Raw genomic sequence first — 72,089 nt, 5'->3', positions numbered from 1 at the left:
AACCCAGCAATTGTTTAGGAAATAAGTTCTAACTCATCGTACTAAAATTATTGTAAATTCTGAAAAATAGATGGATATTTTCATTTGGCACCGCATGGATTTCCCTTCAGCTGACGCCCACTTAGCCCTGCACCCCGGCCCCCACCTCCCCCACTGATTGTCCACATCTCAAATACCAACTATCGATTCCCAGAGCTCTCACTTTGTACTGTGGTTCATTCTGGTTCTCCATTACTTAGTGAGCTGCAAACTCTTTTCCTCACCATTCCTAAAGGGCAGCGAGCGGTAACTGCTCGAGACTACCCAATTCTCTCTCAACTACACCATGGTCCAAAGAAGCTTCACTTGCTATTGGTGGCTGCAGATGGTGGGTGCCTCCACTTCCAGTGGCTTGCCTGCGCTTGGTAGTCCAATTACAAAACCCCCATATCCCACAAGGTGTCACACCACCGCGCCTTTCCACATACCCCCTGCCCAACTCTCTGTTTCCTGGGCCAACACAAGCTTATTTAATTGCTGGGCTGGATTCCTCCAAATTGCTGCCCTTCCATTGCTGAACACATTCCAGCAGTTCCCCACATCATCTCCATACCCCACCTCTGAACATTGATCGGTCATTTGAGCTGGGCGCAAAAAGGATTGCTACCAACCCGGCTCCTCGTTACTGCTCTGCAGTAGCAGGGACCACATGCAATGGCCACTCCAAGGGAAATGGTGGACATTGAAGACCTCACGTGGTCAGGCATGGCCAGGCAATGATCATTGGGCAGTGTGAGCCTGGCATTGCCCACCTGGCACCCTGGCAGGGCCCAGTAAGGTATCCTAGGTGTGCCAGGTGAGTGCCAAGTGAGTGGGGGCTTAAGTGGGATGGGGCCTGAGTGGGCTGGGGCAATGACAGGGGACCCATGTACGATGATGGAGGGATATGGAGAGGGGGGGCCTACTCAAGTGGAGAGCTGTACAAAGGGGGAGCTCTGCAAGGGGGGAGCGGTCATGCGAAAGGAAAAACTCTGCGAGGGGGGGCGGTTGTGCAAAAGGTGAGCTCTGCAAGGGTGGTAGCTGTGCAAAGGACAGAGTTCTTCAAGGGGAGGGTGGCCATGCATAGGGCAGAGTTCTTCAAGGGGGTGGCCGTACAAAGGGCAGAGTTCTTCAAGGGGGTCGTCGTACAAAGGGCAGAGTTCTTCAAGGGGGTGGTCGTACAAAGGGCAGAGTTCTTCAAGGGGTGGTTGTGCAGGGAGCATGCAGGAGTGGGTCATGGAGGGGGTTTAAGGAGGAGGCATATCAGGGGTCCGCCAGAGAACTCATTGGGAGGTTCCTGATGTCCCGATGCTAGTGGACCTTGTTGGTATCAGGGTGTAGCAATGCCACCAATAATGGGGGGAGCTCAATGTCCATGGGGGTTAGGGTGGGAGGAGGTCTCCCGGTTCACTGTCAGATCAGGGCTCCCTGTGCCATGGCGCCCGAGTGCTCTGATGTCAGCTTCACTGTCGTACTTGGGCTCCCCACCCCCTCCACCCCATCCCACCAGATCAAAGTTCCCAAATGTCAAAAGAATGGACAAAATGCCAGAAGATTGCAATACCGAGTTCACCCAAAAGACCAGCGTGGAGGACCCCTGTTTCCACACTTGGAAATCTTTAGGGAAACCCCCCCATCCCCCGCTCATATGTCAGTATCATACAGGGACATAAAGAATTGTGTAGCAGAGACAGGAGTAAATTGTGAAGGAGAAAGTTACAGACTAAGTGAGAAAGGAACAGTGAAGGAAAAAAGTGGGAGTCAGAAAGGTCGACACTCTGAGAAAATGTAACGGTCACATATGTACACAGATAATGGGCAAGAGTGGAAGATAAACAGGAAGGCATGGTCGCACAGAAAGAAACTCAAGTGTGGGAAGAATGAGAGAGGCCAAACATGGGACAGAGAGATATTTTAAAAAATATATTTACTTTGAGCCACAGATCAATTATTAACAAAGAAAGCACAGTACAAGTACTCTTTACAAGAATTGTTTCTTCGCAGCATGGCAACCCACAGGAACCTGAGAGACTTATTTCTGAGACGTTTATGATTCTGGTACACGATAAGGTCATCCCTCGAATGAAATGAAATGGGCTTCACAGAGCAACACTCGCACTCTCCAAAAATGCAAAGCATTCTAGTAAAATTTGCACCATGAAGCAGCTGTGTTTTGACAGAACCCAGATTGTCACTTGCAAAATACACCCTATCTCAGCATAGGCCACTGCATATTACTTGTGAAGGGATCTGTGGAATCTCCAGCCATTTAAAGATTTGATGGTAGTAATTGTTTTAAATCATTTTGTTTTGCTAAACAAATTCTGTTTAGTCACTCTATAAACAATTTTGTTTAGTTATACTATTACAGCCGAAAGGCCTTGAGCATTTTGATTTATGTGTTTGATTATAGTAACTAAGACACTTGAGAAATTTCGTAAATCATTAGATTTACAGAACAGTTAAGGCCTTAGAATGCATTTTGGTTTAAGGGTATTCTTTGCCATTGTTCCATTAATGGTCACCCAGTGTTAAATCTCTCAAACTTGTCAAATATTAAGACTGCCCTTGGTGCAATGAAATAATATTCTCCATCAGAGGAGTTGGATCCAAACCATGGCATCGACATGCTGAGACACTGTTTATACTTCATCCTTTTTTATGGGCATCCAAAAAAGGATGTGTTCCCCATCCCTAATTGCCATTGAGAAGATGATGATGAATCCTGAGTGAAAAATGCAGCAGGTAGGTGGAAAGTCCCAGCCACTGTGTCTCAAAGAGTAGGTTAGAGAGTGGGAATTACATGGCAAGTAACTCACCTGCTGACTGCCCCAAGCCTGTCCACTATATACCAGGCAAAAGTGAGGAGAGTATTGAAATATTCTCCATTTGCCTGGATGAGGGCAGCTCCAACAACACTCAAGATGTGCAAGTATACTCACAATGTTGCTAGAAGAGGAATTTCAAGGTTTTAATTAAGAAACATTGAAGAAACTGTGATATAATGCCAAGTCAGGATGGTGTATGAGTAGAAGGGAACTCCCAGGTGATGGTATTCTCATGTGCCTGCTGCCCTTGACCTTCCAGGTGGTAAAGAGTACAGTTTGGAAGGGGCTGTCAGAGGAACTTTGATGAGTTGCTGCAGTGTGAAGCAGACCGGGAACAGTGTGAAGCAGACCGGGAACAGTGTGAAGCAGACCGGGAGCAGTGTGAAGCAGACCGGGAACAGTGTGAAGCAGACCGGGAACAGTATGAAGCAGACCGGGAGCAGTGTGAAGCAGACCGGGAACAGCGTGAAGCAGACCGGGAGCAGCGTGAAGCAGACCGGGAACAGCGTGAAGCAGACCGGGAGCAGCGTGTAGCAGACCGGGAACAGCGTGAAGCAGACCGGGAACAGCGTGAAGCAGACCGGGAACAGTGTGAAGCAGACCGGGAGCAGTGTGAAGCAGACCGGGAGCAGTGTGAAGCAGACCGGGAGCAGTGTGAAGCAGACCGGGAACAGTGTGAAGCAGACCGGGAACAGCGTGAAGCAGACCGGGAACAGTATGAAGCAGACCGGGAGCAGCGTGAAGCAGACCGGGAGCAGCGTGAAGCAGACCGGGAGCAGCGTGAAGCAGACCGGGAGCAGTGTGAAGCAGACCGGGAACAGTGTGAAGCAGACCGGGAACAGTGTGAAGCAGACCGGGAGCAGTGTGAAGCAGACCGGGAACAGTGTGAAGCAGACCGGGAACAGTATGAAGCAGACCGGGAGCAGTGTGAAGCAGACCGGGAGCAGCGTGAAGCAGACCGGGAAAAGTGTGAAGCAGACCGGGAACAGCGTGAAGCAGACCGGGAACAGTGTGAAGCAGACCGGGAGCAGTGTGAAGCAGACCGGGAGCAGTGTGAAGCAGACCAGGAGCAGTGTGAAGCAGACCGGGAACAGTGTGAAGCAGACCGGGAACAGTGTGAAGCAGACCGGGAGCAGTGTGAAGCAGACCGGGAACAGTGTGAAGCAGACCGGGAACAGTGTGAAGCAGACCGGGAGCAGTGTGAAGCAGACCGGGAACAGTGTGAAGCAGACCGGGAGCAGTGTGAAGCAGACCGGGAACAGTGTGAAGCAGACCGGGAGCAGTGTGAAGCAGACCGGGAGCAGTGTGAAGCAGACCGGGAACAGTGTGAAGCAGACCGGGAGCAGTGTGAAGCAGACCGGGAACAGTGTGAAGCAGACCGGGAACAGTGTGAAGCAGACCGGGAGCAGCGTGAAGCAGACCGGGAACAGTGTGAAGCAGACCGGGAACAGTGTGAAGCAGACCGGGAACAGTGTGAAGCAGACCGGGAGCAGCGTGAAGCAGACCGGGAACAGTGTGAAGCAGACCAGGAGCAGTGTGAAGCAGACCGGGAACAGTGTGAAGCAGACCGGGAACAGTGTGAAGCAGACCGGGAGCAGTGTGAAGCAGACCGGGAGCAGTGTGAAGCAGACCGGGAACAGTGTGAAGCAGACCGGGAACAGTGTGAAGCAGACCGGGAGCAGTGTGAAGCAGACCGGGAGCAGTGTGAAGCAGACCGGGAGCAGTGTGAAGCAGACCGGGAACAGTCTGAAGCAGACCGGGAACAGTGTGAAGCAGACCGGGAACAGCGTGAAGCAGACCAGGAGCAGTGTGAAGCAGACCAGGAGCAGTGTGAAGCAGACCGGGAGCAGCGTGAAGCAGACCGGGAGCAGTGTGAAGCAGACCGGGAACAGTGTGAAGCAGAGCGGGAACAGCGTGAAGCAGACCGGGAACAGTGTGAAGCAGACCGGGAGCAGTGTGAAGCAGAGCGGGAACAGCGTGAAGCAGACCGGGAGCAGTGTGAAGCAGACCGGGAGCAGTGTGAAGCAGACCGGGAACAGCGTGAAGCAGACCGGGAACAGTGTGAAGCAGACCGGGAGCAGCGTGAAGCAGACCGGGAGCAGTGTGAAGCAGACCGGGAACAGTCTGAAGCAGACCGGGAACAGTGTGAAGCAGACCGGGAACAGCGTGAAGCAGACCAGGAGCAGTGTGAAGCAGACCAGGAGCAGTGTGAAGCAGACCAGGAGCAGTGTGAAGCAGACCGGGAACAGTGTGAAGCAGACCGGGAACAGTGTGAAGCAGACCGGGAGCAGCGTGAAGCAGACCGGGAGCAGTGTGAAGCAGACCGGGAGCAGTGTGAAGCAGACCGGGAGCAGCGTGAAGCAGACCGGGAGCAGTGTGAAGCAGACCAGGAGCAGTGTGAAGCAGACCGGGAGCAGTGTGAAGCAGACCGGGAACAGTGTGAAGCAGACCGGGAACAGTGTGAAGCAGACCGGGAGCAGTGTGAAGCAGACCGGGAACAGTGTGAAGCAGACCGGGAGGAGTGTGAAGCAGACCGGGAACAGTGTGAAGCAGACCGGGAACAGTGTGAAGCAGACCAGGAACAGTGTGAAGCAGACCGGGAGCAGTGTGAAGCAGACCGGGAGCAGTGTGAAGCAGACCGGGAGGAGTGTGAAGCAGACCGGGAGCAGTGTGAAGCAGACCGGGAGCAGCGTGAAGCAGACCGGGAGCAGCGTGAAGCAGACCGGGAGCAGCGTGAAGCAGACCGGGAGCAGCGTGAAGCAGACCGGGAACAGTGTGAAGCAGACCGGGAGCAGTGTGAAGCAGACCGGGAACAGTGTGAAGCAGACCGGGAACAGCGTGAAGCAGACCGGGAGCAGTGTGAAGCAGACCGGGAGCAGCGTGAAGCAGACCGGGAACAGTGTGAAGCAGACCGGGAGCAGTGTGAAGCAGACCGGGAGCAGTGTGAAGCAGACCGGGAGCAGCGTGAAGCAGACCGGGAACAGCGTGAAGCAGACCGGGAACAGCGTGAAGCAGACCGGGAACAGCGTGAAGCAGACCGGGAACAGCGTGAAGCAGACCGGGAGCAGCGTGAAGCAGACCGGGAACAGTGTGAAGCAGACCGGGAACAGCGTGAAGCAGACCGGGAACAGTGTGAAGCAGACCGGGAACAGTGTGAAGCAGACCGGGAGCAGTGTGAAGCTGACCGGGAGCAGTGTGAAGCAGACCGGGAACAGCGTGAAGCAGACCGGGAACAGCGTGAAGCAGACCGGGAACAGTGTGAAGCAGACCGGGAGCAGTGTGAAGCAGACCGGGAGCAGTGTGAAGCAGACCGGGAACAGCGTGAAGCAGACCGGGAACAGCGTGAAGCAGACCGGGAGCAGCGTGAAGCAGACCGGGAGCAGCGTGAAGCAGACCGGGAACAGTGTGAAGCAGACCGGGAGCAGTGTGAAGCTGACCGGGAGCAGTGTGAAGCAGACCGGGAGCAGTGTGAAGCAGACCGGGAGCATTGTGAAGCAGACCGGGAACAGTGTGAAGCAGACCGGGAGCATTGTGAAGCAGACCGGGAACAGTGTGAAGCAGACCGGGAGCAGCGTGAAGCAGACCGGGAACAGCGTGAAGCAGACCGGGAACAGCGTGAAGCAGACCGGGAACAGCGTGAAGCAGACCGGGAACAGTGTGAAGCAGACCGGGAACAGTGTGAAGCAGACCGGGAACAGTGTGAAGCAGACCGGGAGCAGCGTGAAGCAGACCGGGAGCAGCGTGAAGCAGACCGGGAGCAGCGTGAAGCAGACCGGGAACAGTGTGAAGCAGACCGGGAGCAGCGTGAAGCAGACCGGGAACAGTGTGAAGCAGACCGGGAACAGTGTGAAGCAGACCGGGAGCAGCGTGAAGCAGACCGGGAACAGTGTGAAGCAGACCGGGAGCAGCGTGAAGCAGACCGGGAGCAGCGTGAAGCAGACCGGGAACAGTGTGAAGCAGACCGGGAGCAGCGTGAAGCAGACCGGGAACAGTGTGAAGCAGACCGGGAGCAGCGTGAAGCAGACCGGGAGCAGCGTGAAGCAGACCGGGAACAGCGTGAAGCAGACCGGGAACAGTGTGAAGCAGACCGGGAACAGTGTGAAGCAGACCGGGAGCAGCGTGAAGCAGACCGGGAACAGTGTGAAGCAGACCGGGAACAGTGTGAAGCAGACCGGGAACAGTGTGAAGCAGACCGGGAGCAGTGTGAAGCAGACCGGGAACAGTGTGAAGCAGACCGGGAACAGTGTGAAGCAGACCGGGAGCAGCGTGAAGCAGACCGGGAACAGCGTGAAGCAGACCGGGAACAGTGTGAAGCAGACCGGGAGCAGCGTGAAGCAGACCGGGAACAGCGTGAAGCAGACCGGGAGCAGTGTGAAGCAGACCGGGAACAGTGTGAAGCAGACCGGGAGCAGTGTGAAGCAGACCGGGAGCAGCGTGAAGCAGACCGGGAGCAGTGTGAAGCAGACCAGGAGCAGTGTGAAGCAGACCGGGAGCAGTGTGAAGCAGACCGGGAACAGTGTGAAGCAGACCGGGAACAGTGTGAAGCAGACCGGGAGCAGTGTGAAGCAGACCGGGAACAGTGTGAAGCAGACCGGGAGGAGTGTGAAGCAGACCGGGAACAGTGTGAAGCAGACCGGGAGCAGTGTGAAGCAGACCGGGAGCAGTGTGAAGCAGACCGGGAGCAGTGTGAAGCAGACCGGGAGGAGTGTGAAGCAGACCGGGAGCAGTGTGAAGCAGACCGGGAGCAGTGTGAAGCAGACCGGGAACAGCGTGAAGCAGACCGGGAGCAGCGTGAAGCAGACCGGGAGCAGCGTGAAGCAGACCGGGAGCAGTGTGAAGCAGACCGGGAACAGCGTGAAGCAGACCGGGAACAGTGTGAAGCAGACCGGGAGCAGTGTGAAGCAGACCGGGAACAGTGTGAAGCAGACCGGGAACAGTGTGAAGCAGACCGGGAGCAGTGTGAAGCAGACCGGGAGCAGTGTGAAGCAGACCGGGAACAGTGTGAAGCAGACCGGGAGCAGTGTGAAGCAGACCGGGAGCAGCGTGAAGCAGACCGGGAACAGCGTGAAGCAGACCGGGAACAGCGTGAAGCAGACCGGGAACAGCGTGAAGCAGACCGGGAACAGCGTGAAGCAGACCGGGAGCAGCGTGAAGCAGACCGGGAACAGTGTGAAGCAGACCGGGAACAGCGTGAAGCAGACCGGGAACAGTGTGAAGCAGACCGGGAACAGTGTGAAGCAGACCGGGAACAGTGTGAAGCAGACCGGGAGCAGTGTGAAGCTGACCGGGAGCAGCGTGAAGCAGACCGGGAACAGCGTGAAGCAGACCGGGAACAGCGTGAAGCAGACCGGGAACAGTGTGAAGCAGACCGGGAGCAGTGTGAAGCAGACCGGGAGCAGTGTGAAGCAGACCGGGAACAGTGTGTAGCAGACCGGGAACAGCGTGAAGCAGACCGGGAACAGCGTGAAGCAGACCGGGAGCAGCGTGAAGCAGACCGGGAGCAGCGTGAAGCAGACCGGGAGCAGCGTGAAGCAGACCGGGAGCAGCGTGAAGCAGACCGGGAACAGTGTGAAGCAGACCGGGAGCAGTGTGAAGCTGACCGGGAGCAGTGTGAAGCAGACCGGGAGCAGTGTGAAGCAGACCGGGAGCAGTGTGAAGCAGACCGGGAACAGTGTGAAGCAGACCGGGAACAGTGTGAAGCAGACCGGGAGCAGTGTGAAGCAGACCGGGAGCAGTGTGAAGCAGACCGGGAGCAGCGTGAAGCAGACCGGGAACAGTGTGAAGCAGACCGGGAGCAGCGTGAAGCAGACCGGGAACAGTGTGAAGCAGACCGGGAGCAGCGTGAAGCAGACCGGGAGCAGCGTGAAGCAGACCGGGAGCAGTGTGAAGCAGACCGGGAGCAGCGTGAAGCAGACCGGGAACAGTGTGAAGCAGACCGGGAACAGTGTGAAGCAGACCGGGAGCAGCGTGAAGCAGACCGGGAACAGTGTGAAGCAGACCGGGAGCAGCGTGAAGCAGACCGGGAGCAGTGTGAAGCAGACCGGGAGCAGCGTGAAGCAGACCGGGAGCAGCGTGAAGCAGACCGGGAGCAGCGTGAAGCAGACCGGGAGCAGTGTGAAGCAGACCGGGAACAGCGTGAAGCAGACCGGGAGCAGCGTGAAGCAGACCGGGAACAGTGTGAAGCAGACCGGGAACAGTGTGAAGCAGACCGGGAACAGTGTGAAGCAGACCGGGAACAGTGTGAAGCAGACCGGGAACAGTGTGAAGCAGACCGGGAACAGTGTGAAGCAGACCGGGAACAGTGTGAAGCAGACCGGGAGCAGCGTGAAGCAGACCGGGAGCAGCGTGAAGCAGACCGGGAACAGCGTGAAGCAGACCGGGAACAGTGTGAAGCAGACCGGGAACAGTGTGAAGCAGACCGGGAGCAGCGTGAAGCAGACCGGGAGCAGTGTGAAGCAGACCGGGAACAGTGTGAAGCAGACCGGGAACAGTGTGAAGCAGACCGGGAGCAGCGTGAAGCAGACCGGGAACAGCGTGAAGCAGACCGGGAACAGTGTGAAGCAGACCGGGAGCAGCGTGAAGCAGACCGGGAACAGCGTGAAGCAGACCGGGAGCAGTGTGAAGCAGACCGGGAGCAGCGTGAAGCAGACCGGGAACAGTGTGAAGCAGACCGGGAGCAGTGTGAAGCAGACCGGGAGCAGCGTGAAGCAGACCGGGAGCAGTGTGAAGCAGACCGGGAGCAGTGTGAAGCAGACCGGGAGCAGTGTGAAGCAGACCGGGAACAGTGTGAAGCAGACCGGGAGCAGTGTGAAGCAGACCGGGAACAGTGTGAAGCAGACCGGGAACAGTGTGAAGCAGACCGGGAACAGCGTGAAGCAGACCGGGAACAGTGTGAAGCAGACCGGGAGCAGTGTGAAGCAGACCGGGAGCAGTGTGAAGCAGACCGGGAGCAGCGTGAAGCAGACCGGGAACAGTGTGAAGCAGACCGGGAGCAGCGTGAAGCAGACCGGGAGCAGCGTGAAGCAGACCGGGAACAGTGTGAAGCAGACCGGGAACAGTGTGAAGCAGACCGGGAACAGCGTGAAGCAGACCGGGAACAGTGTGAAGCAGACCGGGAGCAGTGTGAAGCAGACCGGGAGCAGTGTGAAGCAGACCGGGAGCAGTGTGAAGCAGACCGGGAACAGTATGAAGCAGACCGGGAGCAGCGTGAAGCAGACCGGGAGCAGTGTGAAGCAGACCGGGAGCAGCGTGAAGCAGACCGGGAACAGTGTGAAGCAGACTGGGAGCAGCGTGAAGCAGACCGGGAACAGTGTGAAGCAGACTGGGAGCAGCGTGAAGCAGACCGGGAACAGTGTGAAGCAGACCAGGAACAGTGTGAAGCAGACCGGGAACAGTGTGAAGCAGACCGGGAGCAGTGTGAAGCAGACCGGGAGCAGCGTGAAGCAGACCGGGAGCAGCGTGAAGCAGACCGGGAGCAGTGTGAAGCAGACCGGGAGCAGTGTGAAGCAGACCGGGAACAGCGTGAAGCAGACTGGGAGCAGCGTGAAGCAGACCGGGAACAGTGTGAAGCAGACCAGGAACAGTGTGAAGCAGACCGGGAACAGTGTGAAGCAGACCGGGAGCAGTGTGAAGCAGACCGGGAGCAGCGTGAAGCAGACCGGGAGCAGCGTGAAGCAGACCGGGAGCAGTGTGAAGCAGACCGGGAGCAGTGTGAAGCAGACCGGGAGCAGTGTGAAGCAGACCGGGAGCAGTGTGAAGCAGACCGGGAGCAGTGTGAAGCAGACCGGGAGCAGTGTGAAGCAGACCGGGAGCAGTGTGAAGCAGACCGGGAACAGCGTGAAGCAGACCGGGAACACTGTGAAGCAGACCGGGAACAGCGTGAAACAGACCGGGAACAGCGTGAAGCAGACCGGGAACAGCGTGAAGCAGACCGGGAACAGCGTGAAGCAGACCGGGAGCAGTGTGAAGCAGACCGGGAACAGTGTGAAGCAGACCGGGAACAGCGTGAAGCAGACCGGGAGCAGTGTGAAGCAGACCGGGAGCAGCGTGAAGCAGACCGGGAACAGTGTGAAGCAGACCGGGAGCAGTGTGAAGCAGACTGGGAGCAGTGTGAAGCAGACCGGGAACAGTGTGAAGCAGACCGGGAACAGTGTGAAGCAGACCGGGAGCAGCGTGAAGCAGACCGGGAGCAGTGTGAAGCAGACTGGGAGCAGTGTGAAGCAGACCGGGAGCAGCGTGAAGCAGACCGGGAACAGTGTGAAGCAGACCGGGAACAGTGTGAAGCAGACCGGGAACAGTGTGAAGCAGACCGGGAACAGTGTGAAGCAGACCGGGAACAGTGTGAAGCAGACCGGGAGCAGTGTGAAGCAGACCGGGAGCAGTGTGAAGCAGACTGGGAGGAATGTGATGCAAATGAGGAGCAATGTGAAGCAGACCGGACAAATGGATCATCCCATTGGGATCACAGAGAGGAAAAGAATCAAACTATGACTTTACAGATTGGCTATGTGTTAATTGGCTGCTGATCATCATAGTTTTGTTTCTCTTTCTCCAAAGTTAGGAAGTTCGGCAGTTGGGAAATTAAAAATCTTTGCTTTCTTTCAATAATGATGATTAAGTAAAGAATTTCAATTAACCTCCCTATTTTTGAATGACAGCAGAAGCAGAGAAGTGGATAACTGGGGATCCTTTATTTCAAAGTAATCCATTTTATTAATGAATAGATAGAGGAATGACATGGCAACTCCAGCCCCTAAGAATGCATATGCTGTTCCAAATGGGCACAGTAGGATATTTTCTGTGGTACTTTTATTCATTCACAGGGTGTGGGCTTCGCTGACTAGGCCAGCATTCATTGCCCATTTCTAATTGCCCTTGAGAAGGTGGTGCTGAACTGTCCTCTTGAACTGCTGCAGCCCACGTGGTGTAGGGACAGCCACAGTGCTCTTAGGAAGGGTATTCCAGGATTTTGACCCAATAATAGTGAAGGAATGGTGATATATTTCCATGATGTGAGTGGCTTGGATGGAAACTTCCTTGCGTCTTCTGCCCTTCCCCTTCTAGATGGTAGTGGTCAGTGGTTTAGAAGGTGCTGTCTAATGAAGCATGGTGAATTTCTGCAGTGCTTTTTCGGTGGAGGAGAGAGTTAATGTTTGTGGAAGGGATGTTAATCAAGCAGGCTGCTTTGCCCTGGATGTTGTCAAGATTCTTCAGTGTTGTTAGGGGAGCTGCATTCATCCAGGCAAGGGGAGAGCATTCCATTAAACCCCTGACTAATGCCCTGTATATTGTTGTTAGGCTTTGGGGAATCAACTGGTGAGTTATTCACCACAGTATTCCTCACCTCTGATCTGCTCTTGTAGCCACAGCAGTTATATGGCCAGTCCAGTTTCTGGTTAATGGTAACCTCCAAGATGTTGATAATGCGAGATTCAGCAATGGCCGTGTCATTGAATATCACCCTCAAGGTCTCAGAAGATTCGTCAACAGAAAGGGGTTCCACTCCCTGAACGTCCAATTGGTGTGTGACCACAATTTGTATATTATGCTTGTCTGCACGAGACACCCAGGCAGTGTGCATGACAGCTTCACTCTCAGGAGCTCTGACATACCAGAGGCTTTTGAGGATGAGCCCGGGCTGCAGCAGTGGCTCGTAGGTGACGTGGGCTACCTGCTTCGGACGTTGCTGATGACGCCTGTGTGGAGGCCGGTGACTGAGGCAGAGACTCGCTATAATGAGGCCCATGTCGCCACCCGCTTTATAGGCTGCCCAGCAGGAGAAGCATGCCGAGCAACACCACCCAGGTGCTGCAGGGCTGCAGCTAGAATGAGACATGTGAGGGTGTCGGGAGTTCCTCATCACCAGGCGCTTCACTCCCTAGGGGTCTGTGTCTGGGCACGTGGGTTCCATTTCTCCCCATCACCCCAAAAACTCCTTCTATCTGCTGGAATATTGTCACATCAGAGTGGTGGGCCTGGGTACACTGTGTTAGTAAGTTTCTTTGACAGGCTGATGACGACTCGCTAGCACCATTATGCCCTGTGCAAACTGGTCTGACTCCGACCTGAGCTCCACATGCATGGTAGCACCTGGGCCCACGTCTGTGTAGTGGATAAAGGATCTGAAACCTCTAAACAGGGCCCTGGGGTGGGTGGAATTGCTCGTGGGTTCTGGGGAACCAATGGCTTCATTTTCTCTGTGACACAACATTGAGGGGCCTACCCAACTGCCATCAACATGAAGCATCTCTCCGGCAATCATCAATAGAAGAGGATTCCTATTCGAGACAAATTCATCACAGGTGGGTGGTGAAAAAATATCTAATGATGTCAATAAAGGTGTTAAAATATTAAGTTCTAAAATAAAAATTGTGAATGGAAAACAATAAGGTGCTTAAAGATCTATCTATCTAGTGTAGCCCTTCACCCATATCATCTTACTGCAATTACATCTTCCAGGCCTTACGTGGCCTATCATTACACCTCTGTGTCTCCCCAGAATGTATATCGGAGGTGGAGGGGGCTAGCTGCCTACATCGCCCCGTTGCCTGTGATGTGCTTGGCGGGCATCCACTGGAGGCCCTGGACCTTGAGGGCCTTGGCTGGCTTCCAGGTGCCTGGGACATTTCCATGATATCCTCTTCATCCCACTGCCCTGAGATGCCCCAGTTTCAGGAAAGGGGGGCAAAAATCAGAAAGTGTAGCCACAGCCACAATCTCCTGTCAGGAAGGTCCTGGCAAGGGCTCAAGCCCTTCCTCTTCCCTTGGGGTTCCTGTGGGTCCCTCCGTGGGACCGGTGTTTCTTCTGTGAGCTCCAGAAGCTCTGGCATCACCTGGCCCTGCCAGTCCTGCAGGACCACCTGCATCTTACCCATAGTGGTCGAGGCCTCAGCAATGGTGCTCTGAGTTGGGGGCCACCTGTCAATGGCAGCAGCAAGTGCCCTCTGAGACTGGGCCATGCACTGCAGCCCCTCAGTCATGACCCTTTGTGACTAAGCCACGTTCTCCAGGGCTGCTACCGTGGCCTACTGTGTCTCAGCACTGTCCGGCCGGGTCTCATGCAAGCTCTCAAATCTCTTAGCCATGGGCCGCAAAACCTCGAGAATGCTGTTGAGTCCCTCAGCTATGGCCCTCTGGGACTCCACTGTGGCCTGCTGTAACTCAGCCATCTCTCGGAGCCTGCCACTCATAGTGAGGCCTCCCTGCCCCAGGCTTTCCACTGTGGATGCCACCCTTGCAGGTTTGGCTTGGGAGCCACGCAAGACAGTGTGAAAGCTTTGGGACCCCCCCCCCCAACAGCCTCGCAGTTGGTCCAGTGTGACCGTCAGCCCCTCCTGCATTCTCTGGCTCTGTTGATGCGTCTCCAGCAGCTGAGGGAGAAGTGACCTCAGAGGCCCAGCATGTAGCCCAGGGCCAGCTGAGTCCTCACCTCTGGCAGGCCCCCATGTGCCAGAGGTCTTGGACGCTCCCTCCTCCACCTGATATACTTCAGAAAATGTGTTGTGCTCACCAGAGAGTGACCCAGAAGCCCCACTAACTGGACCCACCGACATGCCAGTATCTGGGATGGTGAACTGCGCTGTGGAAACTGATGTCAGAACGGTGCTACATTCAGAAGTCCCTTCACCCTTATCCTCCAAGGACTTGTCCAATCTGCCTGGAGCAGGATGGGCGGTAGCTGCAGTGGGGGGGCCATGACGCCAGATGGCCCTGGGGTATCCAAGTCTGTTCCAGGACACTAGGTTAAGTGCAAGAGAGGGAGAGGAGTCTGGGATGCAAAAAACGTGATTCACCATTTCACCATTGAACATTGAATAAAGCACAAGGAGATTACATCACAGGAGCAAACCCTTCAGCCCTCCAAGGCTGCCAATTTGAATTGTAATCCCCTACCCTTCTGCAGGCTATATGCCTCTACTCCCATCCCATTCATGTAGTTGTAAAGATGCCCCTTAAAGGTCACTTTCGTATCTGCCTCCACAACCTCCCAGCAGCGAGTTCCAGGCATCCACCACCCTTTCTGTGCGGAGAAACGTACCTTGTACACCTCCTTTAAACCTTGGGCATCGCACCCAAAACCCTTGCCCCCCCTAACAGTTGCCTTAAATCAAGTGGAGGATTGACAGATGCTCACTTCTTATCTCCAGCCCGACCATGCTGTCGCTGACAGCCCGCATCTCCCCTTCCTTGTTCAGTTCCAGCGCCTGCTTTTTATAAAAATTCATTCACAGGACATGGGCATCGCGGGCTGGCCAGTGTTTATTGCCCATCCCTAATTGCCCGAGAGAATCAACCAAATTGCTGTGGCTCTGTAGTCACATGTAGGCCAGACTGGGTAAGAACGATAGATTTCCTTCCCGAAAGGATATTAGCGAATCTTCAAAAGGGGTGAGGAGCCCACGGTCTGGCTCACCCCTTCCTGTCTTTCACCCTCTCTCGGCTGTTATGATCGATCTTCTCCTGTGGAGATGAAAGGAATAATACCTACAGAGTATCAGGAAGAAGCCCTTAGAGGGCAAGCGCAGCGCTACTCTTGGGGAGGGATAGGAGGACAGGAAGGAAGTGCTTGGGGGTCAGAGGCTGGTAGCATGCAGGGTGCTGAGGGTGGGAGGGTCTGGGGGAGGTTTGGGGGAAAATACTGGATGGGGTTAAGCACTCATCCTTGCTGCTTGGATGAGGTCATTGACCTTCTTGCGGCACTGCTTCTCCGTTCTGGGGGCCAGTGCCATGGCACTGACGGAGGCAGCGACTGCCTCCCAGGCCGCATTGCCATCAGCCCCCCCCCTTGGGTCTACATCCTCCTGGGAGGATGACGGTGTCCCACCTCACCTCTGCTGCATCCAGCAGCCTCCCGAAGTCACCTTCAGTAAATGGGGTGGGGAGGTGTTGCTGGTGCTGTGTTCATTGCCTCCCTGCACTGCCTACCTGCCTCTCCATCCTTGGGGTTTTTCTGGAGCTGCCCCTCCTTAGGGCAAATCAGCTACAGGTAGAGCATTCCAGCAAGTTCCATGCAGTTTGCTTGTTAGCATTGAGGGGAAGGCAAGTCAGGACTTGCAGGTGTGCTGATGGGGGCGGTGGGGGTGGGGGCTGGGGGGAGGGGCAGGGGGAGTCAATCTATCTTGATTGGGGACAGGGGAGAGAGAGGGAGGTGTCCTACAGCCACCGGAGTCAGGGAGCCTTGTACAGGAGGGTCCAAGGTGGAGGGAGGGGGAGGAGAGGGATCAGTGAGGGGGAAGGGGAGTCCGCTGCCACTCAGTCTGGGATTAGGCGGGGGGGGAGGGAGGACTGCTTCCCACTCTGCCTGTGATTGGGGCGGGGGGGGGGGGAGCTGTTGTTCCACCTGAGGTGGTGGTGGGGTTGGGGGGGGATAGGGGGACTGCTGCCACTCTGCCTGTGATCGGTAGGGGGAGGGAGGAAGGGGCCACGATTGGGCTGGGTGGCATGGGAAGAGGGGATAATGGGATCATTAGTGCTTTTGGAGGGCAATGTCCATGGGGACCGGGGGAGTGGCATTATCCAGCCTGGGAGGGATGTGGCAGGGGAGTAGCATTCTATCATTTATTTTTGCGCATGTGCAGTTAGAGCCACCGATCGGAGCTGCAGGGTTTCGGGTGTGTTAAGCCCTGTCCACAAGCTTCTGCAGCACAAGTCAGAATTGCTGATATTTTTTGCAGGCAGAGTGTGTATGGGGGTGCCTCGAATGGGCCTAAAAGTCGGATCTGAAACACTCCTAGTTTCAAGTCCACCCTGCACTTAGATTGAAAATGTAAAATAGGACCCATTACATTTAGTTCCTTATTCAAATCATGAACATATGATGTGAAAAGTTGGGGTCCTAGCACAGATCCCTGTGGTACCCTACTAGTCACCACCAGCTAATTGAAAAAGAAAGGTCCATTAATTCCAATTTCCTTCCTGCTAACCAGATTTCTACCACTGCTTTCCAAACACTGTGCTATGAAATCCTTGGTAATGGACTCTAGCAACTCCCTTACTACTGATGCAAGGCTCACTGATCTACAGTTCCCTATATTATCCAAACATCCCTTTTTGAATAGTGGGCTTACGTTAGTTACCCTCCAATCCTGAGGATCAATCCAGAGTCCAAAGAATTTCAGAAAATGACCACCAATGGATCTCCAATTTATAGGGCTACTTCTTCAAGTGCTCTGGGATGAAGATTGTCAGGCCCATGAGATTTATTCACCTTCAATCCCATTAATTTCTCCAAAAAACACTTCTCTACTAATGCTGATTTCCTTCAGCTCCTCACTAAAACTTGTGTTTCTCAGAACTTACGATGCTTCTGCCTTCACAAGACGTGAACAAAGTATGAATTTAATTCCTCACCCATTCCTTTGCTCCATCTTACGAATTCTCTTGTTTCTGGCTTAAGGGGCCTACATTCATTTTTGTCATTGTTTTTCTTTTTACATACCTATAGAAACTTTTACAATCAGTTTTTATGCTCTTTGCTTTCTTACCTTCATACTCTAATTTTCCCCTTCTTAATCAATCCCTTAGTCGGTCTTTGCTGAAATCTAAACTGCTCCAAATTCTCAGTTACATTGTTTTCTATTGCCAATTTGAATGCTTCTTCCTTGAATCGAAAACTATCTTTAATTTCCTTTATAAGCCATGGTTTGGCCACAGCTACCTATCCACTTTGCACCAAATAGGAATAAACAACTTTGAGTTCACCTATTCGTTCCTTCAATGTCTATCCACTGTCCTTCCTTTCAGTAATGTTTCCCAGCCCATCACAGCCAACTCATGTCTCAAACCATCATAGTTGCCTTCATTGACTTTCAGGACCCTGGTCTCAGATTCAATGACCTGACTATCCAAGTTGATAAAGATTTCTATCAAATTATGGTCATTCCTGTCTCTGCTCCAACTTTGGCTTATCTGCTGCTGAAACCCTTAGTCATCCCTCCATCCTTTTCAGACTTGACATTTCCAATGGTCTCTTTGTCAGCCTTACATCCATCACACTCTATAAACATCAACTCATACAAAACTCTGTTATAAGAACATAAGAAATAGGAGCAGGAGTAGGCCATCTAGCCCCTCGAGCCTGCCCCGCCATTCAACAAGATCATGGCTGATCTGAAGTGGATCTGAAGTTATAACTAATTTGCATTGTAGAATGCCTGATTACATATGCATCTATCATATCCTTCATTTGATTCAGAAGGAGAGGTCTCTTGTAACAAAAAGATTACAAAACGTAAGAAAAAGGGAGTCACTTATATCACCTCTGTTTTCACCGACCTACTTTTGTCTTCCCAAAGTTTCAAAGTTAAAATTCTCACCGTGTATTAAATTCCTTTGCGGACTTTCAGCTTCTTATCTCTGTAATCTTTTGTAGCTCTATAACTGACCTGTAGAACTATCTGCTTCTTTGGTGCTACCCTTTGGACTTCAGCCTCACAATCAGCAGGGAAACTTTCAGGCAAGTAAGTTCCACACTCTGGAATTGCCCCCAAAACCCCTCCACCCTTTTCCTCTTAACACCCCTTATCCTAGATTGTTCTAGAAGGGCAAAAATTTGGACTTTTGTGTACTGAAACTCCTCTGGGATGTCAGATTAGAGGGATTGATAGGGTCATGTGATTATGTGGTTCACGAACAGAGAAAGCAGGCTTTTGCAGAAAGGAGTTGGAATTTTGCTGTTCTGAGTGAAGTTAGAAGAAACCTGCAGGCTTCTGAAAGCACTATATCTCTCTGAAAACTCCAAGACTGCTAACACTTGTTATTTTAAGCATATTTGTGATTGCTAACTATATTTAAAGTGAAGTTTAGATCTGAAAGAGAAATGTTGCTTATTTGGGACTAAAACAGTAGTAATTTAGAAATTAAAGTATTTTCTTTTCATTTTAAAATATTGTTCAATTGTTAATAGTTAAGTTGCTTCATTTGTTAGACTTATAGTGTTATTTAATAAAGTTTATTTCACGATTTAAAAAAAACTTTGTCACTGGAATCGTTCCTGGAAGATTGTATCATTTCCTCGCATCTATGCCAAAATAGAAAAATTTTGGAGTCTAGTCTGGCTTCATGATATACCTTGGGATTCTTGTCCAAGATCCGAACAGATTTTGCTTCATGATTATTGAGAGGCATCTATGGAGTTATAGAATTTTTTTTTGATGGATTGACAGCAGGTCTTCTTTAAAACCCCACCCAATTCTCCTCTTCATTGAAGGTAACTAAATGGATAATCAGGTATAGTGTATATTGGTTGCCATTTCAATAGGGGTTGTGTTGCACCTATAATGAAATGCAGAAGTGCCTCTTCTGCACTGCGGTAATCTGTGATCTAATGACCAGATCTGGAACACAAGATTGTTCACAAACTGTGTGCCTGATGGCTTCAAACACACTTAGCCCACATTATCAGTGTTTATTGCAGCTCGAGCTTAGTATTGGTGACCTTCAAGGTATGACTTTCTTAAAAAGCTGAAGAATAGCTCAAATTCACAGATCACAAATGCAGCTCTTTGGAGACAGTGAGTGAACGTTTGTTTAGAACAGACTGAATAGGATGTTTACAGCGGGGATAATCCCTGAAGTGCTTCCAGCTTGTTCAGGGGCTTCGCAGCTGTTGCAGTTTCAATGCCACTGCTGAACACAGACTTATATCCTCCCACTGCTTTGTTTCAATTTCACATGGGCTTCACGGCAAATTTCCAGTTGCCAATGTTCTACAATATTCTTTCTGATGGTTTCAATTGTAATCGACAGCTGTCTGGAGCAACTGCAGTGTGACACCACATGTCCAGCAACATCACCTTCTTCAGCTATACCTTACCTCAGCCAAGCCTAATCTCATTCCAGGCTGAGCAAGCTTCACTGTTCTAGCTGATGTTTCTTTCAGTGACATTTTTAAAATTTACTCTGATGGTAATCTAATATTGAATGCACAAATGTGAGTAAGTCCAACCCATCCATTCCACTCACCAGTAGTAACAGCTCCCTGAAGTGTGATTTGTGTGTGAAAGAATCACAGTTCACTCAACTCCACACTTGCTTGCATCGCAACTTTAGAAGTATGCAACTCATAGAATCCCTGCAGTACAGAAGGAGGCCACTCAGCCCATCAAGTCTGTACTGAGCACAATCCCACCCAGGCCCTATTCCTATAACCCCACACATCTACCCTGCTAATCCTCCTGACACTAGGGGTAACTTAAGGTGAGCAATCCACCCAAACCTGCACATCTTTGGACTGTGTAGGAAACCGGAGCATCTGGAGGAAACCCACGCAGACATGGGCAGAATGCGCAAACTCCACACAGACAGTGACCCAAGCCGGGAATTAAACCTGGATTCCTGACACTGAGGCAGCAGTGCTAACCACTGTGCCACTCCTCGGGATTGAACCATCTCAAAATCAGATTGTGACTGATCGCTCCTTAGAATGGCAGAAAGTTGAATTCCTTCCAATTAAAAGCTGCAGCCATTGTGTTTGTGAGCATGTGAATGCGTTTACAGCTGTAAATTTCTGGTCCTGTCCAGGTAGTTTCCCGATGTTGTATGTGGCAAGCCAATCAAATCTCTGGAATTTGGTGGGATTGGAAGATCCCGCAGTGGGAAAGGCTGGAAAATCCCACTCTGTGGGTGGAATTTTCCAGATATTCACACCGAGGGGATTTTCTGGTCCCTTATCGGCACTTAACGGGAGATTTAGCCGAGCGCCAAATTCTCCATCCTATGCAGCAGCAGAGGGGCATCAGTGGGCATTAAGATCATGTCCCATGTCTCTCTCTCTCTGTCTTTCTCTGTAATCTTCTGGACGAAAGAAAGTCTGTCATGGTAAACAGAAAGCTTTGATCCTTCACTGCCACCCCAAAAGTTATTGAGGTGAGGAGATCAATTGAAGATTTGAAAAATTGAGATTTAGAAGATATTCTGTCAGGCAGGGATAGAAAGGGTTACCGAAACAAGGGCTGCTGATGGAGTTGTGATGCAGAACAGCTATAATCTAACTGAATGACAAAATAAGCTTAAGGCGGCTGAATGGTTTAAACCCATTCCTAAATCCCTAATCGTTATACTGGCAACAACAGCTGCAGTTTGAAAGGCTCCTCCTGAGAGACAGAGTCCAGCGGGTTGAGGCAGGCTTGTGACTTGATGCACGAGGCAGGTGTGCTCCAAGCAGAGGAAGTCGCTGAACTTTATCAGAACAATCTGATTTTCTGTTCTGTGCTGAGACTGGGGGAGGCGGGGGTAGTGGGGGTGGGGAGGGGGTGCTTGCCACTACAATCTGACCCAGCTGCAGTAACAGCATCATATTAGCGTGCCGATTATATCAATCGCTAACTCTGGCTCTAAATAAACACAAACTGTTCTTTTAGACGACAGCTGCTATTGCTCAACTAGATGCTGAAACAATCTCCCATCTGTCCAATTTCACCCTACTGCTAAAGATGTCAGAGTGCTAGATTAACAGTGTGTCTGGTAACATCCCATTTCCCTCAAGAGTGCTTAGTTTCATTTTTATGCTTACAAGTTTCCAGAGTTGGAACACTAAAAAAATGTACATTAATAGCAATCTAGTGTTGAATACACAAAAGCTATTAAATGTATTATAAAATAATACAATAATACATTCATTCAGTCATCTGTCTAATGCCACTTAATCTATTGCAGGAACTGCACCCACCTCTTCACTGCCTTGTCAGCCTGCAAGGTTAACAGTGTGTGTCTTGGCCTTCACCCTCAGTCCCAGCTTGTCATTCTATTCCAATTACGGTCAAATCTGTGTATCCATGACCAGGCTGTCATTCAATCACATACAGGCATATTTTATCAATTTCTTTTACAAGCAAGGCTTGTTGTCTCATCAGTAAAATCCATTATGCAATCTTAGCACTGAAAAGGTCCATTAAGAAGTGTAAGGAAATGGGACAATCTGAAGTTCTTCAGATTGCAAGCTTGAGGCTATTATGAAGACAGCTCGATGTATGTGCATGGTGATTGGAAGCAATTGGTACAAGTACAAAGCAAAGCACAGTGTACAATCACATTCCCAGATATTAGAAACTCAAAGCTAGCAGCAAGATAAATATAAATTACACTTAATGCAAGATTTGCAAACACACTTAACTCAGCCAGGCTGCAATCACTTAAACGCAAATTTATTTTTGTTATGTTAAGTGCAGTCACACACAAACAAGTAAAGCAACATTTTATTTAAAAACAGTACAGCAGCTCTACTTCTGAACAGAATGACTTGTTACCAACACAGAATAGTGATTCTGTCAAGCAACAGATTCAATATGTAATTCATTTGAATTCGAGCCTTCTATATCCCATCAAAACAGCTGTGGCCTTAAAGGTTCAGAAATTTCTTTTGAACTTCTGGTATATGTCCCCCTCAAGATTTCAAGCCCTCTGGTTTCATTACATCCTTAATATTTGCCAGAAAAGACAACAACATGTGAAAAGTGTGGTGGCCAAAGCTCACAAGTCCTTGTTCAGCGCAAGTTTTAAAGTTAACAAGGCTCAAATCAAGGACCCATCAATACATGTAGAGATTTCTGCTGATTCTAAAGCAGGAACTAATTGAAGGACTTGGCAGAGTATTTAAGTTAGAAATTAGATGCCAGAGCCATAAAAGCCAAAAATGGCAGAGTTTGATTAAGTAGTCAATTTACCATATTTTGTTTTAACTAAATGACGGAAGGGGTGACTGGTTCATGGAAATATAAAACAGCGATGTGACAAACAAGGAGAGATCACACATTATGGGTTTTAATTGACATTTCGGAATTAGAAAAGAGAATTTCTCTTTGTTAAGGCCAACGAAACCAAGTGAACCAAACTAGTGGTAAAGGTGTCTGCCCACAGTGTAAAATTCTGCTACTGGAGTGTCTGTGCAATCAGTGGCTGTTCTGGTTCTAGCAAGGTACCGCATTCTACTTAGTGTGTGGTGACAAATATCCTCACCAGCGGCTCCCCTCTGAAATCCTGGAGCATGACCTCACAGAACATATGCTACAGGGCAGGAGTCGTGTTAAAAATCCTGACGCCAATCTGCCAACATTCAGTCACACTAGCTTAAAACTGAGATTCTAACTGAATATTGGCTCCGTTTCGACTGACAGAATCCACCGCTCCCTCCGCTGTTACCTCTACCTTGACTGTTAAGGGTGTTTCGCTTTTAAAAATGGAATCAAGCTTGGTGCGGGGTTTGATGTTGAAGTACTTCTGGAAGTACTCCGACGTAAAGTAATAAACAAAGGGGTCGAGGCAGCAGTTTGTGGTGGCCAGGCACAAAGTTATTGGGTACATGGTCCTGGCCAGCTTCTCCAAGGAGCAGTTTGCAATAGCTTGAGATCGCACAAGGGCATAGATAAATAAGATGGAGTTGTAGGGCACAAAACATATTATGAAAATGGATAGGTGCACAATGATCATCTTGAGGACCCTTTCTTTGTTGGCTCCAATTGGAGACAATGTCTCGGGTTTCCTCAGAGTCCTCAGCACCATAGAGGAGCAGGTCAGGTTCAACAGCAAGGGAATAAGAAACCCAACTATTTCAATGAATATGGTGATCTTGGACAGGTAGGTTTTCCAAGTGTCTTTAGAGAAGCCTTCAAAGCAGGTGGTACTGGAGTTATTCCCCCTGTTGTTAGTGGTGGAGAAGAGAGATGCGGAGATTCCCCCACTGAGAACCAGGAGCCACACCCCGGCGCAGACGATGCTGGTGTTTCGCCTCGTCCTGATGGTCCGAGACCTGAACGGGTAAACTATGGCCAGGAACCGGTCGACGCTGATGCAGGTGAGAAACAGCATGCTCCCGTATATGTTGGTGAGGAACGCCGTCCCGGAAACCTTGCACAGGCCGTCGCCAAAGGGCCAGTGCCTATTGAAGTTGTAAAAAATTTTGAAGGGCAGCGTGAAGACGAAGAGGAGGTCGGAGACCGCGAGATTCGTCATAAATATCGTCGTTTCATTTCGCATCTTCATTTTGCAGCTGAAGAAGTACAGGGAGGTACAGTTAGTCAGCAGGCCAAGGACAAACACAACGCTGTACACAGAGCCGTACAGGGTGTACTTGAACGAATCGTTGGTGAGGCACGTGGGGTTCTGGCTGTCGTTCCCCATGCCTCGCTGTGTGTGTTTTGTACAGGCTAGGAGTTCAGCAGCAGCCACAGTAGGTTTCTGCACACAATGAATTGTGGCAGGAGTCACCTCCAAGGCCTCCTGAGACGCTGTTGCCTTTGCACCATAGTTTACTGTCTGTGCAGCTGATCTATGCCTGCTGAGAGAAAACAAAACATAAAACAGCATGAGAAAATGGAGGCTGCCGTTGCTTAAAATAGGAACACCTTGTATTTCCCAATATTAAATAGCGTAAGTTCTGTCCTTGCTTGAAAATATGCTGTATGAGTTCCTGCAAAAAAGAAAGTACAAAAGGAAATGGCCCTGAATATTAACCTTCAAAAGTTCTTCATATTAGAAGATTAAAGTTACACAATGCCTCCTCAGGAAATCCAGATAATGATGCCTCATAGACTGTGAAGATATGTATTCCACAATTAGCATTTTTTGGCCGAATGGTTAAATGTTTCAAATCTTTTTTTTGATTGTTATCAATACATTTCTAAATCAACTGGCTCCACTTAATTGATTTGAATTATCTGCTGCTTTTCTGGACACTTTGCTGCACTGCTAATGTTATTTAATTTGAATTATTCAATAGTAGGATTTTTTTTTTTCAAATTTCTGACGGAGATTAGCATCAAGAAGTTTCCCAAGAGGAGGAGGGGTGTGGTGGGCATTGGGAACTGACTTCTGCACTGTCACCGTATTGTTGGCAGAAGTCACAGCAGCTCAAACCCAAAGGAAATTCCTGCTGGAGTGCTGCATTTAAGCAAGAAGGGAAGACCTTGATTTAACCCAAAGATAGATTTACACACACTATTTAACATTGCTGAAAAGCCAAGCAGTTTAGGGAATCCAAAACAAAAACAGAAAAGGTTGGAAAATCTCAGCAGTTCTGACAGCATCCGTGGAGAAAGGACTGAGCTAACAGATGGGGTTTTCCGGCCACGTGCACCACAAGACTGGAAATCCTTGTCATGGACAAAAAAGGACCATAAATTGAGATGATCAAGGCTGGGGACAAGTGTTGATACCGGTCAGAATGTGTAACTGGTCGGTAAGCAGAGCGTCAAAGGACAACCTGGAACAGGTGACAGATGGCTCCTGAGTGGGTGGGGAGACCCTGGTCAGCTGAAGAAAGATGGAACAAAAAGGGGGATGGAAAAATGAAAATCAGTGGGAGAAGTGAAAATAAACAGCTGGAAGTAAAAAAAAAAATGGGGTGAAGGTGGAGGAGAGAGTTCACAGTCTGAAATTGTTGAGCTCAATGTTAATTCTGGAAGGCTGTAACATGCCTACATTGGAAGATGAGATGATGTTTCTTCTGTTTGCTTCACTGGAACATTGTGAAAGGTTCAATACGGATATGTGGATATGAAAAGCAGGTTGGGGTGTTGAAATTCCTGGAGACAGGAAGATCTGGGTCCTGCTTGCAGGAGGTGTTCTGCAAAGTGGTCACCCAGTCTGCATTTAGTCTCTATGACGATGCTTATTTTGCTTTAGGAATTCTGTTTTTCCACAAAAATGAGAAACAAAGTAATTCATTAATTGCATTTATATAGCACCTTTTACTGTCTTTGTAAACCCAAAGTACTTTATGAATGACAAACTTTTGATATAAAGTTACTGTTGTAACATACCAAAACTAGTTGTGATACAATTTAGACATCTAAAGGTAATATTTAATACGAGCAGGGATCTGCAAAACATTTGCTTTCAAACTAGTATCCACTTATTTAAATATAGGATTTCTCTTTATTCTTTCACCAAAGACTTCATGATCAACTCTAGAAAAAGCTGCATAAAGCCGTCCATGTGTAAAAAACAGGCCTAGGAATAGAAATAGGAATTATGCTGACAGTGTGACCTTGTGACTTGTATTGTCTGGAACTCTAATTCAGAACTGTTTTCTCCCGAGTTGAAAAAACAGGTTTCCATCTGATAGAACATAAGAACATAAGAAATAGGAGCAGGAGTAGGCCATCTAGCCCTTCGAGCCTGCCCCACCATTCAATAAGATCATGGCTGATTTGTCGTGGCTCAGCTCCACTTTCCCGCCCTCTCCCCATAACCCTTAATCCCCTCTCTTATCAAAAACCCATCAACCCGCGTCTTAAAAATATTTAGCGAGGTAGCCTCCACCACCTCAACGGGCAGAGAATTCCAGAGATTCACCACTCAATATCATTTGAGAAATAAAACACGCTGGGCATGATCTTCCAGCTCTTTACGCTGGTGGGATCTTCTGATCCTGCCGAGGGTGTAGCCCCATCATGTGTTTCCCAGGGGCATGGGATGGAATCATTGCAAAATCCCTTTAACAGGGGATCCAGCCACCAGCGCACCGCCTCCCATTGCTGAGAAAAACACCGCAGGGAGGCCAGACAACTCCGACTATTCCCTTGAGCTCAGCCCCATTAGAATTTCAGCATCAATCATCACAGAAAACAGCTTCCAAGCTACTTGTTAAAAGACGTGAAGTCAGATGTTCGAGGCTCTGACGGAATTAATGGAGGCAGGAACTAGTAGCTAGTGGCCCCACCACCATTTTCACGAGGGCAACCCGCCCACACCCATGCAGGACGAAACTGGAAGGGCTCAAAGGAAGCCAGCTCTAGCTAAATTGTATAATTATGCTGGAGGCGGCCTGACTGGGTTTTATAGTAGCCTAATGAAGATGTGAACCACAAGTTGGAGGAGGGAAGAGCTTAAAAGTTAAAGAAAATGGATCGTCTGGCAGTGGTTAGCATTGCTGCCTCACAGCGCCAGGGACCCGGGTTCGATTCCTGGCTTGGGTCGCTGTCTGTGTGGAGTCTGCACGTTCTCCCTGTGAATGCTTGGGTTTCCTCCGGGTGCTCCAGTTTCCCGATTTCCTCCCACAGTCCAAAGATATGCTGGTTTGGTGCGTTGGCCGTGCTAAATTCTTCCTCAATATACCCAAACAGGCACCGCAGCGTGGCAGCTAGGGGATTTTCACTTACCTTCATTGCAGTGTGGATGTAAGCCTACCTGAGACCAATAAATAACCTTTATAATGCATTACATCAATGTTCAGTAAGATGGTGAAGTTATTAAAGTATTACAAATGGAAGACGAAACTACCAGTTAAACAAAATGTGTTTACAAGGTCGTTAGTTCTGTCAAGTGGAAAAACCTGTCCAGTAAAAAGGTCAACATTGTAAATGTGGAAAAGTCTTCAGCTGTGTGTTTAAAAGACATCATCTAATGGAGAAAAATGTAAAGTATACTTCACACTTCTGAAAAAGCAGCCGAGTATGATAACCAAGTGTAAATATTTAACCTTTTTCCATCGGCTTAATGTGTTCAGTCAGTCATCCATAGGGATAGCAGAGCTGGAAGCTGGTTTGCTAAAATAGAGTACGGGAACTTTCTCGTCCCACCTGGAAATTGTAGTGGGCGGGACAGGACCATGCAAAGGTTCATGACCTCAGGCAGAATTTTTCGGACTTGGGGAGAGCATGGCTGGAATATCCTGCCCAGGGAGTTTAAGATACAAAGGTCTGAGGCCACATACCAACTGACTCAAGAACAGCTTCTCCCCTGCTGCCATCAGATTTTTGAATGGACGTAATTCATACTAAGTTGATCTTTCTCTACACCTTAGTTATGACTGTAACACTACATTCTGCACTCTTTCCTTTCCTTCTCTATGAATGGTATGTTTGTCTGTATAGCATGCAAGAAACGATATTTTTCACTGTATACTAATACATGTGACAATAATAAAATGTTCTAAAATGTGGTTTGTATCACTGTGTCTTTGGTTCAACACCAGTACCAAATGTGGAGCCAAACTGTAGTTTATAATATAATTTTTGTAAAGCAAACAGTTTTTAAGTTTTAAGCTTAAAAAAAAACTTAAGCAAGGTGGCTTCTGAGGCTGAAATGGGTAGGCAGGAGTGTGAGTAGTGTTCTTGAATCTTGTTCTTGATAGGTACAGAAGTGGGCGAGTTTTAACTGGCATCCCACCCACCATTTTGGTATTTGTGAATGTCCATATGATTTATTTGAATGGAATACTTGTGTGAGTATTTGCCTTCTTAAAACAAAACTAATTCACATCAAATGTGAATATAAATTTACCTGGGCACATTTTAGGAAATAATTGGGTGGAAATGTGAGGAAATTAATACCTGGAACTGCCCAGTCACCTCACAAATCTTTTCAAGTCCTGAACAGTGTGCTGATAAAGGTCGATGTGAGTGTGTCTTGCGTCTTTTTAAAAAAAATCACATGGAATAAAATCTATCTGCATTATCCTGCCCTGTTGCCAGACAGCGAGGTGTGTAAACGGACCACTTCTTAATCTCTCTGCAGTATTAAGTCATGCAATTAACTCAACAAAACAAAATATTGAGAGCAACATCCTTTAACTAAAGATGTCATGAACAGTAGGTAATAATAAATAGACAATTTATACATTATAGAATCCCTACAATGCAGAAGGAGGCCATTCGGCCCATTGAGTTTACACTGACCACAATCCCATCCAGGCCATATTCCCATAACCCTGCTAATCCCCCTGACACAAGCATGGCCAACCCACTTAACCCACACATCTTTGGATTGTGGGAGGAAACCAGAGCACCCATGCAGACTCCGTGCTCAGGCTGGGGATTGAACCGGGGTTCCTGGCGCTGGGAGGCAGCAGTACTAACCACAGTGCCACCAAGCTGTTAGTTTATTGAAAAGTCAAGATGGCAGCAGGGGCCAAATAGCAATGATAATCCAAATAAAACAAGTATTCCTAATATCATTCAGAACAATCATTCATAAAATTTTCATAATTGTGATAATTTCAGTACACAAATGATTCCAGTTCATTGAAAAATACAGGTCCTCTTTAATTAATACAGAATATGAAAGGTCCATTGTTTTCTGCACTTTATATTAAGGTCCATCAATCATGCATCATTAGGCTGAGTTAAATAAATTCTCAATCATTTATATACTATTTGTGAGTTTTATGAAGTATGGGATTGAACGGTCTCATAATCCATTTGTTCTATATGCATATATAAGGAGGAAGAGGGTAGCTAAGGAAAGAACCAAAAGGTCCACTCAAGGACAATGGAGATAATTTGTGTGTGGAGCCAGGTAAGGCAGGTCCTTAATGAGTACTTTGCATCAGTATTCACAAAGGAGAAGGATTGTGGTGGATGAAGAATGTAGATAGGAGGACTTTGACATTCTTGGACAAAGAGATAAAAAGGAGGAGGTATTAGAGGTTTTGAAAAACATTAAAGGTGGACAAGTCCCCAGGCCCAGATAGGGTCTATCCCAGAAAATACTGAGACAGAGGTGAGGGAATAAATTGCTGAGGCCTTGACCAAAATCCTCTTTAGCCACGGGCGAGGTACTAGAGGATTGGAGAGTAGCTAACATTGTTCCTCTGTTCAAGAAGGGCAGATGAGAAAATCCAGGAAATTACAGGCCTGTGAGCCTTACATCAATGATGGGGAAATTATTGGAGAAGATTCCTAGGAACAGAACGTACTCATACCTGGAAGAGAATAGGCTTATAAGTGATAGGCAACATGGTTTTGTAAAGGGGAGGTCGTGTATCACAAACTGATTGCATTTTTTAAGAAAGTGACAAGAAAAATTTACCAGGGAAGGACAGTGCATGTTATATACATGGACTTTAATAAAGCTTTTGATAAGGTTCTTCATGGTAGGCTGATACAGAAGATGAAGTCATTTGGAATCAAAGGTGAGCTGGTAAGATGGATACAAAACTGGCTTGGGCATAGAAAGCAGAGGGTGGCAGTGGAAGGGTACTTCACTAACTGGAGATCTGTGACAAGTGGTGTTTCACAAGGATTGGTGCTGGGGCCTCTGTTGTTTGTAAAATGATTTGGAGGAAAATGTAGGTAGTAAATTTGCAGATGATACAAAAATTGGGGGAGTCTTACCATTTATATAAATGATCTGGAGGAGGGAACCGAGTGTATGGTGTCGAAATTTGCTGATGACACCAAGATTGGGGGAACGGCAAATTGCGCGGAGGGTGTGGAGAGTCTGCAGAAGGATCTAGATAGGCTGGGCGAATGGGCCATGAAATGGCAAATGGAATTTAATGTTGGCAAGTGCGAGGTGGTCCACTTTGGTAGGAATAATGGTAGGAAGGACTATTTCTTACGTGGCGAAAAACTGCAGCAGACGACGGTGCAGAGGGACCTCGGGGTCCTTGTGCATGAGTCGCAAAAACCCAGCCTGCAGGTGCAGCAGGTGATCAAGAAAGCGAATGGAATGTTGGCCTTTATAGCGAGGGGGATTGAATATAAAAGCAGGGAGGTTTGCTGCAACTGTACAGGGCACTGGTGAGGCCGCAGCTGGAGTACTATGTGCAGTTTTGGTCGCCGCACTTGCGGAAGGATATATTGGCCTTGGAGGGAGTGCAGAGGAGGTTCACTAGGCTGATACCAGAGATGAGGGAGTTGGACTATGAAGAAAGGCTAAATAGACTGGGTCTGTACTCGTTGGAGTTTAGAAGGATGAGGGGGGATCTTATAGAGACGTATAAGATAATGAATGGGATGGATAGGGTAGAGGTAGAGAGATTCTTCCCACTTAGAAAGGATAGCAGGACTAGAGGGCACAGCCTCAAGATAAGGGGGGAGCAGTTTAGAATGGAGTTGAGGAGGAACTTCTTCACTCAAAGGGTGGTGAATCTCTGGAATTCTCTGCCCGTTGAAGTGGTGGAGGCTACCTATCTACCTCGGGTAGATAGATTTCTGATAGACAGGGGAATTAAGGGTTATGGGGAGAAAGCGGGAAAGTGGAACTGCTCCACTTCAGATCAGCCATGATCTTATTGAATGGTGGGGCAGGCTTGAGGGGCTAGATGGCCTACTCCTGCTCCTATTTCTTATGTTCTTATTCTGTAATTACTTCCATAGTTTACTGGGTCAGCTAAACCTTATAGCTTATTATCATTGGTCACATTACATCCAATACAAAGTTGTCACCTGTTACATTTTAACATGAAGGGCACCAGCAATCTTTGCTAACGCTATGCCTCTGTGAGCGCCATCCTTCACCTGGCTGGGCTCACTGCTCAGAAACAGCTTGCAGGGAATCATGTGGCACACAATCCAGTGGCTTATTTGTAAGACTGCAAGCATGAGAAAGGTCCATGAAACCCCCATCGCTCTCAATTCCACAGAACAGAGAGACAGCGTGAATGAGTGAGCAAATAGAAGAGGACCAGCTGGACCTCAGGAGCCTCGTGGAGTTTGAGGAGCGGGCAGTCCAACTAGCAGTGGGGAAATTGGATTGAGCCGATGGAGATGGAGAGGTCACTGGCAGCCTCCATCCAGTAAGAATCCATGAATGCCACATAGAAACCCAAGGACCATTATTCCTCCATGTTGGAGGCAGCTCATACAATCACTATCTCTCTCCTCTCTTGCTTAAAGGCATCACTAGGAAGAGGGCAAGAGAAGATGAATCATTCTTTTTAAATAACTTTGGTAGGAAGAATGGTAGGAAGGACTATTACTTACGTGGCGAAAAACTGCAGCAGGCGACGGTGCAGAGGGACCTCGGGGTCCTTGTGCATGAGTCGCAAAAACCCAGCCTGCAGGTGCAGCAGGTGGTCAGGAAGGCGAATGGGATGCTGGCCTTCATAGCGAGGGGGATTGAATATAAAAGTAGGGAGGTCTTGCTGCAGCTGTATAGGGCATTGGTGAGGCCGCAGCTGGAGTACTGTGTGCAGTTTTGGGCGCCGCACCTGCGCAAGGATATTTTGGCCTTGGAGGGAGTGCAGAGGAGGTTTACTAGGCTGATACCGGAGTTGAGGGGGTTGAGCTATGAGGAGAGGCTGAATAAACTAGGCTTGTACTCGTTAGAGTTTAGAAGAATGAGGGGAGATCTCATTGAGACGTATAAGATGATGAATGGGATGGATAGGATAGAGGTGGAAAGACTCTTCCCGCTCAAAAAAGACAGTAGGACTAGGGGGCACAGCCTCAAGATAAAGGGGGGGCGGTTCAGAACGGAGTTGAGGAGGAACTTCTTCACTCAAAGGGTGGTGAATCTCTGGAATTCTCTGCCCGTTGAAGTGGTGGAGGCTGCCTCGCTAAATATTTTTAAGAAGCGGGTTGATGGGTTTTTGATAAGAGAAGGGATTAAGGGTTATGGGGAGAGGGCGGGAAAGTGGAACTGAGCCACGACAGATCAGCCATGATCTTATTGAATGGCGGGGCAGGCTCGAAGGGCCAGATGGCCTACTCCTGCTCCTATTTCTTATGTTCTTATGTTCTTATGTTCTTAAATAAGCATGTGATCTGGTTCAAGAAGCCAACTTTACCAGAAACTTACAATTATTACGAGATAGAATTATGGTACCATGGAATCCGTACAGTGTAGAAGGAGGCCATTCAGCCCATTGAGTCTGCCCCGACCACAATCCCACCCAGGGCCTCTCCCCTTAACCCCACGTATTTGCCCTAGCTAGTCCCCATGATACTAGGGGCGACTTAGCATGGCCAATCAACCTAACCCGCACCTCGTTGGATTGTGGGAGGAAACCAGAGCATCCGAAGGAAATCCATGCAGACACAATGAGAATGTGCAAGCTCCACATAGACAGGCATCTGAGGGCAGAACAGAACTTGGCCCCCTGGCACTGTGAGGCAGTAGTGCCAACCACAGTGCCACCATGTCGCCAATAATCTCATAATAATTATAACACCTTCTATGTCTGATCACATCCAAAATATCAGCTAATTCAAACTGACTGCAACATTTAAAATCTACACAAAGAAAAAGGAAGCTTACCATATATTTTTCTATCTTATTTTATTGGATTCTAGAGCTTAAAACATTTGCTCTTTTTTTTGACTCAAGGAAACCTTATTTGATTGGCTCCTTATTGCTTACATCGTTAAGTACATTCTGATCTGGAAACGTTTGCAATGCCCCACCTGCTGATTTACTCAGCCCTCCCAAGGTATAACTCCCATCAAGGAGGCCAATTTAGAAAAGCCCTCCTAACAGAACTTCAATGCAAACTCCACCAGATCAAATGAATGAGAATCATTGGACATGATAAACAAGTAGCTGGTCTCAAAGCCAACCTAACAGCTGCCTGGCTTCAGCATTCCACAGAAAGAATGCCCACCCTCAAGTTCAAGACTGCCCTTGGCCCCTGCTTGGCCAACCTCCACAGAGGGGGCATTAGTGCCAGCCCGCTATGTGTCAGTGGGAGAGAGCAAACTGGGCACTACGTTATAGAAGAGTGACTAATCCACAAACTCAGTGGAGGCCTATCCACACTCAACTCAACAGGGCCAGAAAATGTTTGACTTGGAAACTTTGCAATAAATAAACTTTGAAAATGGCGCACCTGCGTAAGAAAGAGACTAAGCAGTCATTGCGATCAATTGAGGAGGTTGAATAGAAGGGAGCCCGCTTACATCTTCTCACCTAATCATAACACGTTTCACTTACATTGGAGATCACTTTTGAATGTAGCTCCCAAATAGTTTAAAACGCTCTTGTTGCTCAATTGTGAGAAGTTGATGGGAGGGAGATCAGGAAGGTTGCACGCGAAACAAATTTCCACTAAGAAAGTGAAGGGAGTGTGAAATAATCGTGTCAAAAATTTTGTCCATGGAAAAGGATTCCTGGCTGAGCAGACATGAGGTTTGCTGCAGATTCTTGGATTAATGAGATATGATTCAAAACCATGTTGACTGCGCTTCAAGTTTCACCCATCCTGAAAGAAAACATGTGCTGTAACCAAGTAACAGCCTGACAAGCATTTTTGGCATGTAGCTGGGCCTGTCCATCATTCCGGACAAATGTGGCATTGAGATTTTCTTTTGTAAGTCTGATTTTCCAGAACAAAAATAATTACTCCTTTAACTTTTATCACAAACCTTTGGAATGAGACAACTCATTTGCCCTCCCCTCACCCCCTACTCCAGATTTAATTTATTTCGCCCAGAAGAAATTTTATTCATTTGCCCTCTCCTGCGATCATTGTATGGGCAGAGCGGGGGGAGGGGGAGCAAAATCTAAACAAAGACCTTTTGAAGACATGAGTAAAGGCTATCATTTGTGTAGATAGCAGGAAGTGTGCTCACAACAAGGTCACACACGTTCAATAAGCATTAAATCGATCAGCGACCTCAGCTTCTGGAGTGTCCACCAAACCTGCAGCTCCAACTAAAAAAGATAACTTGATTATTACACCCAAGTAACAAATAATACTGTATTTGATTGTTCAGAATTTATTAACACTTCAATTCTTTTCCAGCTCCGTCTTAAAAACACCAACCCCGAAAAAGAAAATCAGTTCAGATCAGTATTCTTATTCCCCAGTTTCTAGTGCTGTTCTATTTTAAAGTGTACACAAAACAATTCAGACTTGGATTCATATTTCCCAGTCTTTACTGCGTTTTCCTTCTGGGCAAAACAACTGGTTTCTTTAAGTGACAATTCAGAATTGCTTTGTTCCTCTTCACCACACACAAATATTTTGATAATCGTTCGGCAAATTAACTGAGTTCAGACCAGTGCTGTCTAGTTAAAGTAACAATGAATAAACGTTATAATCTTGGAATCTCAGATTCCACTAAGTGGACAAGTTGACGTGACTATCTCTTAATCTATGATGTTTTGGTACTTCCTATTGCACTTACAGAGCATCTGGACCAACATCTCCTGGGAGTGTGATGTTGGGCCATTTAAAATCCATTAAGCTTGTAGAAGCAAGGAGGGATGAGAATGGCTTTGAACACATTCTTTCTATTAACTGTTGACAGCAGTATTTTTTTGTTAATGATATAACCGCAGTGTCTTCAGCCAACCTGACTGGAAATAAATGAATTTAACACCCCCTGGCACTTTCCTAACTCACTAAATAAATCCATGAAACTTTCAAAAAGTAATCTTTGCATTTTCAACAATTCTGGTGGCAGATTATGATGAAGCTGCAGTGGGTATTTCATGGGCAGAAACTTTCCTGTAACTTGTATTTTTTTTGTCAATTCATTGCCCACCAAGTGGGAGGGATGTTGATGCTGAGGAAATGAATACTCGCTTTCTCGGCAAGCATCAAAGGCTCTCAGGTCTGCTTTAGCTCTGTTAGATGCACAGTAAATCCACTGTATACACTTCCAACAACATGTCTCAAATTAGCCTCTCGGAGGAGCAGGGCTTACTGCAGCAATTTGGCAGCTTTCCAGTTCCCACACTACCCACCTGTGGCCTCCCCCGAGTGAGACTGCCAATTAGTAATAAATTAGGCACAGGTTTGTGCTGCAAGTTCAAGCCCAAGCATACTTCACCTACGACCTTTCACAGAAAAATGGCAGGAGAAAACTTTAGTTCTGTCAGTTTCAGCCAAGATGTGGATCCAGATCCCAGCAATTAAAGTTTATTTATTTGTCACAAGTAAAGTTTACATTAACACTGCAACGAAGCAACTGTGAAATTCCCCTAGTCGCTACAGCCTGGCACCTGTTCGGGTTAATGCACCTCACCAGCACGTCTTTCAGAATGTGGGGGGAAACCAGTGCACCCAGAGAACGTGCAAACTCCGCACAAACAGAGACCCAAGCTGGGAATCGAACCCAGGTCCCTGGCGCTGTGAAGCAGCAGTGCTAACCACTGTGCCGCCCTTTAAATAAATAAAATATGTTAAATATTTGGACAGTGCTTTTCTTCATCTCTAAAACAAATCCCAAGTGGGTTATTATAAGGTAGCGCTTTTTATCTCTAACATGTACATGCAGATGTCAATCTTCAGCCAATTCAATTCGGTCTACATGATATGAATAAACAGCTGAAGGCAGTGGATAAAGCGAAGGCAATGATGCTGGGACAATATCCAGGAACTCTTCCCCCACTCCTCCCAACAGGGTTATGGGGGAGGAGCTGGGTGGGATGTTCCTTAGGACAGTTGGTGCAGACTGGATGGGCCAAATGGTCTCTTTCTGCACTGTAGGGATTCTATTCTAAAGTTATTACAGTTCAAAGAGTCAGCCGATCAGGGAAAACAGATAAATGAGGCTAGACCACATAGATTGCGGCAGTTTCAGACCATTTCCTTCTCAGAGGCAATTAGGGATGGGTAATAAATATTGATTTGTCAGTGCTGCTCAAATTCCATGAACAAACACAAAAAACGTGACAACGCCCACGAAAAATATGACTCTGAAACAGAAATCGCACAGTGTAATAATAAAGAGGTCTCACTCTAGACAGGCAAATTTATCGTTACTGTCATGATTCTTAAAGTGTGTTTGTTTGCTACATACAGTGAACATAAGTTAGAATCATAGAACCCCTACAGTACAGAAAGAGGCCATTCGGCCCATCGAGTCTGCACTGACCACAATCCCACCCAGGCCCTACCCCCCTATCCCTACAAATTTACCCACTAATCACTCTAACCTACGCATCACAGGGTACTAAGGGGCAATTTTTTTTAGCATGGCCAATCAACCTAACCCACGCATCTTTGGACTGTGGGAAGAAACTGGAGCACCTGGAGGAAACCCACGTAGACACAGGGAGAATGTGCAAACTCCACACAGTCAGTGACCCAAGCAACGATTCAAACCCACATCACTGGAGCTGTGAAGCAGCAGTATTAAACACTGTGCTACCGTGCCATCCTTAGAAACTTTCCCTCAGAAAGTTGCCACCAAATTTGCCTCCATCACCTCTTCAGGAAGTGCATGCTGGATTTCTGCGTGCAAAATCATTCTCCCAGTTATATTAACTCTGTTTGCTGTGATTATCAAACCTCCTTTCACAGATTCTTGCATAATTTGGATGTCAACATATAATTCATTTTATTGTGTGCGTTATACCTCACTAATACGGTAGCACAATGGTTAGTACTGCTGCTTCACAGCTCCAGTGACGTGGGTTTGAATCCTGGCTTGGATCACTGTGTGGAGTTTACACATTCTCCCCGTGTCTATTTGGGTTTCCTCCAGGTGCTCCGGTTTCTTCCCACAGTCCAAAGACGTGTGGGTTAGGTTGATTGGCCATGCTAAAAAAAAAATTGCCCCTTAGTGCCCTGAGATGAGTAGGTTAGAGGGATTAGTGGGTAAATTTGTAGGGATATGGAGGTAGGACCTGGGTGGGATTGCAGTCGGTGCAGACTTGATGGATCGAAGGGCCTCTTTCTGCACTGTAGGTTTCTATGGTTCTGTGTGGAATACTTGACAAGGAAAATTTTGCAGGGAATGTGGAAAGAGCAGGAAAGTGGAGCTATTCAGGAAGCTCTTTCAAACATCTGTTACTAGCACAATGGGTTGAATGGCCTCCTTCATTAGAATGCTATGATTCAGATAGTCAATGCATTGGGATCTGTTGTTACTCTTGTGCATGAAGGAAACTCAGCCCTGGTTGGAAGACAGCCAGAGTTGGCAGTTTACTTAACAAACACTGGCTAAATTTTTAAACACTGCTGTGTGTCAGTGTCTCTCCTTCAGCCAGTGTATTTTGGGAATAGTCCAGAATGAGACCTGGTCAGGACGTAGTTTTTAGTTGACCTGTATGTTTTTGTTCTTTTTATTCAAACATATCATTAAATGGAAATAGATTTACCGCTGAAACGCTTTTTGATTCCATCATATCTGCTTTCTCTAATAGGCTGACTCCTTAATCTGTGGAACCACAAAATAGAATCCTGACAGTCCTAAAAGAGATCATCCGGCCCATCAAGTCTGAACCAACTTTCCAAAAGAGCATCCTACTCAGGCCCTCCCAACACAACCCTGCACATTTAGCATGACCAATCTACCTAACCTGCACATCTTTGGACTGTTGGGGGGGGTGGGGGAGCAAGAGCACCCAGAGGAAACCCAGGCAGACATGGGGAGAACATGCAAACTCCAAAGGCTGGATTTGAACCTTGGTCCCCGGCACTGTGAGGCAGCAGTGCCAACCACTGTGCCACTCCACTTGTTAGCACAACATTTCACTTTTTTTATAAAATAAGCTGTAAAATCTAGAAGCTAACCAAGTAATTAAATTAGCAGCATCAACTCAGAAGCTGCTTCCCTTCCTCTTGATCCTCTCCGTTCCTTATGGGGATTGATATTTTGCTTAGGCATATTTACATTAGTGATAATAATCAGTTCCTTTTAGGAATCTAGGCAGGGAACATCCATCTATATCAAGCATTGTAATCAAGTATGAACCAGATCTCATTTACGGTCCGCAGAAAGTTTGGAATTTTACCACCCTGCCCATCCCGGAAGGACAGACCATAGGAATGTCACTGACCGTGGATGGGATTTTACGGTTTCAGGATGAGTGAGGCCGTAAAATCCCACCCAGACAGGGAATCCTGGCTGTCACTAGGCTGAGAGTACTGAAGGCACCTCCATGCTGACTTCAGGCCAATGATCAAACTTACAATCATCCTGACACACAGGACTCAGTGGCACCTCTATCATTGCATTTAGCCAACAAGACTATCAGGTAGGTAAGTTAAGAATTGATGGGAAAAGTCCAATTATCAATAAAAAAATGCATCTTCTGCAGCAAAAGCAGAAATGCAAAGGGTCAGTAAAAATGAGCTGGATTTGAATCCGAGAGATACATTTAAAGAACCCAACATAGAGGATGTGGGGTGGTGGGGGTCAATATTTGATATGAATTTATTCAATGTAATTTGATGAAAATTTGATCAATTCCAATCATTTTGCCTTATTTTCTGAACCAATAATTGTAAATTAAAGTTACAAACCCTGGGTGTAATATTGATTTTGGTACACTTAGGCGCACATTAGAAGGAATACTTTAGTAGGAACACTTTTGGTGCATTCCTCTTCACAGAGCCTGCATGTTCATGCAACATTTGTTCACTACATTTGACAACTGTCATTGTGTTGTTGGTTATTGTAATCCAAAACCTCCTCTGATACTACTACAGAAAGCAGTTGAGGCAAAAAAGTTTTATTTTATTTATTAGGCTTATATTAACACTGCAATGAAGTTACTCTGAAAATCCCCTAGTCATCACACTCCGGTACCTGTTCATGTACACAGAGGGAGAATTTAACATGACCAATACACTAACCAGCACGTCTTTCAGATTGAGAGGGGAAATCGGAGCACCCAGAGGAAACTCACGCAGACACGGAAAGAACTTGCCAACTTCATACAGACAGTGACCCAAGCCAGAAATCGAACATGGATCCCTGGCTCAGTGAGGGGGCAATGCATACCATTATGCCACCGTACTGCCTACCTTGTGTGAATTCAAGAAGATATTGGATATAACTCTTGGGGCTAAACAGATTAAGGTATGGGGAGGGAGGGGGAAGAGGGAAGGGGAAATCAGGTGATTGAATTTAATGATCAGCCATGATCAAAATGAATCGCAGAGCAGGCTTGAAGGGCCAAATGGCCTCCTCCTGCTTCTATGTTTCTAAATGCAAAACCATGTTTCCTCCTGAGCGACAAAGTGTGGTGTGGTGATTGTCCCTTTAAAGGGCAACACAGCAGAGTATGGATCACCTGGCTTGGGTGACGAATCAGGACTCAGGGTGGGGAGATCATCCCAGGAGGTGTCCTCTTAAGCAGGGGCATTCCAGAAAAGGTTGCAGACATCTGCTGCTCTTGCAGATCCTTGTAAATAATTTCTTTGTTTTTCACTAATAAATTCTCCAAAAGTGCATGATTACAACTGGCGACTTAAGTTTTATGTTCCTATTTGGCCTCGGGAATGTATTGCTCTTTTCAATGGTTAATCAATCACTGGATAGGGTTGCCAACACTCCAATAGCATCCTGGAGTCTCCTAGATTTAAAGATTAACCAGCAGAGTAGGAGGAATATTGTGCACTTGCATTCATTTGCTTTCAACACTTTTGTTTGTCAGTTTAAAAAATATTGGCTGATGGATGGTAAAAGATAACTGCTTAATCGAGCAGTTTAAAGTGGGAGATCATGTGAAGAAACTTCCAGGAACACAGTCAGAGTTGGCAAGTCTATCACTGGAGTACTGTGCATTAAGAAGTGATGCCACGGGATTAGTGACTCACTACCATTATTCAGGACAACTGAAAGGGTTATTTCTTCCTTAAAGAGGCAGGCTTTCTTCATTGTGCCATTCAGTTTGACAGAAGGGTTACACATTAGATTTTCAACTCACTTTGCTCCCTCAGACATTGAGTCCAACATTTGTGGCTTTTATTTCAGATTTCCAACATTCATCTTATTTGTTCTTTGCTTGGAAAAGAAATTCTTTTCTAATTCTTCAGAGATCCGGAAGGTGGTGAGACATTTGTCTCATTGCTTTCTTTTCTTGGAAACCAAAATTAGGGTGCTGGGTGTTGGAGAGGCTACCAATTTCCAGACACAATCAGTTATCTAAAACCTCACCTGGATATTGGCAGTGAGCTCTGAGAGCCCCCACCTCATCCCAGCATCAGACCCCTTGAATATTCTAATCATGGGCCTCATTGTTATAGTCGTACCACGCTGTCAAATTTGACATAAAGTGGAGTTATGTGGCACACATGCTCCACTCGTTTTTTCTGGGTTCACAACAGCCCAACCAGTGGAGTTTTTTTTTGAGGTATCAATTGAGGGCCCCATGGAAGGGCACATTTTTTCTTTAAAAACATAGTACCAGCAATACAGTGAGTATTCTTTTCACCTCAAAACCCCTCCCAGAACATATGACCCCATATCATTAATTTATCAGGACTCTCATTGACCTCAGGGCCTTGTCAACTTTATGGGGGGTGAGGCCTAATTTGCAGAGGTGAGGCCTACTTTGCAGTGAGTCTTGGCCTGACCTCTTCAAGCATATGTTCCTGGCATTTCCCATCAATTTCTGATTCTAATCGCATAGCTCCCTCTTCTCCAGCCCACCAATTTGTTTAATGTATTAATTTTGAACAAATTGCAAGTATTTTTGTTTTAGGCTTTTCTACACAGTGGCATTCAATACACTTATTTCTAAAATGATGCACCAAGTGAGGTACTTTGTTACTTTTTGATGTAAAATTGAAATGTGAGAAAGTACAGGAAATGAAACCACTTGCTCACCTATCGGCCCAAGAGGCTATGATGTGATAAACTAGCTAATTAAAAATATCTTCTGGACGCTACCAGCATTAAACAATAACATCTTCAAGAAAGGAGCGGCAAAGGTTTTTAGGCTGGTTATTTGAATGTAACTTTGATTGAGTTGATAGACTATATAATGATGTGTTTCTGCTGCAGAAATGGGTACAATAATTAGTTTAGATGAGGAAGAGGAAAAATTTAATTTATATAGTGTCATTTCACATCCTCAGGAATTCTTAAAATGTTTCATATTCAATTACTACTGTATATCCAATTCTTAAATGGCATTCACTCAAAGAATTGGCACATAGGAAGATTCCAAGGTCTGCAGTTGTGATGGAGGACTGGTTCTTTATTGCTTTTTGGTGGTTTTAACCAAAGGATGAACAGGTCTGGAATAATAGGAGAGCTCCCTGTGCTTTACTATATAGTAAAGTTTATTTATTAGTGTCACAAGTAGCTGATGGTAACGCTGTAATGAAGTTAGTGTGGAAATCCCCTAGTTGTCACACTCTTGTTCAGGTACACTGAGTGAGAATTTAGCTTGACCAATGCACCTAACCAACACGTTTCTTCAGACAGTGAGAGGAAACAGTGCAAACCCACAAGACAAAAGGAGAACATGCAAACTCTGTCCAGACAGTGAACCAAGCCAGGAATTGAATCTGAGTTCCTGGTGCTGTGAGACAGCAGTGCTAACCACTGTGTCACCCACGTACTAAGTGTTCCTTTGCATACACCAGATGAGGTAAATACAGGTTTTGGTTTAACACCTGCTTTGAAAGATAGCACACAGAACGCCACATGTGCTGGAAACCACAGCCTTCTGACTCAGAGGTGGAAAGGTGTCCAACTGAACCAAGCCGACATATCGTTTAGAATTTTCCTACAAAACAAAGCTCAATAAATCATATTAATCAACATAGCCACATAGATGTTGGCTGCAAATGCAGTTCGCCTTGACAATGGGATTTTCATTGAGACACATAAACTCCTGAAATCTATGAGAATCCCATCAAGTAAATTAGATAGTGAACCTTAGGGAAAACCGGGAGTGGAGTCAACAACCTTTTGACAGATAAGTTTACAAGTATCCCCACTTCAAATTCTGATGATCTAATGACATGCTGCAAGTATTTAGCAATGTAATGCCTGTTCATAGGGCTCAACCCTTAAGACCAAATGATTGATCAGCATTATGGGAAATTTCCCATAGAGTACTTTATCCAGTAGATAAAGTGCTCTCCTCCATGCAAATACATTCTGCCTCTGATTTAAATAGATCATATGGATACTGTGGTTTGGGTTTTACGTTGATTTAAAGTTCAGAGATCTTTTCAGACTCCAAGAAAAAGACTGAACAAATACCAGACTGAAGAGTCTATTTAATTGAGATCCCTAAAGTTGATTTATTCAGCTGCACAATGTAATCCCATTATGAATGCTTAGGTGAGCTCTAATAAACTTAGCACATCAGGGTTGTTAACACAGATGTAGAGGATCTGTGTACTTTGCTTGACAGTTTTATGAGCAGATAATAGGATTAAAAGGTTAAAGAAGCTCGTGAAAGGCTTTTTTTTGACTGATTAATGAGTACTTCTTCAAGGGGACCTTCTATGGCTGTGTTTGACTGATAGTTTTACGAGTTTTTGAAAAAGGTTTTTTTTCCCAGTTGGAGTTTGAATTTCTTTTAATTTATTGACACTAGTCTTTCAAAGATGCAGTTATATGGCTCTTGGCTTCTGCACCCAGTTAATACTGAGTGAATGGTTCTGGAGTATATATGGAGGCATTTAGGGGGAATGGGATATGAGGATTTAGGGGCCTAATAATGACACAGAGAATTGGGCCCATGTCCCAGTGAATAGAAGTGGGCCTTCTAACTTGCTGACTCCAGCATCAGCCACCTCTGTTCCTGTGTTGGGCCTTCATTGAGAAGAGGCAGTCATGACTGTAGGCTTATTCAGGCTCTGAAAGTAAAAAGTTCCATGTGAATGGGCAGGCTTTCAGAAATAAGTCATGCTTCTTGACTTAGAAGAGAAACTCTTGCCCTCTGGCTATGAGATAATAATATTCATTCGAAGCCCAGTGACCGTAATAGCTAATTCCTTTGCTGCAGTTTCTCCACCTCAGTTGTATCTGTTCTGACCATACCAATGCTGTAGGTGTGCCATATTCTATCCTCAGCTAAGAATTCTCTACCACCATGATTGACAGGTCCCATAGCCATGTTTGTCCCAATTCCTGTACTGCTCTCACTCCTTCCACTCCCTCCCAGAACCACAATAAAAATAGTATATCATCCCCGCTTGACCCCACCTTCTAACCCCATAGCTTCCAAGTTTAAATGGATCATCCTGCACTATTTCTGTCACTTCTAGTGTGATGTTACCAAACACACACACCTTCCCCTCTGCCCTCCACGTTCAGCATTCCAAAAGGGCCAGCTCCACGTACAATAACGTAGATCACTCCTCAATCATCGCCAACATGCCTCCCCTCCACCTCACTTTCCTACACCACCTTTCCATGCAAGTTTATGAGATACAACACCTGGTGGCACAGCGCTACTGCTTCACAGCGCCAGGGACCTGGGTTCAATTCCTGGCTTTGGTCACTCTGTGTGGAGTTTGCATGTTCTCCATGCGACTGTGTGGATTTCCTCTGGGTGCTCCGGTTTCCTCCCACAGTCTGAAAGACGCTTTGGTTCAGTACATTGACCTGAACAGGTGTTGGACTATGGCGACCAGGGGAATTTCACAGTAACTTCATTGCGGTGTTAATATAAGCCTTACTTGTGACTAATAAATAAACTTTACTTTAACCTCCTCCCATCTCAGTCTAAGGCCCAAACACTCCTTCCAACAGGAACCAGGATTTATGTGTATATCATTCAATTTAGTGTTCTATACTTACTGCTCATAATGCAGACTCCTCTCCATTCAGGTGACCAAGCACAGATTGGCTGACAGCACTGCTGAAAACCTCCATTCAGTTTAGGAGATGACTCAGAGCTCCAGGTTTTCCTGTCATTTCATTCCCACTCTGGCCTCTCAGTCCTTTGACCTCCTCCACTGTTCCAATGAAACCGATCTAACCTCCACGGAAAGCACCTCATCTTTCGATTGGACACTTTGAAGCTTATTGAGCTCAATCTGAAGTTCAACACATTCATAACGTCTGCGCACCTTTTATTTTTCTCCCCTCACTAATCCAACATACTCATTTAGACCCACCTCTTGGCTGAGATATCCTCCCCCCCCGCCCCCAACGCATTTTATGGCAGTGGAGGCAGCTCGCCATTATTGGCTGGAGGAATCTTCCTGTCCCGTCGAAGTATATATCGGTTTGTGTGGTGCATCCGCCCCACTGCCAGGGCACCTGCCACACGGGGGGCTGTCTTCAGCAGGACTGGATGGTCCCGTCAGCAGGAAGGGCTGGAAAATTCCAGGCTTTGTTTAGATACTTGCTCCATTATCATCTCTTTTTGCCTTATACCATCATCCCATCTCTTATTTAAATCAGTCCTGCTTTCCACTATCAGAAACCTTCACTTTTGTTCTCTCCCACTCAGTGCGCTTACTTAAAACCCATAAACATCTCTAATTTGTTTCCAGTTCTGATCAAAGGTCTGACATTAACCCTCTCTTTACAGATGCTGCTGCACCTACAGCGATTACCAGCATTTCCAATACTTTGTCCTTGTGGTCTAAGTTTACTTTATTATTTTCACATGTAGGCTTACATTAACACTACAATGAAGTTACCGTGAAAATCCCCTATTCGCCACACTCCACGCCTGTTCGGGTACACTAAGGGAAAATTTAGCATGGCCAATTCACCTATCCAGCATGTAGGAGGAAACCGGACCACCCAGTGGAAAGCCCCGCAGACAAGGGAAGAACATACAAACTCCGCACAGTGACCCAAGCCGGGAATTGAACCCGGGTCCCTGGCACCGTGAGGCAGCAGTGCTAACCACTGTGCCACCTTGAATTTGAAAAGTAGTTCTTTGTCCAGGTTAATCTCCTGCACATGGCAGGATTTTGGAGTATTGTAAATGTAGCACTTAGGGAAGAAATAGCCAGCAGCTGGCAGCTGAAGGTAGTCAGTCAAGAGCAAGAACTAGAGTGGGGATTTGATATAGGCCAATTGAGTGCTGTCAGTCACAAGCCCCCAATAAAGTGCCCCATGCTAGAGAATGGTATCACTGACACATGAGCCAGTCACAGTGAAACTGTAAGTGCCAAGTATCAATGTCAAATGAGATTTTCAACATTAATAATACATGGTGCATCCAGCAGAAGCCAGCGGCCATGGGAAGTTCCAAATGAACCGATGGAGGGCACGTGATTCTGTATAGATGGATGTTTTGCTGATTTGGGATTCTCCATAAAAACAGAACTGTCTTGGTCACCATGTGCACTATTTTTCCTTCTCTGGTCATGTTACTTGAAGCTGGTGTAATGAGAATGGCTCTGATTTTGATTACATTTGAATGCAATATTATTAGATGAAATTGGTCCTCAATCATGCAAAGGATATTGGCTGCCCAATTTTCACTGCACCCCAAAAAAATAGTGCATGTGGCCTGGTGATCACTGTTCATTTGGTGCTTTTGCTGAAAACTGATTTCCTATTAACCATTTCTTTCCGAAAAACTTTCCTGACATTTTCTAAATACACAGATACAAGTCACCCCCGCACAGCACACACTTAAGAATTTGACTGAGCTACTGAAAATAGAAACAGCTGGCAGGAAGAGAGCAATTAATGCAAAATCTATGGTAGCAAAATACTCTCAGCCTTTCAGTGTTCATTTATCTTTGCACATATGCCTGCATATGTTCATCTTTGGTTTTATCATGACACAGGATTTTAGCACAAGAAGATTGTTCACAAAATCTGAGATGCAAATATACAATAGGACTTTGTTTTTTGTGCTCCAGTTCTCTTGCAGTAAAAACAAACATGTTGTTTGCCTTCCTAATTGTTGCTGTACCAGCATTCTGAACTATTGTGTTCCTTGTACAAGTCTCTCTGAACATCAACAATTTAATGTTCCATGTCCTGTTAAGAATATTCTGCTTTGCTATTCTCATTAAAATGAGAAACTTCACATTTCCCCTCAGAGAATTTAGCACGGCCAATTCACCACACTTGCACATCTTTCAGACTGTGGGACAAAAAGCAGAGCAACTGGAGGAAACCCACACAGACACAGGAAGAATGTGCAGATCCACACATAGTGATCCAAGCCTGAAATCAAACCCTGGTGCTGTGAGGCAGCAGTGCTAACTACTGTGCCACCGTGTTTATGTTCCCACCTAGCATTGCATCTTAGGTACATTTCTCTCTGCCTGTGTCGTTAACCTGGATTGTAAGGCCACAGCACTGCTCTATGCAGAAATCCATGTTACCGACTGGCAAATTGAAAATGCCTCATTTATCCCTTCTTTTTGCTTCCTGTCTGGTGAGCAATCCTTTACTCATTAATACCCCAACTTCATGAACCCTTCTTGTGTATATTAAGCTTTTGTAAGGTACCTTAGTGAATGTCTTTTGGAAAACCAAGCATATGGGATGGCACAGTGGTTAACACTGCTGCCTCACAGCGCCAGGGACCCGGGTTCGATTCCTGACTTGGGTCACTGTCGCCCTACGCCCCATGTCTGCGTGGGTTTGCTGTGGGTGCTCCAGTTTCCTCCCACAGTCTGAAAGATGTGCTGTTAGGTACATTGAGGGAGAATTTAGCATGGCCATTGTATCCAAACAGATGCTGCAGTGTGGCAACTGGGGGATTTTCACAGTAACTTCATTGCAGTGTTAATGTAAGCCTTACTCGTGACACGAATAAATAAACTTTAAAAACGTTTTACATGTACAGACTCCCTTTATCTATCCTACTTCATTACATCCTCAAGAGCCCCAATAAATTTGTTAAAAAATGATTTCCAATGTGTTAAAACCATATGGATTCTGATCAAACTATGATCTTATAAGTGCATTGTTATGACTTCCCTAGAAGCAGAAATGCTTGAATAATAATGTCCAATGTTGAAGTACCCTGCTTCTTATATATAAACTTGCAAGGAAAATGTTTGGAAATGAGTCACTATCTAAAATACACTGTGGAGGCAGGAGGCCAGTTTGCATGGACAAACATCACCACAAATCAAAAGATTACATTCTCTTAAAACATTTTTAAAAATAGGTTTGTTGTGCATGTCCTAAGTTGCATCAGATTCCAATTGCCTACCATTCCTGTTGTTACTAACCTACAATGCCTCCCAGTCTGCTAACACTGGGAATTTTTAACATTTCCATCCTTGTTTTCAGATCTCTGGACAGATGACCTTGCTGCTCCCTATCTCTGAAACTTCCTCCAACCATACACCTTCCCATGCTCCCTGCCCCTTTTCAATTCTGGCCTCTTGCATGTCCCCGATTTCATTTGCTCTGGCACTGTCAGCTGTGCCTTTAGCCGTCAAGACCCCAAGTTCCAGAAGTTTCTCCTTAAACCTCTCCATCTCTAAGATGCTTCAGTACTCAGACCACACTTCTGATCATCCGTCCTAAAAATTCTTGAAGTTCAGTTGCACTGTTAACTATCTCCATAGCACCGTGCTCCTGATTAGTGAAGGGCAATTGTAAAGATGAGCCCTGTTTATTTATTTCTATTACACTCCACAGCATTCCGTGATGTCCCAGTTACCAGATGAATTCTGCTTGGAAGCTATGGATTAAAGCAAATTACAGTTGATGCTGGCATCTGGAACCAAGAGAGAAAATGCTGGAAAATCTCAGCAGGTCTGGCAGCATCTATAAGGAGAGAAAAGAACTGACATTTTGACAAAGGGCATCTGGACTTACAGATACTGCCAGACCTGCTGAGATTTTCCAGCATTTTCTCTTGTGGGTACTTGGAAGTTACTTTCCTCTGCTATCAACACTGAAGTCCCTCTGACTCCCCAGCTGGTGGGGGCTTGCACCGTAACAATGATTTATGTTTGTTTTTCATCAAAGAAAACCAGTTTCCAAAGCAAGTGACCACAAAATGACAAAGCATCCAATGCTCCACATGTAAATCAACAACAGATCACTGCAGTGGCCTTTCAGATGCTGCGTGTAATAATACTTCAGTGCAGTCTAGTGAAAAAGAGGGGAATGCAAATCAACAGTGTAAAAGCGGATGTGCAATTGATCACACTAAAATAATTCTAAGCTTCTATTTTTGTGGTTCTGGAGTATTTTCTGGAATATTTTCCTTGGAAAGACAACCCTCAATCTAGATCTTTCAAGCTTCCTTTTCTTAAATCAGATTTTGATTTGCAGTATTATTACATAGTTGAGTTAAAAACCAATTGAACATTTCTTTATGGCGAGTTGTTTTATGTCAGGTTGGTGATGCAGTTTGCACATCATAAAGGTTTGGAACAAAGCAACATATCCTTTTTTTTATTCATTCATGTCACATGGGCTCTGCTGGCTGGCCAGCATTTATTACCTATCCCTAGTTGCCATTGGAGGGCAGTTGAGAGTCCACCTACAAATCTGCAGGATATTACTTTGGAAGCTATTCATCATTAGGTTTGTAAATCTCAGCAGGTCTGACATCATCTGTGGGCACAGTAAGTCTCACAACACCAAGTTAAAGTCCAACAGGTTTATTTGGTAGCAAAAAAGCATCTGTGTGGATAGAATAGAGCCGTTTTGAGTCCAGATGACCCTTCATCAGTGCTCTGTAGGTCCAAACCAAGCAACCCTTATCACATGCTGCAAGATCTGGACAGTATTCAGCAGTGTCACCGTGATACAGAGCAGATGCCAGGTCTGGCAAGGCTCCAGAACCTCATTTTCAGCATGTCCATTATGTGTTCCACCAAACTCCAGATTGTGGCATAAGCAGGCTGCCGAGACTGGGTCATCAGCCATTATCTTTGTGGGTAGTCCGTGTCTGAGGTGCCAAGCCTGCAGCCTATGTTGTTCCTGGAAGCTGGCGAGGATGTACACTTCTGGGGTATCTTCACAAACCTGCATGAACCATTTGTTGCAGTCGCAGACCAGCCGACCATGAAAACCTTTGCGGTTCACACATTGGACTGCTTGTTACCAGGGAGATTTAAGAGCCACGCGAATGCAGTTGGTGGCACACTGCAGCTGTGGAAATCCCAGCAAATGCCAGTACTTGATTCCAAGCAAGCCTGAGCTCTGTCAACATTGACAGAGTTGACTGCCTTGGCAAAAATGGCATCCATGACCACTTGGATACATTTATGATGGAGGCATGCCAGATCTCCATTGAATCCCTGGAAGGAGCCACTGCTGTAGAAATTGAGTGCTGCCGTCATTTTCACTGCCACTAAATGCCTCAGAGTCCCCATGGCACCAAATGCTACAGAAGCTGGCATATCTACGTGAGCATTCCGCCTGTTATGTGCAGTCTTTAGTGACATCAGTGCTACCTGCAGATAAGGAAGAACATCTTCCATCTATAGACCACGAAGGTCAAATTCATCCTCCATGTGCAGACGAGGACCACTATCCCTTGTTCTTGTAGGTTCTGCTCTTGCCTCTGGTGAACTAAGTGCCACCACCGCATTTTATCTCGGTCTTCTCTCCTGCCTAAAAAATAATCAGGCTTCATCTTTCTGATGGTCTCCTCACCACTCTATCAAAGAGAGAGCAATTGTCTCCTGACGACCACTCAAGGTCCTGACCACAAGAGGATGACCGGCATTTATTGCTCGTGAAAGTTGTTCAAACCCCCAGCCCCATTACAAGTCCAACTATAGCACTGTTTTAGCCCCATCTGGGTGCCAGTATTAATTCTGGTCATTGTACTGCAGTTGCTTTGAAGAGGATACAGCTTGGATCAGCCAAAATGATATTGGAACTTAGGCATCAAGTCTGTGAAGGAAAAAAACTCAGGGTTTTGAGATTCCAAATGACCTCAGCAAATTACTCCAGGCATAGGTACCAACCTCAGAACAAGAAAGGCGAACAGGCAGTTTTGTCACTGAATTGTAAAATTTAAGAACAAGGAGCAGAAATAGGCCATACGGACGGGATTTTATGACCTTACTCAGGCGAGGCTTGTAAAATCTGGCCCAAGGCCAATGGAGAATTCTTTCTGTGAGCCTCGCCTGCCCCAGAATCAGGGCAGACGAAGTGGTCAAATTCCAGCCTATATGTCTTTGAGCCCACGCCACCAATTCAATGCAATTACGGATGAGCTTATGCTGCAACTCCACATTCCCCAACACTCATGACTCCCCAAGAGTCCCAAAGGTTTGTCAATCTCAGCCTTAAAATGTATTCAAATATGGAGCATCCACAACTCTGAGGCAGAACATTCAAAGATTCACAACCCTTTGAGTGAAGTAATTCTTCTTTATCTCCATCCTAAATGATCATCTCCTTATCCTGAGATTGTGCCCCAGTGTTCTTGGTTCCCCAGCCAGGCAAAACATGTTGCCCAAGGGGGCTGTAGAAGTGGATAGCATCAGCAAATATAAGATGAATCAATTTTTGACATGACAAATAATGTGAGGTAAACGCAAGACAGAAAATGAACCAGATGAAACTTGATGGCCTTTTCTGCTGCTGCATATTCCAATGTTCCTATTTGTGGAGCCACATTATTGTGCTATTACCACAGCTGACATGAATGTGCACTTGACAAACAATTCTATTTAAGACATTAATTACTGAGAAAGTGGTCTGCATGCCCATAACGAGTGCAGTACAACCGTCCAGAGTTTGCTATCACTGGAACTATGATAGTCCCTGGAAGTGGATAGCTGTGCACTGCCAACTGTCTCTACGCCAAGACCCTGCTCAGTTGGCATTGATTGAAAATGAATGCCACTCACTGAAAATTGAAGTTTTAACCTTGTATTCACTTTTCTGTCTCCCTTTCCCGAACACCGCTTCACATAGTTGTGAGGGAATGTCAGAAAAGGAATGGCCTGATGATGGGTCGCTGGATCTAGGATGGAAAGTGCAAAATTTCCACTATCTTTGGTGTGAAGAAGCGTTTTGAAGAACTTAGTTCTAATTATTAAGAAAAGGAAGATCTGAAGACGTGTATTTAGATGGTATCTTTTGTGGCAACAGACACCCCAAAGTGTATTACAGCCAGTGAAGTATTTCTGAAGTGTTTAAGATTGTTCTGGACTTTCCCACGAAAAGGAATAATTTCCCTCGAAAGGATTTGAGAGAGAGAGGGTTTGGTAATTAAGTAGCTTCATTACTTCAAGTAGATCTCCCTTTAATCTACATTCAAGGAAATATAAAGCTGGGTTCTGCAGCCTGTCTACTTCATTTAATCCCGTTAGCTCCAGTACCATTTCTGGTGAATCTGTATCGAATGCAATATCAAGTTAGGGTCCGAGAGTTCTGTGCTGTTTTCACTTTCACTTTCTGGCACTCGTGAGATTAAAGCCATTCGGCATTGTAATTAAGTTTGTACTTTACTACTGTGAGGGTGGGAGGAGGTCCTGTGGCACAGCAGGTTGCCAGAAACCCTGGAACCACGTCCCACTCAAGGACTTGCTGGACTAAATGGGTCAATCATCAACTTACAATTCCTTCTGTTTCATTATGGCTGGTGGTAAGAGCAGGAAAGACTTGGTCAGCCAGAACCTGCAGAAGGCAATGGCTGAGCGCTATAGTATCTTGCCAAGTACAACCATGGACTAACACGTGGAAGTGCAAGGTTGCTGACACCCTTTAAGGGCACAGAGTCATAGGATTCTACAGTGCAGAAGGAGGCCATTCAGCCCATCAAGTCTACACCAACCACAATTCCACCTACGGCCTATACCCACAACCCCATACATTTATCCTAGCTACTCCCCCGACACTCGTGGGCCGAAGGGCTTGTTTGTGCTGTAGTGTAAAGGATAATTTAGCGTGGTCAATCCACCTAACCTGCACATCTTTGGAATGTGGAAGGAATTGGAACACCCGGAGGAAACCCACGCAGACCGGAGACACAGGGAGAATGTGCAAATTCCACCCAAGCTGGGAATCGAACCTGAGTTCCAGGCACTGTGAGTGCTAACCACTGTGCCACCCACATGGCACCTGAAGGCAGTGAGAGAGACCTGTCCACTAGGTTTTTGGACTTAAAACTCCAAGATGTCTCAGTTCCTTAAGTTCTTAGCATCACAGTATTAAAAATATACTCTGATCCATTGTTCCTGGGCCACAAGTGAACAAGTTTTCATATTGCTACCTCAGTCAAATCAATTATTCAAAAGAACTAATTAAACTTTAAACATTGGCAGAGGCTTTCCAATGGGATTTGAACTAAGGCCCTATCTACCCTTTCAGATTGCATACAAGATCTCATGGCACCATTCAGAGAAGAACAAAGGACTTTGCAGCGTCCTGGCCAGCATTTTATTTTCCAAGCTTTATCACTAAAACAGACTACCTGAATTACAAATTGAGCGCCACATTTCCCTGTGTACTTCGAAAAGTATTGAACCTGCAAAAAGGGACTGGATAAAGGCATGTTCATTTTTCTTTCCAAAAAAGGAGAAAATAACATACTTTAAGCTAAGAATCTGACTTTACAATCAAGATTTTAAACTAAATATTTGAAAAATAGATCTGGTTCGGTGGAGAAGAGCCAATGTCCTCTTGAAAAAAAAAAAATTGGCGATCTTTTCTCTTGCTGGGGTCAGAATAATAACAGAATCCCGACAGCGCCCATCGAGTCGGCTCCAACCACAATCCCACCCAGGCCCTATCCTCATAATCCCACGTATTTGCCCTGCTGGCCCGTGACACTGAGGGAGAATTTAGCATGGCCAATTCACCTAACCCGCACATCTTTGGAGTGTGGGAGGAAACCGAAGCACCCAGAGGAAATCCAAGCAGACACAGGGAGAATGTGCAAACTCCACACAGAGAGTCACTCGTGCTGGGAATCAAATCCAGGTCCCTGTGAAACAGCAGTGCTAACCACTGTGCCATCAATGTAAAGTTTAACTGTCCCCTTTTCATTTTACTGTAGGTTGTGCAGGTTTTGTACAAGAGGAAAAGCCTATAAAGTAAATAACATTTTCTGTGTCTCTTTGGGCAAAACAAGTGTCAGTGTGTACGCAACACTATATATAATGTCCCTCTCCATATGTACCCCTTGTTCTTCTAATAGGCATGGAACATGAATGCAGAATCTATTGGAGTCATTGGACAAAGATATTTTTAACTTTTCTTATTAAACCAATTTGTATTTGATTTAGTGTCAGAACTTCAAGTCTGGATAGTCAGCCCAGCTGTGAAAGTGGCTCTATGTAGGTCGTACAATATGAATCAAAGGGGGCAAATAGTGTTATATTTTATATATGGTGCTCAAATTTTGAATTTCAATATCATAAAATAGAATAAAATTATTTGCCACATTCCTAGGGTTAAATGGAAGGTGAACGTTGCAAGTAGCTATTTTATTTAAATAATTGGAATGAGTCTAATTCCACGGAGTTCTGTACAGGATGCCCTGTAAATCACTCAACAAATTACAAAAATACATCCTATTTGCATTACAAGGAAAAATGGAGTTTGCCATCTGTCCCTTGGAGAAAGTGAGGTTTGAGATTGGAATTATATTGTGCATGATCCATCCAGGCAGCAAGATGGCAATTGATATAATTGAGGTCACCTCAAGTTGGTTCATGAGTAGTACTTGCCTATGCTTTTATGAATTACTACACGAAGCATTGAAATATATAGTGCAGATATGGATAAGTAATTGGCAGTAATTGCAAAATTTCCTTTCCAGTTTTGAACATGGACAAAATTTGGCATAGAAACCATATAGTGTTTCCATGGTCAGGATAAACAAAAAGGTTTGAAAAGCATTTAACTAAAAGCATCCCTAAACTGATGGCAATTAACAACGTGCTTTATTATTCACATGTTCTCTTGTTAGATTTGTTCTTCCTTGGCCGGGAACTTCTGCAGTCCTTCCTGCATTCAAAGCCAATATTGAGACTGAGCATTTTAGATGATGGAGGCAATTGCAGGTGGAAAGCAGATAGCCTATCAAATTAATCTTTCTTTTGTGTTAGACTTTGACATGATGTGACACATGGAATGTCACAGTGGTTTGTATTCCCTTCAGTGTAGGAGATTAAAGGGTGGTTTGACCAAGGCTATAAAATGTTAAAAAGATTTGATATGGTCGATAGGGACAACCTGTTTCGGAAACAATGGCTGGGACTTTCTGCACCTGATTGGGATAGGTGTGTTAGGAAAATCGCGTGGAGGTGTGTTTACTCATGGCGTAAAAGCGAGGATATGCCTTACAATGGCATTTCCTACATTGGAAATCAGGGACTTGAACTTTTATCAATTTGCATCTCATTACTATGGCAATATGCTGGATTCATCCCTCCTCAGAACAAAATTTAAATCCCCGAAAGCGTTAAAAGTTAAAATTTATTTATTAGTCACAAATAAGGTTTACATTAACACTGCAATGAAGTTACTGTGAAATTGCCCTAGTCACCACACTTTGGAGCCTGTTTGGGTCGATGCACCTAACCAAAACATCTTTCAGACTGAGAGGGGAAACCAGAGCACCCTGAGGAAACCCACGCAGACACAGGGAGAACATGCAAACTCCACTCAGACAGTAACCCAAGCTAGGAATCAAACTCGGGTCCCCGGTGCTGTGAGGCAGCAGTGCTAATCACTGCGCCACCGTGCCACTGTCAGAATGGCATGATTCATAGCAGACTTTGAAAGACATGCACCCAGTGATCAAAACTTTGAGGGGAAACTGGAGGGTGACTGCACACAACTTAGCACAGCACTCATGAGCATCCCAATGAGAAGAAATGGCTCTGTGGATTCAGTAAGGAGAGAGGAGGTCACAGTCAAGTCTCCACACTGGCGTATTCAAGGATGGATTGCGGTGCAGGGGCAAGAGCAACCAAAGAGATAGGAGGAAAGGCAACCTCAGGGAAGGGCAGCAGTACAAGAGGATGTCATTGGCAGCAGTGTGAAGATTGCATGCAAACACATGCCTGGGGAATAAGGATGTGGGAGGATGAAGAAAACACCCTGGCGAATGAAGAACATGTCAAAGATGGCTCTTCCACAGCTGAGACCGTTTAGATTAAGCTTAACTGACACACTTGGAGTCAGCAATAGTGCTCTCCCAAGCAGCACTACCCTGAAAAGGCCAATGATTGCTATGGTGCTGCTGAGCCAACGGCCAACTGGGTAAGATGATTATGGAACACTGACCGAGGGGTACACTCCTAATCATCTGCAGTATATTTAAGGGACATTGAAAGGTCAGCCTTTTGGTCTGAACAAACTGCAAAGCTATGGCGTGCAGGTGAGGACAATGCTTGCTATGGTGGTTACGAGAGGTCAATCAATTGGACATTTCACAGCGAGTAGTTCACTTCCAGGCACCCCAAAGCCTTTCCACAGTCAACAAAGCACAAGCAGAAAATATTCTCCACTTGCCTGATGAGTGCAATTCTATTGACGCTCAAATAGCTCAACAGTATTCAGGACAAAGCAGCCCACTTGATTAGTCATTCATTTCCTTCATTGCTGATGCATCGTAACTACCTTGTGCACTGTCTACAAGACATACTGCAACAATTCGCAAAGTTTCTTTGGCAGTATCTCCCAAACCCATGACTTCTACCATCGAGACGAACATGGGCAGCAAGTGCATAGAATAATACCACCCGTGTTCAGATGGTATTAATTGTTTTCAGGTGGTCAGCATTAACTGGAGATTCACTTGCATCCCAATAAACAAGCATAGTCTAAATGTGGTTGTTCAGTTAGGAGCTGTATGCTTGTGATGTGTAGTTTGTAAATAAATGCTTCTAAAAAGTGCGCAAGATTGGCTTCAGTTCTATTCTTCAACTAACTAATTAGCTTTCTGGGATAAAACGCCTGACTTGGAAATATGTTGCAATTCCATCAATATTGCTGGGCCAAAATTCTGGAATTCCAAGCCTAACAGCACTGAGGGCGCTCACAAGAAATAGAAGCAGACGTGTGCTACCAGGCCCTTTAAGCCTGCTCTATCATTCAGTATGATCATGGTTGATGTATGCTGGCCTCAATTTCATTTCTGTGGCATTTCCCCATAACCCTTTACTCCTCGAACTAACAAACATTCATCCATCTCCACTTTAAGTACATCTAATGATCCAGCCTCCACTACCCTTTGGGGCAGAGGATTCCAGAGATTCACCACCCTCTGCAAGAAGAAATTTCTATGCACCTCAGTCTTAAATGACTGGCTCTTTAACTTGTAGCTATGTTCCCTTGTTCAAGACTCTCCCATGAGTGAAAACATCACAGCACCCACCCTGTCAAGCCCCCTCAGGATCTTATATGGCTGAGTAAAGTCATCCCTCATCCTTGCTAGCTTTTTGTGATTCATGCACTAGAACATGTAGGTCCCTCTGTACTTCACTCACCTGCAGTCTCTCTCCCCATTTAGATAATCTTTTGATTTCTATTAAAGTGAATGACCTCACCTACACCACACTGACTACAGTGGTTCAAGAAGACAGTTCACGGCTACATTTGAGGGCATTTACGGATGGGCAATAAATGCTGGCCATGCCAGCAACACCCACATTCCCCAAAAACTCACTAGCTGTCTACCCCAAGATCTTCCTTACTGCATCTGCAAACCGTTCTTATAGTTTCAATAACTTAGTAAGAAGTCTCACACCAGGTTAAAGTCCAACAGGTCTATTTGGTAGCAAACGCCACTAGCTTTTGGAGCGCTGCTCCTTTGTCAGGTGAGTGGAGAGTTCTGATCACAGACAGGGCATATAAAGGCACACACTCAGTTTACAGAATACTGATTAGAACACGAGTCTTTACAGCTAATCAAGTCTTAAAAGGTGCAGACAATGTGAGTGGAGGTAGCATTAAGAGTTGAAGAGATGTGTATTGTCTCTAGACAGTACAGTAAGTGAGATTTTGCAAGCCCTGCCAAGTCATGGGGATTACAGATAGTATGACATGAACCCAAGATCCCGGATGAGGCCGTCCTCATGTGTGCGGAACTTGGCTATCAGTCTCTGCTCAGCGACTCTGCGCGGTGTGTCGTGAAGGCCGCCTTGGAGAACGCTTACCCGAAGATCAGAGTCTGAATGCCCATGACTGCTGAAGTGCTCACCAACAGGAAAAGAACAGTCTTGCCTGGTGATCGTCGAACAGTGTTCATTCATCCGTTGTTGTGGCATCTGCATGGTCTCCCCAATGTACCATGCCTCAAGACATGCCGGATCATTGACACGTATGCCATCATCTCACATGAGAACACCATCCACCAGGTATACGATACATACTCTTGCAACTTGGCCAACATTGCCTACCTGATGCGCTGCAGGAAAGGATGTCTTGAAGCATGGTACACTGGGAAGACTATGCAGAAGCTATGAATGAACACCACTTGGCAATCGCCAGACAAGACTGTTCTCTTCCTGTTGGCGAACACTTCAGCGGTTACGAGATTCAGCTTCTGATCTTCAGGTAAACGTGCTCCAAGGTGGCCTTCACAACACACAGCGGAGACTGATAGCCAAGTTCCGCACACATGAGGACGGCCTCAACCGGGATCTTGGGCTCATGTCGTACCATCTGTAATCCCCATGACTTGGCAGGGCTTGCAAAATCTCACTTACTGTACTGTCTGGAGACAATACACATCTCTTTAAGCCTTAATGTTATCTCCACTCACACTGTCTGCATCTTTAAAGACTTGATTAGCTGTAAAGACTCGTATTCTGTAAACTGAGTGTGTGCTTTATATGCCCTGTCTGTGATCAGAACTCCCCACTCACCTGACGAAGGAGCAGCGCTCCGAAAGCTAGTGGTGTTTGCTATCAAATAGACCTGTTGGACTTTAACCTAGTGTTGTGAGTCTTCTTACTGTGTTTACCCCAGTCTAATGCTGGCATCTCCACTTCAATAACTTATGCAGCAGCACAACAACTATCCCCACCCTAATCCCATCTTGTCCTCTCCCCAGCCTAATCTTGTATCCCATCATCTCCTACTGACCATTTTGCATTTTCATCAAATGTCCTCCTTTTTAAAACGTCCATGTAATCAGCTAGGGAAGAACACGACAAGAGAGCAAAAGCCCAATGACGATAAGATTTATAGCAAGCCATTAAAATCCTGAAAGTAGTTTAGCAGCTGTTCCCAATGCCAATCCTCCTCAATGCAAAACACCCTGCAATTTTTAATTTGGCCTCCAGCTATCTTTAGAGGCCTCCCACGCCAGTCCAAAGTCATGATGAAAAGGGCCATTTATTACTCTGAGATGAGTCCAGCGTAAATACAGAACCTGCATCCAAGTCTCACACTTCCCCCAGACCTAATTAGTCAAATCACTAGCTGCTGGTGAACTACTTCACAAACATGAAAGCCCCACATCTAGTGAATACAGTTAAGTATGCTTGGGACTGTTTGTCATTTACTGCTGAGAGACAGTTTATTCTCTTGATCTCCCACTACTATACAGAAACTTAAAAGAAACAAATCCATTCTTGAATGGTTCCCAGTGATGCAAATGATTTAAAGGTAACAATCTGTACGTACTGATCCAGCAGTGTAGATGTAAACTAGGAAATATACATTGTGAAACCATTTGTTTAGAGATTATTTGATTTGAATTTAAATGTATCTGCTTAATCCAGACAACATACAAAAAGCTCTGCTTAGATTACCGCAAAGACTTTTCAAGAGTCCCAAAATTTTGCACATTCCAATTTTTACATTTCTTAAAGCATTAGTTTTCAAAGGTATTTACAGGGTTTAAAACACAATGGAAACCATGCACCATATTCTACCGCAGATAAAGTTACAAAATAAATTTCATTCTCAGAAATCACACATTCTGCAATTTCCATTGATTTTGTTAATAGGTTATTCATTACTGAGAAAAACAACTGTATGAGATTGACTTCTAGGCTAATAAAAAACACAAGAAATCTCCTTCCTCAGTTTTCTTCCAAAGATCGATGTCAATAAGATGCTGTTTAAATGCCACAGCTGCAAATGGCTGCATTTCACTGCAGGTTTAAGACATAAGACAGAGGAGCAGAATTAGACCACTTGGCCCATCGAGTCTGCTTTGCCATTCAATCATGGCTGATATTTTTCTCAGCCCCATTCTCTTGCCTTTTCCCCATAACCCCTGATCCCCTAATTATCTCTAGCTTTACAGTTAGTCTGGGGTGGAAAATGATATCAGTACTATACACCACTGTATAGTAGTGGGAGATCAAGAGAATAAACTGACTGTCTCCCAGTAGTAAATCACAAACAGTCCCAAGAATACTTAACATGCATGTTACATAAGCATGTAAGTACCCTGATCAAATGGGGCAAAGATTCCACTCTTCAAGCTTTGGGTTAAGGTAACAATGCTGACTTAATTACATCATTGGAATACAACCTGCAAACTTTCTAGGCACTCTGCTGGTTTGGCTAGGTGCCTTAGTGTGAGTAGGGGGGGGAAGAGGTAACATTGAGGCAGATGGAATAAAAATTGGGTCACTTCTTAAAAAAGGTAGGCAATGGCAGAGGGATGATGCAGGGAGTCAGAGGGAAATAAAGTGGGGACAGGAACAAAAGGCAGTAAGGAGAAAAGTGGAAGGCAGAGAAACCAAAGACAAAAAGCAAGAAGGGCCACAGTACAGAGTATGGGGACTGTGGAAAATTCAGAGAATGGGTCCAGTGAGCCAAGAGAAATAAAACACAGGGAGAGTGTGCAAAACATGGCAGGACAGATGGTCTGAGGTGTGTTTGCTTTAATGTAAGGTGTATGACAGGTAAGGCAGATAAATTTAATCCACTTAAATGTGGATTACTACATGGAACTATGATGTTGTAACAATTCAGGACACTTGGATGAAAGAAGGGCAGGATTGGCAGCTGAGCATTCCACGATTTAGATGCTTCAGGCAAGATAAAGACGGTGGCAAAAAGAGGTGGGGGTGTTACTTTACTGATTTTGGAGAATGTCATAGCTATATAAAGGGAGGACACCTTGGTGGGATCATGCAGTAAGGCCATGTGGGTAGAACTCAGGAACAGAAGCAGTGCAATCACACTGTTGGGGTTGTACTAAGACTTCCCAACTGCCAGGTAAATTGAAGGAACTGATATGTCAGCAGATTATAGGGACAATGTAAAAACAACAGGATTGTTGTAATGGGCAATTTTAACTCCCCAACATAGACTGGAATTCCTTTAGTGCCAGAGACTTGGGCATTTGTTCAGTGTGTCTAAGAATGCTTCTTGAGACAATATGTAGATAGTCCAACTCAGGAGGGGTTACCCTTAGACCTGGTTCTGGAAAACAAGCCCAGACAGGTGACTGATGTCTCAGTGAGGGACCATTTGGGAACAGTGATCGCAATTTTATAAGTTTCAAGATACTTGTAGAAAAGGATAGTAGTTCCAGAGTGAAAGTACTAAACTGGGGGAAGGTTAACTACAACAGTAGTAGGCAGGATCTAGGGAATGTAATTGTGGGGGGAGGTGGGCAGCAGCTGCTTGAGGGTAAATCCACATCCAATATTGGGAGTCTTTTAAAAGTCAGTTGTTAACAATTCAGGATGTCCCTGTAAAAATGAAGGATAATGATGGCAAGATTCAGGAACCCTGGATAACAGGAGAGATTGTGAGCTTAGTGAAAAAGCAAAAAAGGAGGCAAACACAAATTTCAGGAAATTGAAAATGGATAAGCTCTTGAGAAGACATCAGGAAGGAGCTTTTTATGTGTATATAAGGAAAGGACAGGCCCTCTCAAGGATAGTGGAGGGAATTTGTGTGTGGAGCCAGATGAGGTGGGTGAGGTCCCTAATGAATACTTTTCATCAGTATTCACAAAGGAGAAGGGTGTCGTGGATAGTGAATGTAGAAAGGAGGATGTTGACATTCTAGGACATGTTGAGATAAAACAGGCCTTCATAAAATCCTACAGTGCAGAAGGCCATTGGGTCCATCGAGTCTGCACTGACCACAATTCCATACAGGCCCTACCCCCATAACCCCACGCATTCACCCTAGCTAGTCCCCCTGACACAAGGGGAAATTTTGGCATTCCCAATCTAACTAACCCACAAATCGTTAGACTTTGGGAGGAAACCAGAGCAGCTGGAAGAAATCCACGCAGATGCCAGAGAATGTGCAAACTCCACACAGATAATGAACAAAGCCGTGAATTAAACCAGCGTGAAGAGGCAACTGTGCTAACCACTGTGGCACCATGCCAGTATTGGAAGTTTCAAAAAACATTAAGGTGGACAAATCCCCAGGCCCAGATAGGGTCTATCCCATAATGCTGAGAGAGGCGAGGGAAGAAATTGCTGAGGCCTTGGCCAAATTTTTGCATACTCTTTAGCCACGGGTGAGGTACCATGGAATTGGAGGAGAGCTGACATTGTTCCTCTGTTTAAGAAGGGCAGAAGAGACAATCGGGAAAATTACAGACCTCTGAGCTTTACATCAGTGTCAGGGAAATTACTGGAGAAGATTCTCAGGGACACGATGCACTCACATCTGGAAAAGAATAGGTTAATTAGTGATAGGCAGCACGGTTTTGTGAAAGGGTGGTCGTATCTCACAAAATTGATTGAGTTCTTTGAGAAAGTGACAAGAAAAATTGACCAGAGAAGAACTGCAGATGCTGTATACATGGACTTTTGTAAAGCCTTCGATAAGATTCCTCATGGCAGGCTGATACAGGAGGTGAAGCCATTTGGCATCAGAGGTGAGCTGGTAAGATGGATACAAAACTGGTTTGGGCATAGAAAGCAGAGAGTAGCAGTGGGAGGGTACTTCTATAACTGGAGGTCTATGACAAGTGGTGTTCCACAAGGCTTAGTGCTGGGGCCTCTGTTGTTTGTAATATATAAATGATTTGGAGGAAAATATAGGTGATCCATTAGTAATATAGGTGATAGGTGATTAGTAAATTTGCAGATCATACAAAAATTGGGGGAGTAGCAGGTAGTGAGGAGGATTATACAGCAGGATATAAATCACCTGGAGATCTGGGCCAAAAGATGGCAGATGGAATTTAACCTGGACAAATGGGAGGTGATGCAATTTTGAAGGTCTATTGCAGGAGGAAAGTATACAATAAATGGTAGCGCCCTTGGTATAGGAATTGGAAAATCATGTTGCAGCTGTATAAGACTTTGGTTAGGCCACATTTGGAGTATTGTGTACAATTCTGATCACCACATTACCAGAAGGTTGTTACTACATTAGAAAGGGTGCAGAAGAGATTTACCAGGATGTTGCCTGATTTTGAAGGTATGGACTATGAAGAAAGGTTGAACGAACTTGCATTGTTTTTGTTGGAGTGTCGGAGGACGAAGGGTGACCTGCTAGACATTTGCAAGATTACGACAGGCTTGGATAGAGTGGATAGTCAGAGTCTTTTTCCCTGGGTCAAATGGTCAATTACTCAGGGGCATAGGTTGAAAGAGAGAGGGGTAAAGTTTATAAGAGGTGTATCGGGCAAGTTTTTCACACAGAGGGTGGTGAATGCCTGGAACGCACTGCCACAGGAGGCAGTGGGAGCAGAGTCTATATCAACGTTCAAGAGGCATCGGGATAGATACATGAATAGGCAGGGAATAGAGGGACACGGACCATGTAGAAGCAGGAAAATATATTAGAGAGGCATATGTGTTGACACAAACTTGGTGGGCCGAAGGGCCTGTTCTATACTGTTCTTTGTTCATAATTTGCTCCTCCAGGTTACCACTATGCCACCGCATTGTCTGTAATTGCTACCAGTCCCAATTATAAACCGCAGCCAACAGAATATCAGTGTCAATGGCAGCTAATAAAAGCAGAAAGTCGTGCATTTGTATAGCACCTTTCCTAAGCCTTGGAAGTCCCATAATGCCTCACAGTCAATAAAATGCATTTGAAGTGTAGTCAATATTGTACTGTAGGAAACGACAACCAACTAATAGCAGTTATGGAAATCTAATTTAATGATGTTGACTGTGGGATAAGTATTGGCCAGGACAACAGGGATAGCTCCCCTGCTCTTCTCGGAACTGTATTACCCATTTACACAGGACTTCAGCCTAATGTCTCACCCAGGACACTATTGCGTTATAAGTTGAACATCAACTCCAAAGCAACGCATTCCCAGCGTGTGGACCTGCAGTGGTGGGTGGAACTGTCAAACGTACTCGTCAATCTGCATTCTCTCCAATGCTCTGAACGATAACACAAAAGAGTGCAAACTCTATTCAGAAAAGGGGAGAAAACAAACTGTCCTGATTTTAAAAGAAAACTAAATGCTGGGGGGAGAAAAAACAGGAAAATGTAAGAAACTCAGAGCAGCTCAGTAAGAGTCAGAAGGATCGCATGCCCAGGATTTAACGTGTCTCTTCTCCTTGGAGATTGGATGGAACTTGTTTATTTCCAGAATCCTGGTACAACTGTGTGACTGTCAACACCGCTCAGTGGTTGGGCAGTGAGCTTTAGTTCAATACCGTTATAAAAGCACATCCTCGCACACATTCTCCACTCAAAATAAAAATCCTGAGCTGCCGATTCCACTGGGAGAAGACAAAGCAATCCTCTGCTTGCAAAGAGGGTGAAGGGACCTCGCTGAATTGGAGAGACTTTTTTTCCCAGGCAGATTTCTGTACAAAGGGTTACAGCTGCGTCCTGGGATGAGATTGGGATAAATCAGTAACCTGAGACCATGTGGATCAAAGGAGTTACCATTCTGCAACAAAAAAGGGAGGTGGGGGGGCGGGGGGCATTCGCCCCAGCAATCATGATATGTCGTTTCACGAAACGCTGAAAATAATGAGGACTTACTCAGAATTGAGGTGGGTTAAAAAAAAACTTACCGAGCAAGCCGAGCTGTAGTTTACCTCCAGGAACTGCAAGCGCCCGTCTTCATGTAGCTCAAGTCTCAGCACTTTGAGTGCATGTCAATTTCAGGGGGGAAAAATGGGTGACTTCAGGCTGTTAGGATTCCCCTCTTCGTTTGCTCCTGGCTGCGACTGCCACACCTTGCAGCTTGGTACGGAAACACAGCATTTCCTTGTGACATCTTTGAAACAAACTCCTAAAGACTGCCCAAGTTCCGAACAGCGTTTGGAGTTGAGGGCAAAGATTTTTCACTCTGCAGGGTGTAGCAGCAGCAGCAAGTCCCTGTGTGTAACTCAATCCCTATCCAGCCCAGCACTCTACTTCCACTTCAGCACACCATGATTGGTCACGCAGCAGACTGCCCCCCTCTCAGATGGTTTCATTTATACCAGTTGAACCCCTGAGGAGTTCTCCTCCTGTCTAACACGCTGTTAGCAATAACCCAACAGATGCGTTTTTATTTATTCTACTTAAGGGAAGGGCTGAAGATCTAACAGTGGTTTAAACCACTGCCCACGAGATTTGATTTATTATTGTCACGTGAATTAGCATACAGTGAGAAGTATTGTTTCTTGAGTGCTCCACAGAGCATACCGTTCATAGAGAAGGAACAGAGAGAGTGTGGAATGTAGTGTTACAGTCATAGCTAGGGTGTCGAGAAAGAGCAACTTAATACAAGGCAAGTCTATTGAATTAAGTTAATCTTTCTCTGCACCCTAGCCATGAGAGACTACCCAAACATTTTAAAAGGCTTACATTAACATTGCAATGAAGTAACTGCGGAATTCCCCTAGTCGCCACAGTCCGGCGCCTGTTCGGGTCAATGCACCAAATCAGCACGTCTTTCGGAATGTGGGAGGAAATGGGGGCACCCTCTGGAAACCCACGCAGACATGGGGAGAACGTGCAAACTGCACACAGACGGTGACCCAAGCCGATAATCGAACCCGGGTGCTGTGAGGCAGCAGTGCTAACCACTGTGCTAAATATTGAAATAATACTTTATTGTTTATTTGAACAGAACTTCTGAAAAGATTTTCCATTTGCAAGGGGGTATTCAGTCCCTAAACAAATTTGAGAAGGGATCATTTGAGTATGGCAGAAACTGGGAGCAACAGTGCAGAGTTGGAGCTGATTTTTCAGGAAGGGTAGAGGTTGGGGGATAAACATAAGAACATAAGAAATAGGAGCAGGAGTAGGCCATCTAGCCCTTCGACATATCAACATATCAACACTGGCCTGAGTGCCAGTCTCCTGAAGGAGGGTGACCTTGAGAACCTATCAAATCCATTAAGGAGGCCAAATAAGATGGTGAAAGAGGACGGCACAGTGGTTAGCACTGCTGCCTCACTGAGCCAGAGACCTGGGTTTGATTCCCAGCTGGGTGACCATCTGTGTGGCATTTGCACATTCTCCCCATGTGTGCGTGGGTTTCCTCCGGGTGTTCCAGTTTCCTCCACAGTCCGAAGATGTGTGGGTTAGGTGGATTCGCCATGCTAAATTGCCCCTTAGTGTCAGGGGGACTAGCTCAGATAACTGCACAGAGCTGTGGGGTTAGGGCTTGGATGGGATTGTGGTCAGTGAAGACTCAATGGGCGGAATGGCATCCTTCTGCATGATAGGGTTCTATGATTCTATGAGTTCACTGAGAGCTTGTTTAGGGGGCCTCAGATTGCATGCAGACCTGCAAATTGCAGGCAGATACATAGCAAGATGCCAGTCACAGTCATCCCAGAGTGAACGGTGTAGACGTGAATTTGGCCATTGGCACACAGGTGTCATCGGATCAATTCATGTTGAGGGGGAGTGATCAGAAATATAAGAACATAAGAACATAAGAAATAGGAGCAGGAGTAGGCCATCTAGCCCTTCGAGCCTGCCCCGCCATTCAATAAGATCATGGCTGATCTGTCGTGGCTCAGTTCCACCTTCCCGCCCTCTCCCCATAACCCTTAATCCCCTTGCCTATCAAAAACCCGCGTCTTAAATATATTTAGCGAGGCAGCCTCCACCACTTCAACGGGCAGAGAATTCCAGAGATTCACCACCCTTTGAGTGAAGAAGTTCCTCCTCAACTCCGTTCTAAACTGCCCCCCACTTATCTTGAGGCTGTGCCCTCTAGTCCTACTGTCCTTTCTGAGCAGGAAGAGCCTCTCCACCTCTATCCTATCCATCCCATTCATCATCTTATACGTCTCAATGAGATCTCCCCTAATTCATCTAAACTCTAATGAGTACAAGCCTAGTTTATTCAGCCTCTCCTCATAGTTCAACCCCCTCAACTCCGGTATCAGCCTAGTAAACCTCCTCTGCACTCCCTCCAAGGCCAAAATATCCTTGCATAAGTGCAGCGACCAAAACTGCACACAGTACTCCAGCTGTGACCTCACCAGTGCCCTGTACAGTTGCAGCAAGACCTCCCTACTTTTATATTCAATCCCCCTCACTATGAAGGCCAGCATCCCATTCGCCTTCCTGACCACCTGCTGCACCTGCAGGCTGGGTTTTTGCAACTCATGCACAAGGACCCTGAGGTCCCTCTGCACCGTTGCATGCTGCAGTTTTTCGCCATGTAAGTAATAGTCCTTCCTACCATTATTCCTACCAAAGTGGACAACTTCACACTTGCTAACATTAAATTCCATTTGCCAGTTCCTGGCCCATTCGCCCAGCCTATTTAGATCAGCTAGTGCAGGGGTTGTGAAGGGCAAGAATGCCAAACACAATTGGGTGGGGGGAACTGAACAAGAAACGCAGTAATGGGCAGAGGTGGGCACCACTTCCAGATTTTGGGTCCAATGGTGATGAAGAGCAATACTGTCAGTAGAAGAGCCACAGCCCCTAACATCAGGAGGCCAGTGGAGAGGAATGAATGGCAGGAAGGATATGGAGGCTATACTCCCAAGGTATAGAATAAGTTATCTTGGGATGAGTGAGAAACAGCGCTGCAGGAGACAATGACTCTTGAGGAAGGTGGTCACTGACATCTGGGACCCAATCACTGAAGACCTCACACCTCATAGTGCTGCTTGTCATACCCTGCCAGTGGCTGTCAAAGTCACTGCATTATTGAGCTTCTTCACTTCTGGCTCCTTCCAAGGATCAACTGTGGAGCATGGTTGCATATCCCACATGTCACTGATGATGCAAGAGCGGATCAGTACAATCGATTTCAAACAGAAGGGGCCTCGCAGGGATTGACTCTGGGATTCACTTCCATGGTTGGATTGGCCCATATGCAGGGTTCATTGATGTGGCCATATGGCCATCAAACTAGTCAATGACCAGTCAGTGTGTATCAACAACATGAAGAGCTTTCACTCCCTCAATGTTCAGCTGGTCTGCAACCACAAGAGCCTTCACCATGCCTGCGTTCACTACAGCCCAAGCTATCTATTCCTTAGTCCCAACATCATGCAAGCTATCAGACTCCTGAAACTGCTGTTCTAGTGCCTGCTCTGGTCAGATGGAACTTTGCTGTACACTCCTACAAAGGACTCACCCATTGTGATGGTCTGTTGTAATCCCTCTAACATGGCTCGTAGGAGAGGTGTAGACCTTGGATAGGATGGGCTTTGGAGGATAGAACTCATTAGATGAAGAAGCAGATTAAGACATGGAGAAAGAGGAAGATGAAGCATAAAGGAAAAGTGCAGAAGACCAAGATGTTCTGTATACACAGGGAGGTGAGGTATGGGGTTTGAGAGTTTCAGGATACCATAAATGTTAGAGGTGACTTGATTCAGATTCATTTTGACTACACCCCTCTGACCAGGAAGAATGACATGGTCTGGAACTCACTCTGAGCTGATCATATTAACACTTCCATTGAAGATATTATATGGACTGTATAAACTCTCACTGCTAAAGAAGGAAGCACATCTGCTTAGGGGTACAATATCGTGCCACTGAGACATGGTTGAGAGAGAGGCAAAATTGACAGCTCAATATTCCAGGATAAAGGGTCTTCAGGCGAGACAGAAAAGGAGGTAAAAGAGGAGGGGGTGTCACAATTCTGACCAGGGAATCAATTACAGCAGTAAGGAGGGATAACGTCTTAGAAGGCCAAATTAAAAAGGAGTAATTACATGGCTGGGAGTGTTCTATCAATCCTCTAACTGTCCGAAGGAAATAGAAGAGCAGATATATAGGCAAATTTCAGAGAAAGGTAAAAGTAGTAGGGCTGTGATAGTGGGGGATTTCAACTCCCCAACATTAACTGAGATAGTCATGGTGTGAAAGGTTTAGAGGGAGCGGCATTCTTAAAATGTGTCCAGGAGAATTTTTTAAGCCAGTATGCAAAAGGTCCTACAGAGACGGGGGATGGTCTTGGACTTAATTATGGGTAACAAAGCTGGGCAAATAGTTGAAGTATCAATGGTGGAGCATTTTGCAGACAGCAATCATAACTTTGTTAGATTCAAGGTTGTTATGGAACAGGACAAGGATGGGCCAGAAATCAATGTTCTAAACTGGGAGAAGGCGGATGGTAATAAGATCAGATATGATTTAGCCAGAGTGAACTGGGATCAAGTACTTTTAGGTAAATCTGTGATAGAACAATGGGACTCAAGAAGGAAATAGGGAGAATACAGTGCCAACGTGTTCCAATAAAGAAAAAATAGTGGCACCAACTAATCCAGTGAACCCTGGATATTGAGGGATATACAACATTGGATGAAGAGAAAAAAAAAGGCTTGTGGCAGGCATCAAGGGCTCAAAACAGCAGAAGAGTGATGTGCAAGAGGGAACTTATGAAGAAAATTTGGAGAGCAAAAAGGGGACCTGAAAAGTTACTGGCAGGTAGAATAAAAGAAAATCCTAAATTGTTTTACAAGCACATGAGGTTAACCAAGGAAATAGTAAGACCCATTAAGGACCAGAGTGGTAATCCCTGTGTGGAGCTGGAGGTTTAGATAGAGTTCTAAATTAATACTTTGTGTTAGTGATCACTAGTGAGAGGGATGATGCAGAGTATAGTGATCAGGGAGAAGGATTGGGATACACTTAAATGAATTAGCATAGACAGAGAAGAGGTTCTGAGAGATCTGGAAGGCTCAAAAGTAGACAAATCTCCAGGGCCAGATGAAATGTATTCTAGGCTGTTGAATGAGACAAGGGAGGAAGTAGCAGGGGCGCTGGCAATAATTTTCAGTTCCCCTCTGGCCACAGGAGAGGTGCCGGAGAACTGGAGGACAGCCAATGTGGTACTGTTATTCAGGAAGAGAGGAAGAGATAAATCAGGAAGCTACAGGCCAGTCAGTCTAACCTAAGTAGGAGGGAAACTTTTGGAAGCAATTTTGAGAAATAAAATTAATCTGCATTTGGTGAGGCAGGAACTAATCAAGAACAATCAGCATGTTTTTTTAAGGGGAGGTCGCGTCTGACCAATTTGATTGAACTTTTCAAAAAGGTGACCAGATGTGTAGATGAGGGCAATGCAATTGACATGGTCTGCTTATACTTCAGCGAGGCTTTTGACAAGGTCCCACATGGGAGACTAATTGCAAAGATAAGAGCCCATGGGATCGAGGGAAATTTGACAAATTGGATCCAGAATTGGCCGTGTGACAGGAAGCAGAGGGTGATTAATGTTTGAGGGAGAATTTGGCTGGTCAAAGCACCTAACCAGTATGTCTTTCAGAAACCAGAGCACCCAGAGGAAACCCACGCAGGCACGGGGAGAATGTGCAGACTCTGCACAGACGGTGACCCAAGCTGGGAATCGAACCATTGCTAACCACTGTGCCATTGTGCTGCCCTACAGCTGGCAACAAGTACCATCACACTTCATAAGTGCACTGACTACCAGCCAAGGCCCTGTTTCTCCTGGAAGGACAAAAGAGAACACATTAAGGCACTGCTTGTTCTCTATGGCCGATGCAAGCTGCTCCTATGCATTAGAAGTTGCATGTTTCAGTGCTGGCAGATCCTCAGCAGGACTGTAGCTCTGAGTCATTCTGACTGGTCAGTGAATACACTGTGAACTCACTCCTCTCCTTTTCCGTCCTACTCATCTCTCCTTCCCCTCTTCTCTCCTGCTCCAACTCATTGCCTTTGTCTTCACCCAATATTCCCTACCTCACCACTTCCCTTCCTAACCTAAGAACCTGCCCATTTCCAGCATTCTATAGTCTTTTCCCATGCGCTCTCATTCCTTAGTTCTTCCCTCCCTCTCCAGCTCCCCTGCTACATCTCTTTCTCCACAAATTTTGGCTCTCTCCATTCCCATCAGCTCCCTTTCACCCCCTCCTCATCAGAATCATAAGAACATAAGAAATAGGAGCAGGAGTAGGCCATCCAGCCCTTCGAGCCTGCCCCGCCATTCAATAAGATCATGGCTGATCTGTCGTGGCTCAGTTCCACCTTCCCGCCCTCTCCCCATAACCCTTAATCCCCTCTCTCATCAAAAACCCATCAACCTGCGTCTTAAAAATATTTAGCGAGGCAGCCTCCACCACTTCAACGGGCAGAGAATTCCAGAGATTCACCACCCTTTGAGTGAAGAAGTTCCTCCTCAACTCCGTTCTAAACCGCCTCCCCTTTATCTTGAGGCTGTGCCCCCTAGTCCTACTGTCTTTTTTGAGCGGGAAGAGTCTCTCCACCTCTATCCTATCCATCCCATTCATCATCTTATACGTCTCAATGAGATCTCCCCTCATTCTTCTAAACTCTAACGAGTACAAGCCTAGTTTATTCAGCCTCTCCTCATAGCTCAACCCCCTCAACTCCGGTATCAGCCTAGTAAACCTCCTCTGCACTCCCTCCAAGGCCAAAATATCTTTGCGCAGGTGCGGCGCCCAAAACTGCACACAGTACTCCAGCTGCGGCCTCACCAATGCCCTATACAGCTGCAGCAAGACCTCCCTACTTTTATATTCAATCCCCCTCGCTATGAAGGCCAGCATCCCATTCACCTTCCTGACCACCTGCTGCACCTGCAAGCTGGGTTTTTGCGACTCATGCACAAGGACCCCGAGGTCCCTCTGCACCGTCGCCTGCTGCAGTTTTTCGCCACGTAAGTAATAGTCTTTCCTACCATTATTCCTACCAAAGTGGACCACCTCACACTTGCCAACATTAAATTCCATTTGCCATTTCCTGGCCCATTCGCCCAGCCTATCTAGATCCTTCTGCAGACTCTCCACACCCTCCGCACAATTTGCCGGTGCAAACGGAGGCCATCTGACCCATTGCGTCTGCACTGGCTCTCCAAACGAGCATCATGACTTTGTGTCATTCCCCAACTTTTCCCAGTACCCTTTCACATTGTTTCCATTTAACTAATTATCTAATGACCTCTTGAATCCCTCAATTAAACCTGGAAATAAGAGGCTGGTTAGCTCAGTTGGCTGGACGACTGGTCTGTGATGCGGAGCAATGGCAACAGCACGGGTTCAATTCCTGTATCAGCTGAGGTTATTCTTGAACGCATTGTCTTCTCAATCTTGTCCCTCGCCTGAGGTGTGGTGACCCTCAGATTAAATCACCACCAGTCAGCTTACCCCCTCAAAAAGGAGAGCAGTCTATGTTCTTTGGTGGCACAGTGCTGCCTCACAGCTGGCCTTGGGTGACTGTGTGAAGTTTGCATGTCCTCTCCCAGTGCTCTGGTTTCCTCCCGCAGTCCAAAAGATATGCACGTTAGGTGGATTGGCCATGCTAAATTGCCCCTTACTGTCAGGGGGCAAGCAGACTAAATATGTGGGGTTACGGGGTTAGGGTCTGAGTGGGATTTTTGGCAGTGCAGACTCGATGGGCAGAATGTGCTCTTTCTATATTGTCGGGATTCTATGATTCTTTGATCCCAAGAGGGTTGTGGTATCAGGACATAACTAGAACAGCTTGCTGCTGGGAGTTGGGGTTTGAAGAGCATAGTTTCAGGACATGGGTCTGGAGCAGATTGCCAAAAGACGGAGGGAGATGACTGAGATGGTGGGTTGACAGGGTGAGGGGACGGTGGGAAGAGAAGATGGATTTGAACAGCAAGGCGTGAGTCTCTAAATTCATTTTTGTGTGGCTCACATAGTCTGCAAATCCTAGCAAGGGCTGGGACTCTGGGTGTATGGGCCTTCCTCTGGTAATGAAACACAAGACTGATAGAGTAACACATACCGGACGT

At 46.2% G+C, this 72,089-nt stretch overlaps 1 protein-coding gene across 2 annotated transcripts; it reads right to left on the bottom strand.

Moving 5' to 3' along the window:
• Positions 1 to 22,012: 22,012 nt before the first annotated feature.
• lpar4 (lysophosphatidic acid receptor 4) lies at positions 22,013 to 64,277 on the bottom strand. Of its 2 annotated transcripts, none has more exons than XM_080188253.1 (2): positions 63,946 to 64,277; positions 22,013 to 24,117 (listed from the first exon to the last, which is right to left on the bottom strand). In XM_080188253.1, the coding sequence occupies exon 2, from the start codon at positions 23,958 to 23,960 to the stop codon at positions 22,911 to 22,913; it is 1,050 nt and encodes a 349-aa protein (XP_080044379.1). In that variant the 5' UTR covers positions 23,961 to 24,117; positions 63,946 to 64,277; the 3' UTR covers positions 22,013 to 22,910. The 2 variants fall into 2 exon arrangements, with proteins under 2 accessions (XP_080044379.1, XP_080044380.1); XM_080188254.1 differs by having other exon boundaries at positions 22,013 to 24,114.
• Between the last annotated feature and the right edge of the window lie 7,812 nt (positions 64,278 to 72,089).

Source organism: Carcharhinus amblyrhynchos, chromosome 4 (assembly GCF_965287045.1).
Source record: "Carcharhinus amblyrhynchos chromosome 4, sCarAmb.v2.hapA, whole genome shotgun sequence".
In the NCBI taxonomy this organism is placed as follows: domain Eukaryota; kingdom Metazoa; phylum Chordata; class Chondrichthyes; order Carcharhiniformes; family Carcharhinidae; genus Carcharhinus; species Carcharhinus amblyrhynchos.
The sequence above is the reverse complement of the archived record's forward strand: the minus strand, read 5'-3'. Positions and strand labels throughout refer to the sequence as shown.

Coding starts and splice junctions, on each gene's coding strand:
- lpar4 (XM_080188253.1), bottom strand. CDS start 23,960: ATGGGGAACGACAGCCAGAACCCCACGTGCCTCACCAACGATTCGTTC.